Source organism: Silene latifolia, chromosome 8 (assembly GCF_048544455.1).
Source record: "Silene latifolia isolate original U9 population chromosome 8, ASM4854445v1, whole genome shotgun sequence".
Lineage (NCBI taxonomy): Eukaryota > Viridiplantae > Streptophyta > Magnoliopsida > Caryophyllales > Caryophyllaceae > Silene > Silene latifolia.
The window spans coordinates 26,488,516-26,560,604 of NC_133533.1; the positions used below are offsets into that span (position 1 = coordinate 26,488,516).

The 72,089-nt window shown below is 40.0% G+C and overlaps 2 protein-coding genes across 2 annotated transcripts; both read left to right on the plus strand.

The window, feature by feature from the left end:
- Positions 1 to 42,523: 42,523 nt before the first annotated feature.
- On the plus strand, positions 42,524 to 43,027 carry LOC141594893 (uncharacterized). The gene has a single exon (XM_074414877.1). It carries the CDS (start codon positions 42,524 to 42,526, stop codon positions 43,025 to 43,027), a length of 504 nt encoding a protein of 167 aa, XP_074270978.1.
- A 5,040-nt stretch (positions 43,028 to 48,067) lies between these two features.
- On the plus strand, positions 48,068 to 48,820 carry LOC141594894 (protein FAR1-RELATED SEQUENCE 5-like). Its single transcript, XM_074414878.1, has one exon. It carries the CDS (start codon positions 48,068 to 48,070, stop codon positions 48,818 to 48,820), a length of 753 nt encoding a protein of 250 aa, XP_074270979.1.
- Positions 48,821 to 72,089: the final 23,269 nt, after the last annotated feature.

A 72,089-nucleotide genomic window follows, 5' to 3' on the forward strand; every position in this document is an offset into this window, starting at 1 on the left:
CTCAATGGCGGGATCGCCGGACCGTAGACTAAGTGGAACGGACTGCACTACCCGTTGCTTCTTTCTCCGTGGTTCGCAGGGACCATAGGACGCCGGGTAGTTCATCGGCCCATCTTCCCTTTAGGTCTTCAACTGTCTTCTTCAAACCATTGAGGATTGTTTTATCGTCGCTCCTCCCGTCCGTTGCTCTGTGGGTGACAGACGGAGGAGTATGCAAATTTGATACCGAGTTCTTCCAGCCAGCTCATTATTGTGTCACTCCAAAACTCTCGGCCGTGGTCGAATACCATGACTTGGGGTAACCCAAAACGAGTTATGACATTCTCCCAGATTACCTTTCTTACGGCTGCTGTCGTCTTTGCAGGTACTGCTACAGCTTCAACCCATTTGGTGAAGTAATCAACGGCGACAATCAAGAACTTTCTTCCGCCGGATGCCGTTGGAAATGGCCCTAGTAGATCCATCCCCCACTGTGCAAAAGGAAGGGGATTAAGTACCGGCTGCAGGTCTCGGGATGGCGCATGTATCACCGGAGCATGCATTTGACAGTTGTTGCATTTTTTGGTCTTGGCTCTGGAATCCGCAAGCATGGTGGGCCAGAAGTAGCCGACTCGGAGAGCTTTGTGGGCTAGTGTTCTTGCCCCCATGTGATGGCCGCAGATGCCTTCGTGAATCTCTGTCAGTATGAGCTCCGCGTCGGCTGGGCCGACACATTTCAAAAGTGGTCTTATCACGGACCTTCTGTATAGTTCTCCTTCGAACACCAAGTACCTTGCTGCGATCCTCTTTATTTTCTGCGCGAGACTGCGGTCCTCCGGTAGTTCACTTGTCAATTTGTACTTCATTATCGGAGTCATCCACGTTGTCTCGGTCTCTATGTTACCCACCATGCCGACGGCCTCAGTAATGCTCTTGGCATTCCTGATGTCCACCAGCACGGTTCGGCTGACATTCTTGATGGTTGAACTTGCGAGTTTTGAGAGAGCGTCGGCTCGGTTGTTCTCAGACCTGGGAATGCATTGTATCTGAAAAGATTTTAACTTTGAGGTGTCAGCTTTTACCCTTTCCAGGTATCTTACCATTCCGTCGTCTCGAGTCTCGTACTCTCCTCTGATTTGATTAGCCACCAAAAGTGAATCTGTTTTCACAACTATGTGTTCCGCCCCTGCGGCCCTAGCTAGCTCGACTCCGGTTATCACCGCCTCGTACTCGGATTCGTTGTTTGAGGCTGAGAAGGTAAATTTCAAGGCGTACTCGAACTCGTCCCCGTTTGGGCTGATGATAAGTATGCCGGCTCCCGTTCGTCGTGGAGGACCCGTCGGTGTATACCTCCCATACTCCGGGGTTTTGCTCTTCTTGGTATGTGCATTCGGCTAGGAAATCTGCCAGTGCCTGTCCTTTTATCGAGGGCCTCGGCTTGTATTGAATGCCGAAGCCGGATAGCTCTACTGCCCATTTGATGAGCCTGCCGGATTGCTCAAATTTTTCCAATGCTTTCTCCAACGGCTAGTCGGTTAGGACCGTCACGGGGTGTGCGTCGAAGTAGGGTTTCAGTTTCCTTGCAGCGATGACGACAAAGAAAGGCGCTTTTTCAATGGCGGGTAATTTTCTCGGCGGGCAACAATGTATGCCGACAAAGTAGATTGGGTCTTGTTGCTTGTCCTCTTCTCGACGATCACAGACTGACCGTGGCCGAGGTAACGCTATGTACTGAGATATAGTGTTTCCAAAGATCGGCCTGGACGGGGTTGGGAGAGTACGAAGATGAGCTTTCGGTTGTTTGAAAGTCGTGCTCGCTCCTCCCCCACCGAAGTCTTTATTCCCCTTCAACACTTTGAAGAATGGGGTGCTCTTGTCGGCTGACCGAGAGATGAAACGGGCTAGAGCTGCCATCCTCCCGGTTAGCATCATGACCTCCTTTCGGTTCCTCGGCTCCGGCAGGTCTAGGATCGCCCGGACTTTGTCTGGATTGGCGTCAATTCCCCTGGCACTGACAAGTACGCCGAGGAATTTACCTGCCCGGACACCGAAGTTGCATTTCATTGGGTTGAGCTTCATCTTGTACTTCTTTAGTGAACAAAATGTCTCGTTTAAATCGGCTAAGTGCTCGCTGTCGGACTTGCTTTTTACAATAGCATCGTCGACGTAAGCCTCAATGTTTCGCCCTTTTTGATTTTGGAACACTTTGTCCACCAGTCTTGTGTAAGTCGCACCGGCGTTCTTTAAACCAAACGGCATCATTTTGTACATGTATGTGCCGTTAGCGGTGATGAATGCGCATTTAGGCATGTCTTCCTCAGCCATGAACACCTGATGATACCCCGAGAAGGCGTCCAGCAGGCTCAGCATAGTGTAGCCTGCCGTCGCGTCGATTAAGCTATCTATTCGAGGCAAGGGATAGCAATCTTTGGGGCATGCTTTATTAAGATTGGTAAAATCTACACACATCCTCCATGCCCCCGATGATTTCCTCACCATCACAACATTAGCTAACCATTCAGGATAGGTACAAGGCATGATGAACCCCGCCGCCAGTAATTTATCTACCTCGGCTTTGATGGCCTCATCTTTCTCGGCTGAGGAGTTCCTCATCCTTTGCTTGACAGGGCGGTGGGGAGTACGTTTAGCCTGTGAACAATTACTTCCCGGCTCACGCCTGGCATCTCGGCCGCTGAGTAGGCGAAGACGTCTTTGTTTTTCCTTAGCAGATCTAGGAGGGCGGCTCTGAACTTTGGCTCCAGGTTAACACCGATAGTTACGGTGCGGCCTGGGTCAATCTCCACCTCTTCGGTCTCCGCTCCTTCTACCATGCCGACGGTGGTATTCCTGTGCTCGCCCTCCTGTTGCAAGGATGGGCTCTTCCCCTTTTCTGACTTCTTCGCCACTTTGAAGGATTGCATGTTGCACCCTCTAGCGGATACTTGGACATTGACCACTTCGTTCTTTTCGTTCTTTGAGACGAGCTTATGCACTTCCCCCCGGTCCGAGACATACATCAATGTCAGAGCCCGGATGGACATTACCGCATCGGCCTCGCTCAGGGTGACTCGGCCTATGAGAACGTTGTAGGCAGACGAGCCGTCAATGACCACGAACTCCGACATAACGTTTTTGGCCGCACTTCCCTCGCCGAACCTCACCGACAGCCTGATTGACCCAAGGGGAACCAGGCCGGCTCCAGAAAAGCTGTACAACGGGTTGGTGCAGGGGCTCAAGTCTTCCACTTTCAGACCGAGATTGAGAAAGCATTCGCTGTACATAATGTTTGTGTAGGCGCCTGTGTCAATCAGGCACCTCTTCACCAGGTGGTTGGCTATGTCCAAGTGGACCACGAGTGGGTCGCTGTGAGGGGCGATGACTCCCTCGTAATCCTTCTTCCCAATTGTTATATCGGGGATGCTGGAAGCGGGAGTCGCTGTGTTGGGCACAAAGTTGATGGCCAGATACAGCTCGTTCAGGTGCCGTTTGTGCCCATGAGCGGACCCACCGTTTTTGTTGCCCCCGATGACGACATGGATTACTCCTATCCGTTCGAAGACGGATTTCCTATCTGAACCGTCGGCATCAGTCTTTTGACCTTTGGCAACGTACTTGCCGAGGCTTCCCTTCCGGATCAGTTCTTCAATGGCATTCTTCGATGCCGGCGGTTGTCGATAAGGTGTGGCCGTGGTACTCACGATCGGCTCGTGTCACCGTCACTCCTCGGCCCGGGAGGTCTCTCCCACTTCGTCCCTCGCTCTTGCTCGGGCGAAAACCTCGGCGCAGACACGGCCAAGGGGTGTGATCATTGTACCGCCCGGCGGTTCGTTCCGAACTCCACCGGCGTCCGCCGAGTTTCATTTCTGGTGGACCTGTCAGACCGTGACCTATTATCGTTACGGCGTCTTTCATCCGGGCTGTCCTCCCGGCGGCTTTTCCTTTCTGAGTGGTCGGCCTCGCTGGGGCCTACCCAGGTTTGGTGGTAGTCCTCCACCTTAATGGCTTGATCGGCCATTTTCCTGGCGGAGTCTAGTCTCTGGCCGCCGCATTTGATGAGCTCATTCTTTAGGTCTCCTCTCGGGAGGCCTTTCATCAGCGCGAAGGCTGCCAGTTCGCTGTTCAGCTCTCGAATCTGCTGAACCTTGGCGTCGAACCTCTTCACATAACTTCGGAGAGACTCGCCCCCTTCTTGTCTGATATTCAGGAGGTCCGATGTCTCCACGGCCCTCCTCTTGTTGCAGGAATACTGGGCTAGGAACGTGTCCTTTAGGTCGGCGTAACAGTATACCGACCCGTCGGGTAGCCCCTTGTACCAACTTTGTGCCATCCCATGCAGTGTCGTTGGGAAGATTCGGCACGAAACCTCATCGGGTTGCTCCCATACTGACATGTGAGACTCGTAAGCCTCGACGTGGTCGGTTGGGTCGCCTTCTCCTTTGTATGCTATAGGTGGCAACTTCAGCTTAGTCGGCACCGGGGTATCTAGGACGTAGGCGCTGAGGGGCTGCCTGACCACGTGTCGAACGACACGCGGCGATCGGCTCCTCACATCCCTAGTCCGGCTCCTCTCCCCGTGGCGGGAGAGGCTTCTTCTCCGACTCTGGTGAGTCGGGCCTCTTCTCCGACTCTGGTGAGTCGGACTTCCTTCACTTCTCTGGGGGGTGCCTCGTCGGTGCTGCGGCGACGCCATCCTCCCGCGAGTGCGGGAAGGACTAAGGTCTACCACTAGCGCTCTGGGCTCCCCCGGCGTCTTGACAGGGTCAGCTTCTTCCAGTGCTCCATTCAAGTCTCTTGGAGTCACATTCTAGGCCCTGGTCTCCTGGACGGGTTCCGCCGCTCTTGTCGGTGTGACAGTGTGAGCCGGCGTACTAGCAATTATGTCCAGGAGTAGCTTCAGCTTTGCTGCATCAACCACATGTCCCATGACGGTGACTTGGTCGGCGGGCAGCGGCATATCTTGTTCCTTTGGCGTCCCATTCGTCGTATCAGTGATACGGCCGGTGGGGGACTGCCCGATTTCTGAGTTGTAGAATGTGTCGTCTTGATAGAATTTGTTTTCCACCAACACCTTCTCTGGTTGTTTCGACATCTTCTTAGCTTTTTGGGTGGGTTTTTGTTTTGTTTTTTTTTTTTTTTCGGGAATGAATGTGACTAGCTTCTAGTATCTTTCCCCACAGACGGCGCCAATTGTTCCGGGTGTAATTCCAGAGCAGTTATATGGTACCACCCGTGCTTGTAGAATGACGTCTTTAGTAGAATCCTCCTTGCGATCTCCTGAAACAATGAGCAAACTGAGGGCTCGGCTTTGGGCCGAGCGAACTCACTCCGACGCTCAAGTCAGTAACTTAGAGAGGTAAGTTGTTACTTGGCAAAGTACGTATTGTAGAGAGATAAGGAAGATATTACCAGATGAATAGTGATTCTTAGGTTAAATTGTGGATCCTCTACTCAATGAGAGTAGAGGAGTATTTATAGACTTTCACCTTTTGTCACGTAGTGGCCAAGTGGCCAAGTGGCTAGCAGGTGGAAAGACTGATCTACCCCTCGGCCGAGGGACCTATGGCAGGCCGGCGGGCCCTGTTGACTCACCGCCGAGGGGTCTTGGATATGAGTTCGCGGATGTGTGCCCCGGCTGGCTGGTTGCCCCGGCCGGGACCCATCTGACAGGCCAACAGGCTGCGTCGGTTAGGCTGTCTAAGCCGTTGACTTGCTGTGGATATCTTTGACCTTGCTCAATATGTTGACTTGGTCAGCGGGTGCAGAATATGCCCCATCAATAATTTTTGAGAAATTATAAATTTCTGCGTCAATAGTAGTGAAATGATTGATTTCACAACCATTTGATGAAAGTATGTTATCATAAAAAAATCTGTTTTTATATGACCCCATTGTATAATTGTTATTTATGAGATATCTCTCACATAGAAGTCTTCCCATCTTTTATCATACATATTAAGAAGGAGTATAATCCTTTTTTCTTGGTTTTTAACCATTTTTTTCTTTTTCATCAATTGATTCCTTAATTATCTTCCTAAAGGAAGGAGAGATTTTATCTTGTCCCTTTTGTTTCCATAGTCTGAACTCTCCGAGTTCTTCTTTTTCTATGATTTCATCATTAAAAGATTTAGCTATAAGCTTCCTGCTTCCATGCTGGATCAAGATATTACTTGGTCCTGATTCTGAATTACCTCCCTTATTAGGGAAATATCTTCCTCTCCCTCTATTAGGGGGATAAGTGCCACGACCAGTACCACGATACATTCCTGAAAGATTAAACATTAAACAGATAAATACTCCCTTGTTAAAAAATCTGGGAGATGGTTTTTAACTTTTTATAAAAGATTTCAAAATCAAAAGGGGCTAAATGTGCTTGCCATCTTGCAAACATCTGTTTGGAAACATCATGTTTAAAATCCTTTTGAAACATAAATTTCGCAGAACTGCAATCTGTCCTAATTATAAATTTTTGACTATATAAATCATTTTGAAATTTTAAAACACATCTTACTATCGCAAGAACTTCTTTTGCAACAGTTGCATAATTAGATTGTGCTGGATTCCATTTTCCTGAATAAAATCGGACCAAATATTCCTTTTTATCCAAAGGATTAACCTGTTTAAGAATTCCTCCATAACCAATGTCTGAAGCATCAGTCTCAATAATTTTATCCCAATAAGGATTAGCTAACATAAGACATGGTAAAGATATAACTTTACTCTTAATTTTTTTAACAGCATTAGTATGATCTTTAGACCACATATTAGGACTCTTTTTTAGTCTATCATAGAGGATAACTGTATCTTTTGCTAAATCTGCGTAATAAGGGGAAATATAATTCAAGCTTCCTAAAAATCTTTGAAGTTGAGTTTTATCAGTAATTTCATCTGGAAACTTAGACCCAAACTCAATACTTCTGTTTATAGGAGTGGTTTTTCCTTTTTCAATATTATGACCCAAGAAACGAATTTTGGTTTGAAATAGAGACATTTTAGTTTTGGATATAACTAAACCATTTGAAATAACAATTTTCTTAAAAATGTTAAGATGTTTAAAATGATCCTCTATGGTTTTGGAAAATACTAAAATATCATCAATATAAACAATAATAAAATTACTGTAATCATTAAAAATATCATTCATAATTTTATGAAATTCAGAAGGTGCATTTTTTAATCCAAATGGCATTACATGCCATTCATATTGTCCAAATGGAACATTAAAAGCAGTTTTGTATCTATCTGTTGGGTTAATTTGAATTTGCCAATAACCAGATTTTAAATCAAATTTGGAGAATATGATAGCATCGTATAATCGATCAAGTAAATCTTTTTTGTTAGGTATAGGATACCTAATCCATTTTAAAACTTTGTTTAAAGGTTTATAATTAATAACCAATCTAGGAACTCCTCGTTCCTTCTCAGCATTTTTATTTACATAAAAAGTTGTACAAGACCATGGTGATTTGGATGGTCCTATAAGTTTTTTCTCTAGAAGAGAATTTATTTCTTTTTTACAAAAAGACAAATATTCTGAATTCATTTGACAAGGTCTTGCCTTGATAGGAATATTTTCTTCTTTAAAATTTTCTTCATAAAGAAGGTCAACTATATGTTTTTTCCGACTCCAAAAGGCATTTGGATGATCATTGCAAATAGCTAAAGAAAATTGGTTTTCGATTTCAGAAATTTTTGCTTTTAACTTAGGATTATTAAGTTTTTCATCTATAGTCAAAATATTAACCTCATGTTTTAAAAAACATAATTGATTTTCTTTTAAAGATATTTGATCATACATTTCATGTATAGTCTTAACAAAAGGTTTCATTATAAAATTGAATGTAATAATTTTATCCTTATAAGTTGCAATTAACCTATTTTTATCAACACTTTGAAAAGGATAAATTTTATTGATGAAAGGTGTTCCAAGTATGTGTAATACTACGATTTTATGAGCCTCTGGGTACTCTATCGAGTGGGCCTTACTCTGTCGAGTAAGGGTGTTTTGGTTTTTAAAACAGTGTTCTGTCTGTAGGGTACTCGATCGAGTAGCCTTGGTACTCAATCGAGTAGGGGGCACTCGATCGAGTACGTTAGTTACTCGATCGAGTAGCTCGGTTTACGGGTAATGTTTTGTCGGGTTTTGTTAATAATGCGAATATGTATATATAACTTTCCGTCATCATCATTAAACACTTTTATTAAACCTAATTACTTCAAAAGAGATTTCAAACTACGTTCTTCGCATCTTTCGCATTATTGACAAATCCCGGAGCTTGAGAGGTCGGAATTCATCATCCTTTACATTCTTGTGATCCTTGCGTCGAGGGTAAGATCTACGTACCGATTTTATAGTATTTTATTAAGTTTATTTAAACCCTAATTTGGGGGTTGGGGGTTTTTGTTAGTTTTGTGATTGTTAGTAATTATATGATCATATGTTAGGAGGAGGATTCATAGAAGAGGAGTTTTGGTACAGCTGTTGAGACCGTCTGATTGTATTGCATTTCAGGTAGGGTTTCCCTACTCAATATTAGTCCCATAATGTGTTGGTGGTGATTTGTGATTGTTGATTGTTATCATACGAGTATTGTGACGGTTGTTGATTTGATTGCTGTTTAGTAGTTGTGATTGATTGTATCTGTTTGTGTTCTTCGGGGTGCGTCCCTGGCTGAGTAAAGTCACTTGCAGGATTGACTTCACGCCCATTATTCGCCTTCTATGGAACCCGCCACAGAAGGGATGTGCACATTAATGGATTTGGGTTTATCGCTCGATGGAGATGAGCGGGGCTTAGGTGGGAACGGTTGCGGCCCCCCACTGGCGGCGAGGAGTAACCTGTTGTGATGGGTGCTCTGGCAGGGCTACACACTTTAGTGTGTAGTTATTATTGTGGAGTTAGTGATGGAGTTCGGAGTATATCTGTGACGATTGAGCTGTGTTGTTTGCTATATTGTTGAGTTATATAAATTGTGTGATTAGTACTGACCCCGTTTAAATGTTTTAAAAACTGTGGTGATCCATTCGGGGGTGGTGCGCAGTTGTTTGACAGGTATATCTTGGATACGCGAGGGATCTAGCTGGGGATGGAGTCATCACATATCAGAGTCTTTAGTCTTCCGCTGTGTTTGTTAAGACAGTTTCATCCAATTGGTTTATAGTTTGAGAACAGTTGTATTTTACTTTACAGTTGGTTTTGTTATGTAATCACTTAAACTTATTTAATTAAGTACGTTTCTTTATTGTCTTATGATTATCATTGCCTCGGGTAACCGAGATGGTAGCACTTCCATGCCTTAAGTGGTCCTGGTAAGGCACTTGGAGTATGGGGGTGTTACAAAATGGTATCAGAGCGACGATCCTGAAACCTGTAACTAATGAATCTAATGAACATAGGGAGTCAAATAAAATGAACCCGGGGTAAAAGTTGTAGGAGCTAATGCAAAGACTTGGGAGACATCCTAAAGTCGCGAACTCGTCCTACAATTTTGAACCGGACACCATGGGATACGAGTCGGGATCGCTATGTGTTTATCTTGTGAATTGTGTATCTTTGTAGCAAAGTGTGGTATAAATTGGTGGATGTATGTATGTGGAGAATGGGGAATGTGTAGAGAAAGATGATAATGAGGTGATGTTATACATTATTGATTGAAAGCATGATAGTTGTTTTACGATATGGCATAATAGAAATACGAAAAGAAAATTTGTTTGATTTGAGTTATACATAGAGTTATGTATACATATATGTTGTTGGTAGTGTTGTACGAGTTTATGTAGCTGAAAGTTTGAGTAAGAGCATGAATAATTGGTGGAAAAAGATGATAATTGTTGCATGATAATATGATTTTTGATAAAGCATGTTGTATGATGGAAGATATTTTATAATGTTGTTAAGCTAGTAACATGTGAATAGGAGACTTGATGTTATGTATTTGTAATTTTGTTTACGTAAAGTTATAGAATAAAAACATGTAGGAAATACATGCTTGGTAAATTGAATGATGCATGAGCATAATAGATGTTGTTGCTTGCCTTTTGAAGATAGTAACATGTGGTTAGGGATACTGGTTTTATGAGCATCGAGTTGTTTTTCTTTACCTTGTTGTCGTTTAAGTTGTTTGGAAGTAAAATCAAGTAGTTGTGTTTTCGATTATAGAGAGGTTGTCTTTAAACTGATATAACTTGAGATGCATAAATTATTTTAATGTGATTCTAATTGGAGGTGATAGCTTGTTCTTTTACGATTCTAACGATAGGTCACACGCCCAAAACGACCAAGAAACGAGTGAGTTATGACCGTTTTACGAAAACTGGACAGTGCTGAGAAATGCGTAGGGTACTCGATCCCCACTAGATCGAGTTGCCCTCACTCGATCGAGTGCACCTTGGTACTCGATCGAGTATCCCTTACTCGATCGAGTAGCCCTGGTAGTTTGTTATACGTGTCTCTGACTTTCACCTACTCGATCGAGTAAGTCATTTACTCGATCGAGTGGCCTGTACTCGATCTAGTGACCCCTGTTGTGGGTCATATGCTTATCTTTTGAATTCGTTGCATATTATGTTTAATTCAAAGGTGTTATTTTGCTTCTTTATGCATTGTTTTACATGTATGTTGGTCTTGATACGTAAGTTACCCAATCTTATGGTGTAGTGAGTGGCACCTGTGGTGAGTAGGAGTTCGGTGGGAGGACATGAGTTATATGTGTTGTGATAGATTGTGGAAAAAGAAAAAGAAGATTGGTATGGTTTATTGAGGCATGAAGCATATTTTGTGAGATGAGATGAGTGATATGATTGTGTGTTGAGTAATGTAAAAGTAAATGAATGTGGGGAAGGGATGATGTGAGTTTAGGGAACGTGAGAATAAAAAGATTGAAATGAGGGACGCAAATGGTGGTAACTTGAGATTCGTAAGGGATTAAGGAGGAAGATGGTTAGGAATTGTGTTGGTTAAGAATATAGATAATGAAAGATCATTTTAGAGGGATTGAGAAAAGTGGTATATAGTGAACTTAATGGAGATATGGCGCGACGTGGATTTGCAGATAGTGAGTGAGTTTGGGAATTTGTGTTATCAAGAGGTGAAACTAATGTGTGATTTCCTCGGGCAATTAACGGTATAAAAGGAATTTTGATTTCTAGAGATGAAAAAAGAAAAAAGAAAAAAAGGAGATGTAATTGTTTGAACATTAAACGTTGATTCTATGGACAGATTAGTGGCAAGGGTGAGTGATAGCATAATAAGAGAATATCTATGGTAAGAAAGAGGGAGATGATATCGATATAAAATAATGAGATGTGAGTTTTGGAGCAATGAGAAGGTAACCGGAGCACTAGAGAGTTAGATAGAAATAATGAAGAGTTGAATTATTAATGGGTTTTGTCGAGGGTAAAAGAAAAGAATGAGGGGAGTAAAACTAGGAACATGTTCACCAAGGTTATGTGATATAAAAGTAAGGAATGGTCGAGATGTATAATACTATCATGAGGATTTGATTTACAGTTATATAAGAAGTTCCAGGACAACATGATAATCATGAGTTTCGAGGAATTAAAGAAAGTAAAAGTTGGGTAAAGAATTTGCACGATATGAGATTCTGGTGGTGAGTCGGGTGACGATACAATTAAGGATGGAATTGGAAATAGTGTTGAGGTGATTTTTGTTGATGTATCTGATGTTCGTTATTTGGGATGATAACCAAAGATAGGAAAGGAACTGTGATGTTTAGAGATGAGTGTAAGAGGCTTGATGTCCGAGCGATGGTAGGGTTGAGGGGTTGTCACTAATGGTTAAGAGTGATGATAAATAGGAAAAATGGCCATTCTAAAGGGGTTGATTTTATAGAGACCCGATTGATGAGTACGGTTGTGAGGAAGTATGAGGTGTGGTCTAAGGAGGCGGTTGGTAGTCGTTGAGTATTAGTTGAATGGTTATTCTTGGCAGGAGGTGATGGTTATGCGAATGGGGAAATATGTTATGAGGGGCATATGAGTTAAGCTCGGGCGACAGGTAACCTTTATTGAGTGGTAACTTACGTGATCAGGATTGACTAGTTGGATGTGATTATGGGTCTAAGATGTATATAAATGTTTGTGTGAGGTTATGACCTCACGAGAAGCGATATGGTGTGATAGTTATAATGTTGTTATCTGAATGTTCTGTAATATATGTTGGATACGGTAACTTAATGGAATGATGATCAAAAGTGATAGTTTGGGTAGTCTGACATGACTGGTTATACTTGCATGTGTATTCATGATATATGTTTATTCCGTGAAAAGGTATAGATGGTATGCATGAGATTCTTGTCTGTTTATTCCGTATGATATATGGTGTTGTGATCTAGTAAAGCAGTCTTGATTAAGTTTTTCTTGTCCGAGAAGTTATATTGAGCCAGTGTTTATGGGATTGTGTATGTTGTGATGTCTATCGGTGTGGTTGTGGTGCCTCGGGTGGTGATCCGGGCACGGTACTTAGTGTTGTGATGCATGTATTTTCGCACTGCGGTGTGACTGTTGGTGGCGGTGTTGCGATGCCGTCACCGGTTGTGGTGGAGTAGGCGAGATGATTATGATACGAGTTTTCGAAATTACATACCAGTTAAACATAGATCGTTGTTTTTTTTGCTGCTGTTCCTTGTGAGTTTTGGTTGAACATGTAGACTGTTGTCTTGTTTGTTGATGTTTCTTACCAGTTTTAGTTTGGGAATGAGGGTAGAGTATGATATGAAAGAGAGTTGCATATGTTTTCGTTGTTGTCATGGTATAGTGATATTCTGTTGATGGGACACAGTTGTGAGAAGTTGTTACAGTAATTTTGATCTTGTTGTAAGATGAGGCATCGGTAGACATATTCATGGAACATGTGTTGTAATGATCTGAAAGCTGCAGGTGGTTCATAATATTTTGTTGAGATAGTGAGTGCAGGGTATTGGTGTCGTGTTAAGTTATGTATGAGTTTTGCGGTAATGAAATAAAAGAACTTGAGGATCTAGTGTGAGTGTACGCAACAAGTATGGATCGTGAGTTATGCTTTTGGCGATAGGAGTTTTATATAGTTTATATAGAGAGGTATGTCATGTTGCGGTAATGTGGAAGAGTTGAAGTTTTGGGTTAAGCTAAATATTTTGAGGTATAGGTTAGGTGGTGTGACGAGTGAATTGAAGTAAGAGAATTGTTTAAGTAAGAGAGCCTTAGATATATGTATGGCGAGTGTTTAGATTATAGGTGGCTATCTTTGACATGCGGTGGTGATGAGGATAATGAGAAGATATAGCTAGGATTTAGTATTAGTGAGTTACGAGGACGTAACATTTATCTTAAGAGCAGAAGGATGCGGCAAAGAGAGTTTGATGGTTGTAGATGTTGTAGTATATTTGGAAGTTTGAGTCTTAATGGAGAATAAAGGATGGTTTTCTGTTGTGGTTGATTTTGTTAAAGGTCATGACCATGCTTGTAGTAGTCTGATGTCTAGGAGTGCGAGAATATTTCAATAGTGTTGACAGTTGAATGATGATAATTATAAGTTCGATAGTTTTGACAGTTGGAAGATGATGTTATGAGTGTGAGTAAACTTCGAGGACGAAGTTCCTTTTAAGGGTGGTAGAATGGAACATTCCGTTTGATGTCTATGAGTGTCTTGATATTGGATTTGCTAGTGGATGATATATTACGGAGCTAGCAGCATTTTTGGACGGTAGTTGGTAGTGCATGAAGTTAGTGTTGAGAGAGATATAATGGAGTTGATACGATATCGTGAGCCATGTTGTGGAGGTAGGAATAGTTAATGGAGTTGGTGTTACAAGTTCATGTTTGGTTGGAGTTTTGTTTTGAGTTCTTAGTTACGTTGTTGTGTCTTGATCGAGTTAGTATGTTTGTTTTGAGTATGGGTTGAACTTCGGGGACGAAGTTCTTTTTAAGGAGGGAAGACTGTAATACTACGGTTTTATGAGCCTCTGGGTACTCTATCGAGTGGGCCTTACTCTGTCGAGTAAGGGTGTTTTGGTTTTTAAAACAGTGTTTCTGTCAGAGGGTACTCGATCGAGTAGCCTTGGTACTCGATCGAGTAGGGGCACTCGATCGAGTACGTTAGTTACTCGATCGAGTAGCTCGGTTTACGGGTAATGTTTTGTCGGGTTTTGTTAATAATGCGAATAGGTATATATAACTTTCCGTCATCATCATTGAAAACTTTTATTAAACCTAACTACTTCAAAAGAGATTTCAAACTACGTTCTTCGCATCTTTCGCATTATTGACAAATCCCGGAGCTTGAGAGGTCGGAATTCATCATCCTTTACATTCTTGTGATCCTTGCGTCGAGGGTAAGATCTACGTACCGATTTTATAGTATTTTATTAAGTTTATTTAAACCCTAATTTGGGGGTTGGGGGTTTTTGTTAGTTTTGTGATTGTTAGTAATTATATGATCATATGTTAGGAGGAGGATTCGTAGAAGAGGAGTTTTGATACAGCTGTTGAGACCGTCTGATTGTATTGCATTTCAGGTAGGGTTTCCCTACTCGGTATTAGTCCCATAATGTGTTGGTGGTGATTTGTGATTGTTGATTGTTATCATACGAGTATTGTGACGGTTGTTGGTTTGATTGTTATTTAGTAGTTGTGATTGATTGTATCTGTCTGTGTTCTTCGGGGTGCGTCCCTAGCTGAGTGGAGTCACTTGCGGGAGTGACTTCACGCCCATTATTCGCCTTCTGTGGAACCCGCCATAGAAGAGATGTGCACATTAATGGATTTGGGTGTATCGCTCGATGGAGATGAGCGGGGCTTAGGTGGGAACGGTTGCGGTCCCCCACTGGCGGCGAGGAGTAACCTGTTGCGATGGGTGCTCTGGCAGGGCTACACACTTTAGTGTGTAGTCAGCATTGTGGAGTTGGTGATGGAGTTTGGAGTATATCTGTGATGATTGAGCTGTGTTGTTTGCTGTATTGTTGAGTTATATAAATTGTGTGATTAGTACTGACCCCGTTTAAATGTTTTAAAAACTGTGGTGATCCATTCGGGGGTGGTGAGCAGTTGTTTGACAGGTATATCTTGGATACGCAAGGGATCTAGCTGGGGATGGAGTCATCACATATCAGAGTCTTTAGTCTTCCGCTGTGTTTGTTAAGACAGTTTCATCCAATTGGTTTATAGTTTGAGAACAGTTGTATTTTACTAGTTGGTTTTGTTATGTAATCACTTAAACTTATTTAATAAAGTACGTTTCTTTATTGTCTTGTGATTATCATTGCCTCGGGTAACCGAGATGGTAGCACTTCCATGCCTTAAGTGGTCCTGGTAAGGCACTTGGAGTATGGGGGTGTTACAGTATGACTGGAACTGAAAGTTTATTTTTAACAAGTAAAAAACTTAAAGGAATACAAGTGTCATTGACACAAACATATGCTTTTGGAAGTTTAAACTGAATATCAAGTTTATCTCCATCTGCTTGAGATAAAATGTGAGTGGTTTTTTCAAAATATTTGGTAGGAATTAACCCTTCCTGTATGACATTCAAGTCTGCTCCAGTGTCAATTAAAGCAGTAAATTCTTTAAAATATTGATTATCAATTCGATGTAAAATTTTTACATACCATTTCTGACCTGTAATAATTTCTAAAGTTTGAAAAAATTTATTAGATTTATCAGGGGTTTTATGTAATTGATCATCTCCCAAATTATTGATCTGATTATCGTCATTATTAACTAAATTATTATTTTTAAAAATTTCTTCTTGGAAAATAACTAGAGTTTCTAAATTAGAAATTCTTTTGTCATTACGTTTATCTTGAACTTTTAAATCTTTTATCTCAGACTTTAAAATATCTATTTCTTTTAAAATATCATGTGAAGAAGTAGGAGTAGGATTAGAGTCTTTTTTCTTACTCTGAAGAAGCTTATAAACTTCTTTCATGGTATAAGGATTTCTATCAGTAACGATATTATCATTATTGTACTTATTAGTACTTTGAGAAGTGCTAGGAATATTTTCAATAATCTTAGACCGTGTTTCAAGGTCTTGAATTGTTTTCAACAAATTTATCCATTGATCATTATCAAGGGTATTAATATAATTTTCTTGGAATTGAGATACCAAATTATAAAAATCATCCTTAATAGGACTAGTACAAGGTTTTCACATACCACAAGGTGTACATTCTGACATGGATGATTCAGAAGTATTGGAATCATTATCAATGATTTTGATATTATTATTACTAGAACTACTTGAACTGCCTTCAGTTTCACTATTAAGTTCATTATCGTCTAAAAATAATTTTGACAGTTTATCTTTAAGATCATCATCAATCTCCAAATTATTGATGCTTACGAGTCCAAGCAATCATTTGCCATGTGACCCTTTTTATTGCACTTAAAACATCTTATTTGTTTGGAAGGAGTATAACTCTTTTTTCTATAATTCTTTTTATATTGTTGTCTCTGAAATTTCCTTTGAGATTTATCTTCTAATTTCTTCTTGGAATACTTCCTTTTCTTATATTTATGGTAATTATGATCAATATTATTGTTCTTCTTTTTCTTAGACGAAGAAGGCATATCCATACCAAATTGTTCACAAAATTCACCCAATTGGTGTTTCTCAACTAGATTTTGGTGTTTTAGCTGTTGATTAAGCTTAATCTCATTACAAAGGTTTAAACCTTCTTGAGTACAAACTTTTATTAGTTGTCCATAATTATAATGTTCATAATAAATAGAAGCCTCATTACCTCTAAGGGTCTTCCTAACTCTCTCAGCAAACAAATGGGGTAAACCATCAATAAATTTGGCTTTCCAATGAGAGCTATTAGTCTCTGGTAGTATCATAACTCTACTAAGGAATGTGTCTTTATACCATCTAAAATCAGTTAAACTTTTACACCTTTGATTCTGTAAAAGTGTCCTAGTTGATTCTTGATTATTAGCATATTGACCGGTAAAATGGTCAACAATATTTATGACCAAAGTATAAACAGCCTGATGCGAAGTAAAACCATTTTCAATTTTAACAGTGTTATACATAGCCTGTCTTTCCTCTTCAGATAAGTAATTATCCCACCAACCCTTTAGTTGGCCAGTAAAACCTGCTACTATCATTTTAGCAACAGTAACGTCGTCATTATTAGCATTTTTACAAATAGTTGAATACATAAGCATCCTATTAACATGATTATGAATTTGCTTTTCAGAATAACAATCTATATTCCATTCATAAATATGGGTTCCACTATAACTATTATTAATGTGATATTCTTGCTCTTCATGAAGGAGATCTATTGGTGATGGTCTAGTATTATAATATAGTCTATTAATCGGCTTATCAAACTATTTATTCTTTTTGATAACATTAACATTGTCATCATTTTCTGGATTTAATTCATCATCTAGGGTCTTGATATTAAGACTGGCCACTTTATCAACCAAAGTACTAATTAACTTTTCAGTTAATGCTGTTTCTTGATCAGACTTGAATTTAAAATTCTTTATTTCAGGTGGATCCCGAATATTAGGAATTCTAGAAGATGCAGTTTTAAATTTGTCCATTCTATCTTGAGCCAAATTATTGATTAAACTAATGACTTTGTCAGTCTTTTTATGTAAATCAACAATATGATCACCAAGAATTTTTAAATATAGATTAGCATAATTATTTTGCTGAATCAAACCATTAATATGATTTGTAGTAATTACGGCTACATCGTTATCAAAATTTTTTGAAAGAGCCATATAACAGCATCCATCAAGCTTAAAAGATTGTAAAGGAGGATAAACTCCTTTTAAATCATCACCATTTAAAAGTTTGAAATTTCTCTCAAGAACAATTAAATAATTAGATAGATATGTAGCACAATACCAAGGAACAAAATGTATAATTTCTTTTTTTAAAATACAAAATTCATAAAATTCATCTTGAAGAACCTTTTGTTGACTATCATCAAAATTGTCAAAAAACCAATTTCTAAATTTTTCTCATATAGGAGAATTGAATTCACTACTAATAATCTTTCTGGCTTCTGAACCAGAGGTGAAATCCAATAAAGATGTATTAATCATTAAAATTAAAACTCATTTGAGACATAGTCTCTATATCCTTTTTGGATTGTCTTTTTTTTTTTTTTTATCTGAATGAAGTCTTAAAACATCTTCATCAGTTTCAATAATGTCTTCATCTCTTATTTGAGAAGTTGAGTATCTAGATAGGCTAGGAATATCTAGATCATGGTCTAAGGCTGAAATAAAAGTTCTATTAGAAATAGATCTAGTTAATCTAGAAGTACTACTTCTTGGTCTGAAATAATTGTCACCAAAATTTAGAGTAACCGTTCCTTCTGGAGTTTGTTTAACATCTAGCAAATTAGTTTGCATAATAGGTTGTGGAGGCATTGCCTTAACAATTGTCCAATTTTCAGGAAAAGATATTTCTTCCAATTTAATAGATTTTCTAGTTGTAATATTAGATTTATTACAATTAGTCTCAATAACAATAGTCTCATTAATAAACTTATCAGCTAATCTGCAATGGGGATTTAATGTGTATAAAGGTTTAAAATAAATTCTATAGCAAATACATATTAATTCGGATCCTTTAGCATAATTATAACCATGAGTCTTAACATTTAAAGTTAAAGCATCAAGAATATTAGTATCTGTTAAAGATAACTGTAAATTTGGATAAACATCAAAATAAACTGGGCCATGAGCTAAACTAAACTTGACCACTCCCATAATTGACTTTTGCCAATCTAAATTTCTACCATCTCTTAGAGCTGCTATAAAGCTTTCCGGTAATCCTTCAAGTGTTAAGGGTTTAAAAGCCACTTGGACTAATCCTATGTGAATAAACTTATAATCAAATGGTGTTCATTCTGAATCCTTGGATAATATCCAGGACAAGACAGAGGAAGAAATTGTTCAACATTATTTCGCTTTAGCTCAAAAGGCCAATAATGATGATGACAAATCACAGAAAAGTGATACTTCAATGGCGATATCTATGGCATCAAGCAACAAAAATAAATTTGATATTTTACAAGACGCTCAAAATCCAGAAGAGGGCAATATTATAGCAGATGATATTAACAAAAATACCCAGATTTTTCATGACTTGACAAATAGTTTCAAAGGTTAATAAGGATCATTGGATGTGTTATTATGAGCACTAAGAAAAGGTGCACACATTTGGAATATTAGGGAAAAGATGGGTAAAATAATGCATGCCTATTTTTGTGTGTTTCAAAATCACACTTGAGTAAGACCTTGAATTTTGTTTTGCTTTTATAAAGCACACAATAAATCTACTGTTATGTAATTCATCTGTTTCCCGCTCCTTGCCTATAAAAGGATGCATTTTTTATTGTTGAAGGTAGGCTTTTCCTGGCTCTATCTCTATCTCTCACTTGTAAATCTTCTCTCTTGATAATAAAAGTTTACTAAGCTTTCCTCATCTACTGGTTACAACATTAAGTTTGTAAGTTATTTCTTTAATTTTTGTATTTTTTTTTATTTTTTATTTATACTCTAAGGATGAGCCTTATAGGCTAAATCCTTTGTTGAATTATGACAAGACTTGACTAAACTACCTATTTGACCATGGTTATGTTATTTTTATAACTGGTTTTATTACTTATCAACGTAATTTATGAGGGTTTAGTGAGGGTACATATTGTGTTCAGTTTGAACTAACGACCTATGTGGGTGTACTGCACCGTTTGATGTATGCCGATAGAAGGCGTTGGCTTTTTTGCAGTCCCCTATAGGTTTACAACAAGTTCAAATTTAACACTTTATAGTAAAGTCCTAATCACTTGATCGATTATATATATATATATATATATATATATATATATATATATATATATATATATATATATATATATATATATATATATATATATATATATATATATATATAGAGAGAGAGAGAGAGAGAGAGAGAGAGAGGATTGATAATACTGAAATTAATTAGGAAAGTACTAGCTACAATGTTTATGATTTTTTTGGGGTGAACATGAACGACCATTATCCCTTTGTCATTTCTATAACCTCGTCTACCATTTTGTTTCATAATCAATAACTTTTTAGTTTTTTCACCTAAAAAAGTCGCTTTCAAACCTTCAACAATTTAGTAAAAAAAAGTAGCGGAATTGTCATGCTAATACATATTCTCAGTCATATCGCTTCCGAGATTTACTCTGATAAATCTTTCATAGTTAAGAGATGAAATTAATAGCACAAGGGATGACATTAATAGATGCCCCTAAATCTAACACGGCCTTTTCAAACTAAGATCTCCTATGGTACAAGGAATAGAAAACATTATGGGGTCACTATAATCCAGACCTGTTTTAGTAAATTTCTACCAACTTAGGGTTAAAATGACCGCTCTTTTTAGCCTCGTATCGGGGGGTTAAATTATATGTGATTTGTGACGGAATATGTATGTAATTTGGACGGAGTAACGATGTAAGTAAAGTAAAAGACGAAATAAGATAATAATGACACAAGAGATTTTGGTGACGCGGAAAACCCGATGTGGGAAACAACCGCGGGGGGAGTCGGAATCCTGCCAATATTCCACTATATGATAATCGGAGCACAAGTACAATATACAATGGTCTGGATCTGATGATGAATTATCTATCCAGTGTGTAAACGAAACAGACGGAGTATTTACCGGATGTAGGGGTTATTTGTGGGCTTGTACTATCCGTACGTGGGTTATTAGCATGGTGTTCATGATGTAATGATTGGTAAGATGGTGATAATGATTAGGGTAATCATTATCTAAGGATGGAGGTAATGATTACATGGTGTTGGGCATTGTTTATTTGTACGTAAGTATGGTGTTGAGGGGCTGCTCCTCGCTTGCTTGCTTCCCCTTTGTTGGACGTCGTTGTGTGTGTTCTTGTGTGGGTGAATATGGATCCCTTTTCTTGTTTGTCTTCGTTGTATTTATAGTGAATAAACGCTAATAGGTTTATTAGGGTTCCCCACTTAATTGCCTTGTTCCTCAGGGTAGAGTTTGGACTTTCCTTATTCAGAATATGGCAATAATTAGGATTTTCTTACTTTACCCGAGACCTTATTAGTATCTTAGTCCAAGCCGAACTCTTCTTCACCTGCTATCCTTCCCCGAATTATTCTGCTTCCAGGCCTGCCTCTCTGGCTCGGTCCATGGGCCCGACTCCCCATGTATGTCATGGGTCCATTACTCATTAATTACCCACATATCTCGTTCCACGTAGCCCAGACAAAATACGGTAATTTTGGCCCTAACAATTGCCCCCAATTTCGCTTCTCAGCTTCGTTGAGGAGGGAAATTAACTCTTTAAGCTCTGCCTACTGTCGCTATTGTGCTACCGGTAAACCGTTGCTATCCTTCTGGATTATGCTGCTATTCTGCTGGAAGGAGCTGCAGCCAAACTACTATGACAGACCGTTGAAACTTTGCTGGAACAGAGTGTTGAAGCTCTGATGGAGGCGTTTGTTGGAATTCTGCTGGAGCAAGCCGCTGGCTGCTTGCTGGACCTGACTCCGACCAGATATACTTGAGATCATTCTTTATCCCTACTCTGTACCCAGAATTATGGTACCCTGGCCTGCTTGATTCTGCTGAATCGTACTCTGCTGTTTTTGTAGACTAATTTCTGGCTCTCCTTGATTCTGTTGATCGGGAAGTAGATGTAAGCTGATTTTTTACTGATGTAGACTCGTGCATTCCTGTTAGCAGACTTTTCAGCAAACGGACTCTAGGCGGATTTCTGTTGGAGGATGCTCAGAACAATCGGTGGACTCTAGGATCTTGATCGCTGACGTTGGGATCATGATGGCTGGTGCGGGGAATCAGACGGCTGGTTCTGGAGTCTGGCAGCTGGCTTTGGGAACCAGACGGCTGGCGTTGGGGACCAGACGGCTGACGCTGGGGACCAGATGGCGGATGCCAGGGAGCAGATGCCTGACACTAGGGACCAGGTGGCAGATGCTGGGATCCAAACGATTGGCTCTGGGAACTGGGCGGTTTGCTGAGGGAACCAGAAAGCTGATGCTGGGAGCGAGACATCTGAGTCTGGAAACTGGACGGTTGTCTCTGGGAACCAGAAAGCTGATGCTGGGAGCCAGACGGCTGAATCCTGGGAAGCACTTCCCACCTGTCCTTACCATTCTTTTATCTGGTCACCAAGGGTGAATCTGATGGTTGGAGCATTCGGCATAAGTTTGTTGTGCACTTGTTATATAGGTGATACCTGCAAAATGTTAGTAGCAATGCATGTGCATGCATGGACTCTCTAATATATGATGCAGACTATATGATGATTAGATATGCTGTAGACTATCATATGTTGTGAATGCAATGTCAACCATGACTATATGCTCTGTCTCTGTCATTTCCTTTGTCTTTGTCTAGAGTTTAGTTCCCACTTTTGATTTGCCAGGAGGCTGACCTGGTTTAAAGTGCACAACCTCTTCCCCTGGTGGCAGATGTTTGATAAAATATTTTACCCATGACGTAAAATATTTTATCAATAGGATAGCTAGTTAAAGCGTACCTCTCATTGTCCTTTTCCCGTTAACAAGGAATGTTGCGTTCCTTGTGGTTCTAGCGTTTTTTAGTTTCGTGCATGCACCTATGTATATGGCCCTACGTCATAGCTATGAATTTACTGAGATTAACGGTGAGGTACAGGTGGTCTTAGTATCGTCGTGCTCTGCGCGCTACCTCCAACGTATGCTCTCCATGTGGCTGACTTAGTAAACGTCTCGTAGCCCACATGGCAGGGGCTGGACCCTCAGAGTTTTCCTTGCCTGACAAGCAACCAGTATTAGTGCTCAAAGCCTTTCTTCCTAGAAGCGTAAAAGATAACCAAATAGTACAAATACCTGGTGTTATCTCATGGTGTTCCAGGGCAACATCTGGATCCAGGAAGCCACGGCGCGTACCACTTGGGTTTTTAGAAAATATTTTGTTTTAAATAAAGAGGAATAAAAAAAACAAAAACAAATTTTGAAACTCAAAAAAGGACTCGATAAAACAAAGATATTAGTAAAAAGGTTTTTGCGTCATGGACTGTTGAAAGGTACTCTGTACACTAAGGTTTCGGCACTTTGTCAGACAAAGTACTGTCGGGGATTATACAAGATTTGACCTTGCATGGCCATCAATCTGTACACTTTATTACCTGGCGCTTTCGACCTGTCATTGTCCTTACCTCTTGTAAGCAAATTCTTCAGCCTTATGATTTTTGGTGTTTTCAAATACCCTTCATAGCACTAGGTCACCTACTGCGAGAGTCCTGGTTCTGACGTTTTTATCATATGTCCTTGCTTCTAATTGCTTTGTACGATGTCATGCGTATGTGAGCACTTTTTAGTTCAGCTGTTGTGGCTATTTCTTTTTGCTATTTGACCAAGCTTGCTCGATGGACTATTGAGTTCTGGCTGCCGCGTGGGGGATGTAGTCTCTGCCCCCCTGCATGACTTTCACGGCTTTGCTGTGGATGTCATGCAAAATAGTATGAGACCCATGCTTTCTTTTTACTTTCTTGCTGAGGGTAATGTCATTTATTCTAGCAAGTGGAAGAGGTTGGTGGCAGCATGTGTTGTCTTTTGTTATTTCATGTTCTGGTGTCCAGGGAACAAGGTTGGTGGAAGCATGTGTTGCTGTGATTTTTCACTTTGGGAAGCTGATGCAAGGATGTGTTCTGCAGCATTCTGGTTGCTGTCTGTCTCCTAGATATTCAGGGTGCTAGGAGCTTTTATGTAACAGCGGTACGTTGATTGAATTGCCCCCATTCCATTGATTCATGTTATGCAAGCTGCTGGCGGAGCTACCTGTCCTGCTAGCTCTGTGGCCCGATCTGCGCGCGAGGAGGCTGTTTCTGCAGGCCGAAAATTTGCTGTAGGGAGCACTCTGCGTCCTTCATTCAGCATTCTGTGTCCTGCGTCCTGCATTCTGTATCCTGCCTTCTGCGTCTTGCGTCCAGCATTCTGCGTCCTATGCTGCAGAAGGAGCGATTTGATATGGGGAAGGAGTGGTAGGTTCTGGAGCACGAGTAACCACTCCTGTTGGCAGGGAGATCTCCTGCAAAAAATTATTCTGATAGGGCCAGCATTTGGCATAGCCAACGACCTTCCAATGCTCAAGGCAATAGTTATTCAAAATATAACAGGGTAACAAGATTACGAAGTTACGAATTACTTTAAGAGCGACATATGGACATGAATCTTCCTGTTCTTTATTTAATGATGATTTTAGCACATGAATGATAAGCATAAGTGGTGAGATACCTAGCTTGATTGCTACCCCCAGGTTGTAAGGACGTCTGCCTCCAGGTTCTGAGTTTTGGCCCCCAACTGGGGACTTGCCTGGTTTCAGATATTTTCATGTGCCTGACTCTGAGGGTCGCTACAAGCTTGGATGATCAGGTTCCCTCCTTGTCCCCTCGCGGGGACCTAGGTACCAGGCCTAATCTTGTCCCTCTTATTGGAAATTCTGCTAGTGTGTCATGTACAATTCTGATTCCTATTTCTCTTTTAGGTTCCTGATGTTTTCATCCACCTAGGTTTGGGGTGCTGGACTAGAGTCAGGTGTAAAGTCTACCATGGTTGGTGACTTAATTGTCATTCGAGGTTCGAACTTCAGGGTGTGAGCACTTAGGCGTATGGTTCAATTGGTCATTGTTCATTTATCCTAATAGCTCTAGTTTTCTCATATAGGGTTTTAGGGGGTAGTTAGTTATCACATGAATATGATGAGACTAGAAATAAGAAAACAATTTACATAAAGCTATAACAAGTACAATAAACAGTTTTTCAAGTGATGTGTACCTGGTCTCTGCAGGATGCAGAGACTTATTGAGATAATATTCTGAGTTCCAGTATGACGCTAATTGATACCTTGGTTGCCGACAGGTATGGGGATCCGGTGCTGGGACCATGCGCGGGGACTAGATGCAGGGTCCAGGTGCGGGATCAGGTACTGGGACTAGGTGTGGTAACCAGGGTTCTTCTGGTTCCGGGCTGGACGACAGTGGTGGTACCAGGCTTCCCCTGGTTCTGGCTTGGACGGCAGAGGTAGTACTAGGGTTCTCCTGGCTCTACTCCTTTTGGCTGATGGCTCCTGTAAATGGGCTATGCAGAAGTCTGGCTCGCTCTGGGTCCTGCCTTCCATCTGGTCATATTTCCTGCCTCCTCAGGTTTCGCCTCTGCTTCCTCCTGCATCCTGCTTCTGACTTCCTGCTTCCTGGATTTCCGTTTCAGGTTCTTCCTGCTTCCTGGATTTCCGTTGCTGGTTCCTCCTGCTTCCTGGAATTCCGTTTCTGGTTCCTCCTACTTCCTGCCTCCTGGAAGTTAAGAGGAGATAGTTGGTCGAGACTTCTTTTATTCTACTAGGTCTCAGCGTCTTGGGGACCTGGTTCTGGGTGTTGATGAGGTCAGCTCCCCAAAAATGATGCTTATTGGGTCAGCCACCCGAAAATGCTGCTGGTCAGGTCAGCCACCCGAAAATACTGCTGGTGAGGTCAGCTCCCCTAAAATGCTTTTGAGGCTGCTGATGTTCATGAGCCAGAGCTAGTTCCTGCAAGAGAAGATCAAACATAGCAATGTAGAAAAGCTGGTGTAGCTGCTGCCAAGGAGAGAATCATGTTAGGAGGACCTCTCCTCCGACCCGTTTGTACTCTTGTTTATGAGTGCCTGGCGACTTGGCCTTTTTGTATTTTGCTTTGTTTTGAAATTTCTCCCCGAGATGTAGACTGGGTGTGAAACTTGTTTTAGAAGCTCCTTATGAGTTGTTACCCTATGAGGGTGACAATTTGATGGAATCAGCATCCAAACGCCCGACGGACTCCGTGTTGATTGCCATGTTGAGTAGCGTTTCTTATATTTCGATTGTTTCTTTGCGAGCCTTGATAGTTCCAGCCGGACGCTCATTCTGATTTGCCACTTGCTAGACTTGATCTGACTCGTGGAGCTTATTTTACTCGACCTGCCCCCACATGATAACAGGTGGTTGCTGCACCAGGCTTTCTGATCCTGCAAGAGAGTTAGAGACAGACGAAATAGTACCAAATATGTTACAATCTAATGACACTTCTGTAGAGGTCTGCCCCCAGGGTCGGTGGCTAGCGGAGTTGTTGCGACACTTGTTCAGTTTGTATTCTGGTTCCTGCTGGCTAAAAGTTCCTACAACAGGGAGGAATTTAGCTCCAACAGAACAGAACTACGAGATACGGTGTTACCTGATGTTGCCTCCATTCTGGTCAGCATGGGAGAGTAGTAGGATGCTAGGCATCCAGGGTATAGCCTGGTGTCCTCAGCTTACTGCAAGCTCCAGGTGCCTCTCTGCAACTTGCTTCTGGATAGCCCGAGTCAGGTTGTGAATTTTCATCTGGAGCACCAACACGACGTCTAGGGATCTCTGGTCCAGAGATTCTGGAGGTCCTGATCTGCTCCCAGCCTGGTACCTTCGAGTCGTACACACTGTCGAACATTCTATTTGGTCCATCTTATTTGGTACACTTATTCTTGGTACATCATGCGCGGTTTCGGTGCATTGACCATTCCTTCTCTGGTAGCTAGAGGCTGGAGGGACTCTGGCGTCGAGATGTGTTGTAGGACTCTAGAGGAACTCTAGGGAGCAGTTCTGCTGCCAACATCTCGATAAATTCTGGGACCAGATCTTCTGGAAGACCCTGGGAAACTCCATGGACCAGATCTACTACGGGACTCTGGAAGAACTCCGGGAATCGGATCTTCGGCTTCGGGGAGCAGATCCACGGCTGAATTCTGGAGGGACTCCGGGATCCAGATCTTAGGCTTCGGGGAGCATATCTACGGCTCTGGAGAGCAAATATACTGTTTGGATCTGGGAGGAATTAGGGAACCGGACTTTCTTCTTGGACTCGAGGGAAAGTGCAGGGACCAATCTCTTTGTCGAACTCAGGCTTTTGAAGGAATTTCGGGGACCAGATCCGCTACCGGACTCTGGGACCAGATCTGATGCAGGTCTCTAGTGGGACTTCAGGGAGTAGATCTGATGCGGGACTCCTGGAGGAACTCTGGAAGCTGATCTACTGCTGGCTTCTGGGGAGGGTCCTAGGAAGCAGATCTACGGCTAACTTCTGGAGGAACTCTGGAAGCAGATCTGCTGCTAACTTCCGGGGAGGGTCCCAGGAAGCAGATCTAATGCTGAATTTTGGCGGAGGATCCCAGGAAGCAGATCTGCTGCTGGCTTTCGGATGACTTCTGAGGAGCAGATTTTCTGCGACACGGAGGAACTCGGAAGTAGATCCGTCATGGCTTTCGGATAACCTCCGGGAGCGAGATCTCTGCGACTCCATGAACAGTGATGAGATCTCGCTCGCTAGGAGGCATGGCACCGGAGACTGACTTGATGACAACTTGGCTACAGAGATCGATCACCATGCCCCACGGTGGGCGCCAAACTGTTTTGGTAAATTTCTACCAATTTAGGGTTAAAGTGACCGCTCTTTTTAGCCTCGTATCGGGGGGTTAAATTATATGTGATTTGTGATGGAATATGTATGTAATTTGGACGGAGTAAAGATGTAAGTAAAGTAAAGGACGAAATAAGGAAATAATGACACAAGAGATTTTGGTGACGCGGAAATCCCGATGTGGTAAACAACCGCGGGGGGAGTCGGAATCCCGCCAATATTCCACTATATGATAATCGGAGCAGAAGTACAATATAAAACGGTCCGAATCTGATGATGAATTATCTATCCAGTGTGTAAACGAAACAGACGGAGTATTTACCGGATGTAGGGGTTATTTGTGGGCTTGTACTGTCCGTACGTGGGTTATTAGCATGGTGTTCATGGTGTAATAATTGGTAAGATGGTGATAATGATTAGGGTAATTGTTTTGTGTGGATTTTGCGCAGGGCGAAATCAGGTCAGGGTGATATTGTGCAGGGTTAACTAGCTCTAATTAGATTACTGATCAGGTCGTCAGGATACGATATTGAGCTATAAGTAGAATAACAAAAATAACAAGACAAACAATTTTGTACGTAGAAAACCCTTGAATGGTAAAAAACCACGGGCACCAAGCCAGGAGAGGATTTCACTATATGATTTGGGAGTATAATGATATGATAACAACAATGCTTGTATTTCTCTAAGTAATGTGTTTATATCTTCTTGCGTATGAATGATGTGTCTCCAATATCTTCAAATTGTCTCTTATATAGCTTTCCTATCTTGAATGGTTGTATGATCAAGCATTGAAGGCTGAATATTCTCCATAATTGCTGGTAATAATTGCTGAATATTTCCCTCTTAATTACCGTATTTATTGTATAATCTTCATACTTAATGCTGCGTATTTATTTCCATTAATATACGCGGATATGGTCAAATATTGTCCTGATATTTGGACCGTTGTCCTCTCCATGGCCTGGCGCCTATCTTCATGTGCCCTGAGAGCCTAGCACCCTGAGAGCCTGGCAGTCAGGTTTAGATGAAATGCTTATCAGGGTGGTCTGCGGATTTCCAGGCCTAACAATTGCTCCTTATCTCCTTATTGGTAGTGCCAGGACGAAAAAATGAGGAGATAACTTCAGTTTGGATAAGATCACCCAACGGTTAAATTTTCCCCGATCGATTTTTCAGAACGGCTCTTTTATCGCAATTGCTGACGCGTGGTTTATTTACTGCAACTTCCTTAATGATTTTGCGGCTGAAACCCTAATCTTTCTCACTATAAATACTTGGTCGCTTCATTAAGTTGAACTTCATTAACACAATTTCTCTTCGTCTTCTTTCTTTAACAATCTTCAGTTTTCTTAATTCCCAACTTCCCAAATCTTTAATCAATCTTCCATAATTCTTCAAACAATGGCTGCAAACAAAAAATCTACTAGGGCAGCGGTTCCTTCAACTCCTCCTTTGGAGAGATCCTGGCCTCTTTGTTGTGAGGTTGGTCACCTTCCTCGCTGTTTGAAGGCTGACGGTGTTCCCAGGGCGGCTAAAGCGTCAGGGGCTGCTGGTGCCAGTACCTCAGGCAGTAAGTCTATTTTAATCTTTCCTTTCTTTTTACCTGGGCTTCACGATAATGTTTGGTTTGTATTCGTCTGATAAAGATTTCGTGTTGCACCTACCAGGTCATCTGTTCGTCTTGCCGGGTTTGGCATGGTCGACCTTTCACCGGTGGCGAAGATCAAGGAGGAAGGTCCCCAGGGAGCGGGGATACTAAGCCTGTTATTGACTTGGTGAGCAGCCTGATGTTGCCAAGGTCACTCGCACTCTTGTCCCTCCGCTGAAACAAGTTCAGCAGCCCAGAAGAGAAGAATTGAAGATGTTGACGTTTCTGCCCCGGTCAGGGAGGTGAGAGCCAGGTTGGATAATATGGAGGCTGCTAGGGTGAAAATCAGGGACTATGCAGCTTCAAAATCGGATGTCATGCTCACCCTTGACCCTGTTGAGACTGCTACTCAGGCAGTTGCTTCAGTGGATCATTCGGTCAGCCTCTTGGCTGGTGCCCTGGCTGCTATGAGGGAGGTATGTTGGCATTTCTTCCATGTGTTTTGGTAGTCCTCTATTGTTGGTACAAATTATTCATACTTTTCTTATTTTTGACCAGGGTGTCGCGACCTGTCTCCATAATGCCTATCAGGCTACTTCTTTGGTAGCTGTGGATTGATCCGATGAGATCGATTATGATAGGTTGAAGTCCGATTTGGAATTTGCAAGGGTGACTTGGCTGCCAAAACCGCCGACTTGACAAGGGTGCGGTGAGAGGATGTTACTAAGATCGAGGCGACTTCAGAGTAAGCGGTACGTTGCAAGAAGCCCGGGAGAAATGAGGAGCTCACCCAAGAGAGGGATGACTTGGAGTTTAAGTTGGATGATGCTTCCCTCTATTTCTATATCAAAGGAAGGCATTTGCTATGTCGGAACTGTCGAGGCCAGGGCAAAATGGGACCCCCGGTGACATGGCTTTTTTGCTTCAAGTATCCCGACTGCATAATTTGGAGAATGAACAGAGGTCGACTCCCGAGGGGAGCGAGAATGTTGGCCGAGCCGGCTAAGAGTGGGGAGCAGGTTGTTGATCTGCTACTTCGAGGAGAAGCGATAATATTTTTAATTCTCGTTGGTATTTTGGCCCATCCAGGGGGATGTCCCTGGACAAACATTATTTTCGTTTTCCTGTTTTGGGTCGGGGGGCTCTCCCGGCCTTTATGAATATTTTGGCGCCTTTGCCCCAGGGGGTAAAGGTTTATTAATATAGGCATGATGGCCTTCTTTTGGCCGATTTCTCTTTTGTCTTTGCTTGATTTGTGAGTTTCATCTGTTGGACTGTCAAATATTTCGTTTGCATGATCTCGCACATTATTCGGTTAAATAACCCGCACATTATTTTTGTTTTTAATCTGTCATGAGTATTTCAACCAAGTATAGTGTTTTTGCTATAATGGTTGAAGGGGTGGGAAATCCGGCCTGTCAGGAGGTCTTATGTCCCCTGCCTGGCTGGAGGGCTTGGTATTCGGCCTGTCGAGAGGGCATTTTAGACTGGTGGTCGGGATAAAACACCCTTGCACCGTCTTGCTGCGTCCAGCCGGTTGTTATCCCTGGGCTGTCTTGTGATCCCCTTTGATTGTGGCTATGCCCCAGTCTGTTGGTATCTTGATGCACTGGTGATAGGTTGATGGTACGGCCTTGACATTGTGAATCCAGGGTCTGCCCAGGATGGCGTTGTAGGATGACAAGCAGTCAAGGACCCCAAACTTTTCATAGGATGAGACTCCTTCCACGTAGGTTGTGAGGTGGATCTCTCCTAAAGTGCTCCTGGTTTCACCACTGAATCCTACTAGGATGCTGAATTTTTTGGTGATTTGATCCTCGTTTATCTTCATGGCCTTCAGTACGTCAAGCATGATCAGGTTCACTGAGCTGCCTCCATCGACCAGGATCCTTCTTCATCGTGGTTTTGTTCCAATCTGCATAGAAATGACCATGCCATCGTGATGAACATCAGGGATGCCCACCAGGTCACAATCATTGAAAGTGATTGTTGCAACAGGATCCAGCTTGCAGGGTGACACAGTCCTCGGTGTCCTGGCTATCTTTTTTGCTGCTGAACTTGTCAGGCCGCAAATCTCTGAACCGCCAGATATAAATTTTACTTCATAGAGTGGTGGTGGTGGAGGGAGACTTCGATCCTGCTTGTGCTCCTGATTTTCTTTATCCTGGTTTGCATTCCTGCCTTTTGACTTGATCAGGTCTTTTAAGTATCCTGATTTCAGCAGGTAGGCCACTTTCTTCCTCAGGGTGAAACAATCATCCGTGGTGTGTCCAATATCCATGTGAAATTCGCACCATTTTGAATTGTCTCTTCTGGGATTTGGATTTTCTACCTTCCTGGGCCATCTAACGATTGTTCCTATGTTGTCAAGCCTCGGATTAATCTGTGAGTATCAACACTAAAGTTATGTTCGGAGATAGGTGGATAAACCTTAACCTTACCTTGATATTCATGGGTCAGGTTGACTTCTGACTGATCTGGCCTGGAATATGGAGTAGGTCTGTAATTGTTCCCTCTGTTGCTTTTCCAATTACTTCTTTCATGATCCCTTGGTCCACTGGGTGATCCAAGTTTGTAGCTTTTATCTTCTTCCAGCCTGATGAAGGCAAGGGTCTTGGCCTGAACATCTTCGAAGGTGTGGCAGGGATACTTAGTGAGTTCTTTGTATAAGTCACTATTTGGTAGTAACCCCAATCGAATGCCTCCCTTTGTTGTTCCAACGTCACACCGGGTATAGATACTTTCTCTTTATTGAATCTTGCAAGGAATGTCCTGAGGGTTTCATCAGGCTTCTGTGTAACACGGTAAAGGTCACTGGATCGTTTCTCCAACTCCCTGCTACTTGCAAACTGCTGGTTGAAACTGTTGATCAGGTTGGCAAAGGAATGGATACTGCCTGTAGCTACCCGTATCCGTCGATATTGGAATTTATAGAGAACCCGACAAACGCCCGATGATGATAGGACACATGTATTTATTAGTTGTCATTGTCATTATTTGGGTTCGTTTTACGATGTAGAATGAGCGTTGTCGACGGAGTATTTTATTAATTTAAATGATATTTAAATTAATGTTTTTTTAAAGTGAATTCATTTTATTGCTTTATTTTGAATTTATTTTCTCAAGTTTATTTTATTGAAAATAAAATAAATATTTGATTTGAAAAATCATTTTATGAGTGTATTTGATTTGAAAAATCATTTATTTTAATGTGTTAATCGATTTGAAAAATCGAATTTGAAAATCGAAAACTCGTTTTAACCACGCGTTTTGGAGCTCGATTATAGCTCGGTTTTTGGGCCCGTTTTCTTTACGAGTTGGCACGAATCTCGAGTACACTAACCAACCTAAGCCTCTACCCATCCAACCCCAGTTCGAACCCCATATCCACAGCCCAAATCATGCCCCAAATCACCCCCAAACAGCCCGCATACACAAAGCAGCCCCCCCTGTTTTGCAGCTCAAACCCGAGTCCAAAACCCGCTCCAAATACCACCAAAACCCGTGCCCATTAACCCTAACCCATACCCTAGTATCCTACCCATATTACCTTAGCTTAACCACCAAGAAAACCCCTCTCAAACCCTCACAAAAGCTGCTGGACAGCAGCTATGCGTGAATGAGCCCGTCTGCCTCTCCCCTCTAAAACCCTACCTTAACTCCTTATAAATACCCCCCCATCACCATACATTCATTCCTATAAGTTCTCCATACATACAACCGTCATTAACAAGCTTTAAACTCCAGAAACAAACCCTAATTGCCTCCCAAAAACCCTAGACAAAACCGACATACAAACAGAGAATCAGTTTGTGTGTCCTCTTTGAAACCATTCGTTCTCCCTTCAAACCTCCATCAAAATTCGAGTTTCTTGTTCCAAATTAACCATAAAACATCCATCTACACATTAGACAAATATTTACGAGCCAAATTGCCCTTGAGAGTACACGAATTCCCTCGAAAAACAGAGTGTTATACACTCTGTTTTCGCGGCTTTTCCTGTCTGTCTAGTTCTGTTTGTGCTCGTTTTTCGTGCCCAATAACTCAAAACGAGCAGGGATTGTTTTAAGATCTCTGTTCTCCTCTCTTTCTAGTTTTCAAAACATCTTTTAAATCGAATTTTCATCGTGAAACGAGAGAGAAATCGCTGTTTGAAAGTTGTTGTCCAGATTCGATAAAAACGTGTTGTTTGCTTTGTTTCTTCGTCAACGACGGCCTCTCGAGATAAAATCTACCATCGATTACGACCCAAGACGATGTCAACGATACATGTTGGTTGAGGGTGCATCAAATCCTCCTCTTTCTCCCTTTTATTTCGTTTTTTTTATGTTTGTTTTTTTTATTGTTTCGTTTTATTTCGTTTATCGTTTTTATTTATCGTTCAAATTAACTATGAAACTAGTCTAGTCCGAGTATGAGTTAAAGTACCACCATGAACACCCACGTTGACTCGAGATGGGAAAGAAACCGCTACATCAGTCGGTCGTACACCCCCGTCTCATTTACATATCCTCGTGTTCAAGGTAGGGCATTAATAAAACGAGTTCTAACTTCGCTCTTCGCTTTTGACCCCTCTTTTGTTTCGTGTGATTCGACCCACCTTAGGACCCGTCACATGTTAGTATGACCTCTGATTGTTAACATATAACTCATTTAGATGACATTAGATCAATTTGATAATCTAATTAGACACATTAGGGTACATCGACGTAGCTTTAAAAATCAACTAACAATTCTGTAACTTAATTGAATGAATCTCTCTCTCTTTCACCTAATTTCTCGCTAGTATAAGAGTGCGTGATTAGCACCTTCTTATTAACACTCGATGAGTTAATTTAATTAGCAAACTTGACCTAATTGGACCCCTTTAGGCCGTGTAGAATGCGCGTTTGCAAGGTATCTTTTCAAATCGATCAACGTCGTTTCTAACTTGTTTTCTAGCCCGCTTTCGAACTTGTTTCGCAATCAATCGATCTAACTAATGAACCTGACCTAGGACCTAGGGTTGGACGTGGCTTTAGGCCGTGAGGCTTGGCCGTGTCCTTTGGTTTTTCTTGTTTCGTTTGTTTTACAACGTTCGTTCTTTATTTGTTTTGTCGCTTGTAATTTATCGTTTGTTATCGAGTTGTAATTTTCGAGTTAGCTTTCTTTTATCGAGTCAAAACCTCTTTCAAAATCTTAGTCTTGTTTGGTTAGATGGTTGTGCCCCAATGCATGTAAGAGCGTATTAAATCGCATGTTGTTTAAAGCAACATGGCCCGATTTATGCTAATGCATGCTTTGGTGCGTGGCCTTATGTCTAATTCGATGAGATTAAGTGAAAGCACACATTACGAGGAGTGACCCAAGGCCGTGAGTCATGTAAGCCGTGGGCCACCCCCCTTGTGCACGTTTCCCTAGGCCGAATGGCCGTGTAATGCGTCATGTACGGTTTTGTGTATAGCGTTGTATTTTAGATCGAGTTGTATCTCTTATTTCTCGTCGTGTCGGCATGAAATGCCTGGGTTGTAATAGGTAGATCCCAACGGCTCCCCCATTCCCCCTAAGCCTTATTTGCTTTGTTTTGTATGTTGTTAGATCAATCAACCCACATGCTAAATTACAACTTTGACAAAGTTAGTTTAGTTGCATCTAAATCGACATAGAAACTTCACATGTTAGGCTTTTAAAAACGATGTTTGCATATCATATATCGTAGTAGCTATGACCTTGTTTGAAATCCGACACTTGACTTAGTAGAGGCCGTTATCGACGGGCGGGGTTAGGTGTCCTTATGGGCTTCCTAACACGTACCCTCACCCCTTACTCAAGATCTATGGTTTGTGGATCCGTCTAAATACCATTGGATTACGAGAGTCATTCAAATCGAGTGATATAGGGTACAAGTCTTTATCTTTAATCACTCGTAGTCGATTGGCTTTATGCTTTTCGATGAAAGGTGTAAAGTTGACTTGAACGGTTCCAAGTTCCCAAAAAACTTGGTGGCGACTCTAATTTGTCTTAATTCGATTCGAAAGAACCTCGAGTCGATTATGCCTAGTGTGGATCCCGCGGACGCAGTTCCCGCGGGCGTTATCCACACCGCCAGAGAACAGTTGATGTACCATTGCGAGGCGGGGACCGGTCAAGGTCGTTCCAAATCCCTTGCACATGCAAACTTATCAATTTGTTGGGAATGGATGCGACCAACATTTTTCGCTTGTAAAGAGCCACGTGATTTTGTGGATCCGTGGTTCCATCATAGACCCTCATGGATGGAATTGTAAATTTCTTTGGTAGGTCTACTTTGGCTATTTCGCCTATGAAGGGTGAATCAGCATCGCTGTCAGGGGCAGCTTCTTCCATGCTGGCAGGTACTCCTGGTATCTTGTCGAATTTTTCATTGAGTTTCTTGATCTCTTGAACTCATCGCCATCATGATGGCCGCAGATTCATCAGGTTTCTCTTGATCATCGTTTTTTGGCTCATCGTCACCATCTACGTTAATGGCTTTGGGGATATTTGGGCTCCCAAAACTGGAAAAATCAATGTTTTTGATGATTGATGAGAATGGGGTTCCTGGTTGAAATCTAGAGCCTGCCCCTTGGGTTTTTTCCAATTTTTGCTTGGTGACTCGATTCTTTCGTTCTGCAGGATTTTACGCTTGATTTGGGCCACTTTTTTTCTTTCGGGCTTTCCAACTCGGGGATTTTTGGAGAGTCGCACTCATTGTTCTTCAACGGTGGGTTGGGCCATTTTTGTAGGTTTTTAAATTTTTGTAGGATAAGAAAAAAGGATTAAAGAGCTAGATGCCCCACGGTGGGCGCCAATTGTTTTGTGTGGATTTTGCGCAGGGCAAAATCAGGTCAGGGTGATATTGTGCAGGGTTAACTAGCTCTAATTAGATTACTGATCAGGTCGTCAGGATACGATATTGAGCTATAAGTAGAATAACAAAAATAACAAGACAAACAATTTTGTACGTGGAAAACCCTTGAATGGGAAAAAACCATGGGCACCAAGCCAAAAGAGGATTTCACTATATGATTTGGGAGTATAATGGTATGATAACAACAATGCTTGTATTTCTCTAAGTAATGTGTTTATATCTTCTTGCGTATGAATGATGTGTCTCCAATATCTTCAAAGTGTCTCTTATATAGCTTTACTATCTTGAACGGCTGTATGATCAAGCATTGAAGGCTGAATATTCTCCATAATTGCTGGTAATAACTGCTGAATATTTCCCTCTTAATTACCGTATTTATTGCATAATCTTCATACTTAATGCTGCGTATTTATTTCCATTAATATACGCGGATATGGTCAAATATTTTCCTGATATTTGGACCGTTGTCCTCTCCATGGCCTGGCGCCTATCTTCATGTGCCCTGAGAGCCTGGCACCCTGAGATCCTGGCAGTCAGGTTTAGATGAAATGCTGATCAGGGTGGTCTGCAGATTTCCAGGCCTAACAGTAATCATTATCTAAGGATGGAGGTAATGATTACATGGTGTTGGGCATTGTTTATTTGTACGTAAGTATGGTGTTGAGGGGCTGCTCCTCGCTTGCTTGCTTCCCCTTTGTTGTACGTCGTTGTGTGTGTTTTTGTGTGGATGAATATGGATCCTTTCTCTTGTTTATCTTCCTTGTATTTATAGTGAATAAACCCTAGTGGGTTTATTAGGGTTCCCCACTTAATTGCCTTATTCCTCAAGGTAGAGTTTGGACTTTCCTTATTCAGAATATGGCAATAATTAGGATTTCCTTACTTTACCCGAGACCTTATTAGTATCTTAGTTCAAGCCGAACTCTTCTTCACCTGCTGTCCCTCCCCGAATTATTCTGCTTCCAGGCCTGCCTCTCTGGCTCGGTCCATGGGCCCGACTCCCCATGTATGTCAGGGTCCATTACTCATTAATTACCCACTTATCTCGTGTCACGTAGACCAGGCAAAATACGGTAATTTTGGCCCTAACAAGACCCCAGACTCCAGGCGAGGGAATGTACACTACAGATCCTAACTTGAATTTGGAAAAGCCTTTTACCGTTTAAAAAACTGATAATACTGAAATTAATTAGGAAAGTACTATTGATAGTAGGTTTAGGAATTTTTTTTTTTGGGTACATACTAAGTTTAGGAATTAGATATATAATAATAATAATAATATAATATACTTCTACTTAAATAGGTAATATTGTATTTACTATAAATAAGACAATCATGTATGTATCAAACACAAAAAAAATTACAGAAAAAAAAAAAAACTATCAACAAGAGATAACGATGATCGTCAGGTACATCAATTCAAAGCTACTGGAGCTCAACCACAATTACAAAAATTATTATTCTCGGGCAATTATTTTGAATAACTCTACCAACGCCGACAATGAACCTTGTGCTCGGGAACAATGATGGTGACTAGCTCCTACGTCTACCACCGTGAGCTCGACTACATTAAACACGTGGTTGGACTCGAATCAAGCTCATACATAGATCATCGAGGACATATAGCTAAAGATTTAGAAGGTCTTGTATGGAAAGTGGTTGTGATTAATTCTAAAAACTTTAATGCTCATTCAGGTTCGTACAACACTATATTTATACGTTCCAACGTCATTGATCGTTGCTCTGATGAGGAATTGGCCTTTATTATTGGGCACGAGGTTCGTATACTATCTATCTATCTATCAAAACTACTTACTCCATACATATGACCCTATCGATTACTTTTTTTTTTCGTTTTTATTCTTTTAATCATATAATGTAAATAAATGAATAATAATAATTCGAAGTATATATTTCAGATGGGACATGCCGTGGGGCGACACGAAGAGTATGTAGAGATGTGGAATCCTCTAAAACGTATTATAAAAGAAGCGGTTATGCTAATCGCATTTCTTTTTTCTTCGGAACCATGTCCTACTGATCACGAGGAAGAGATCAAACTTAAGCAGAGTATCAACAACCTCCATCGCAAAAAGGTTTATATATTATTTAACACTTAACTGACTTAAGTACTTAACGGAAAGAAATAAAGTTCCCTCTAGGGTTTCTGCTCTTGGGAGGGTTGTCTCGTTCTAGGATTTCCGCATAGGGTTTTTCCTTGTTTTCAGCAAGGTTTTTACCCTAATTTTCTGTCCTTTCCAATCATTTGTGTATCGCTTTTTTTTACGTTTATGGTCTCATCTATGGATATACCAGTTAAAAATTATGAAATTAATCTCAATCAACCCAACGAGAATCACAACGAGATGGAGAATCAGGAAGCCAATAATGTGGAATGGATACTTGATGAGGAAAATGGTCTAGATATGACGAGTCTGTGTGTGGTGGGTAGGCTGTGGACGGAACGCCATGTGAATCTAAAAGCCTTGGTGGAAACGATGATGACGGCGTGGAAGCCTAGCGGTGGTGTAACTGGAGAGGTCCTTGACAAAAAGAAGAAGATTTTCATTTTCCACTTTAACGAAGAAGAAGACAAGGTGCGAGTGTTAAACGAACAACCATGGCACTTTGAGCAACATGTATTCGTCTTGCACGATCTGAAAGGAGATGCAAATCCTATAGAGGTACCTCTCTTTTTCACACCTTTTTGGGTACGTTTATATGGACTTCCCATAAATGGTAGATTAAACATTGAAAATGCAAGGAGCCTGGGCAATAAAATAGGAGCTTTTGTGGCAGTTGACAACACTGTGAATCCATCAATTAATAGATCGATGCGACTGAGGATTCTACTAGATGCGAGGAAGCCACTAATGGATTCAATGAATATTGTGGTTCATGGGGGAAAACAGTGGAGCATTAAAATCCGATATGAAAAGCTCCCTCTTTTTTGCTACTCTTGTGGCCGATTTGGGCACGGGGAGAAAGACTGCTCTCAAAGGGATGGGTCGACAAGGGAGACTCGTAAATTTGGAGATTGGCCCATTGCGTCTCCCTGGAAGAAAGTAGGGTTAGGGGAGAGGAAGCCAACATGTGAAAACAAGAGCTGTGCCAAGGCTTTATTTAGGGAGGGAGAGGAGCATAAGAATGAGAAGGAGACGAGGGAGCTTGAGAGGATGGTAGAGCTGCATAGGGACATATCGGTTAAAGACGATGACAGGGATACAAACAGTAAGATGAGGACTAAGCAGAAATTTAATAAGGATATGGAGGTGACCTTGAGGGCTTCAAATGAATCAAGTAGGAGCAGCTCCAATTCTCAACATCATGTTAATGATGTGGAGCCGAATAGTAACATGAGTCAGAGGCGCTTCATAAGGGCAAAAAAATACAATAAGGGGGTGAGCAAGGATTTTAATAGCTGCCAACCCTCTCTGGGGCAACAAGGTGTGAAGAGAAAGGGACAAGACGATGAGAATGGGGGCACTGGTTCTGTGATGAAGAGACAGTGTAATGGAACAATGAATGCAGAACAAACTTCTCAAGTAGCAGACTCCGGCAGAGATTGGAGCCGCGAACAATAATGAAAATCTTAAGTTGGAACTGTCGAGGGTTGGGCAATCCCTCGACGGTTGGGGCCCTCCTAGATTGGTGTTGGAGGGAGTGCCCAAACATCGTCTTTCTCATGGAGACGATGATTAGTAAGAGGGACCTAGAGAAAATTCGTAGTAGATGTGGTTTTGTTACTGGCCTTTGTTTTGGTAGTCGTGGTACCTCGGGGGGAATGGGTTTTTGGTAGCGAGATGTCGATGCTCAACTTGTGTGTCTTATGACTTACATCATGTGGCTGTTAAAATTGAGGAAAATAATAATGGTAAGAAGTGGAAAGTTGTAGGTGTGTATGGCTGGCCAGAAACGGCCAATAAATATAAGACTTGGGATATGATGAGGAGCCTAAGACAAGAAAATGATACACGGATGCTTTTGTTTGGTGATTTTAATGAAATTTTATATGAAACTGAGAAGGAGGGTGGAGGACGTAGACAAGAGAGACAAATGGAAGCATTTAGAAATACGCTCGATGACTGTGCTCTACATGCCCTGGGCTATATTGGTAACAAGTTCACGTGGAAAAGGGGTAATGAAGAAGGCAGGATCATCCGAGAACGCCTTGATAGGGCGGTAGCTAGTTCGGAATGGGATGAGCTATACCCTTTTGCAAAGGTAATTAATTTTCCTATTTGTTACTCAGACCATGCTGCAATTTTAATTCGTGAGGCTCCACCTCAACAAGCTAGCTATAGGGAAAAACCCTTCAAATTCGAGCCTTTTTTGCTTTCGGACCCGGAATGCAGAACGGTGGTTGAAGATGCTTGGGGAAGTACGAATAATATTTCAATTGACAAGAAGATTAAAGCTTGTACCCGTAAGCTTGCAAAGTGGGCTAAGACTAATTAAGTTTGGTGACTTAAAAAACCGACTCAAGGACAAGGAAATTGAGTTATCTGTATGGAAGTGAAAAGCTCCTTCTGCGGATATGTTAAGTCATTGTAAATCAATCTCCCAAGAGCTTGACCTCCTACAAAAACATAGAAACATACTGGTATACGAGGTCGAGAAAATTCGAACTTCGGGAAGGAGATAAAAACACATCGTATTTTCACCATAAGGCTAAACAAAGGAGGAAAAGAAATTACATAAAAGGACTGGAGGATGATAATGGAGTATGGTATTCAAATGAAGAAGACGTTGCACGGGTTGTGATATCATATTACCAGGAACTTTTTGCGACAAGTAACCCGACAGGGATGGAGGTTGTACTGAATTGCGTGGACAGGGTAATAAGCAGGGAGATAAACTAGGCTTTAGACCCACCCATTGGTGAGGAGGAAGTTAAGACGACGCTATTCTATATGCACCCTAACAAAGCGCCAGGACCTAATGGTCTTCATGCGGTGTTTTACCAAAGACATTGGGATATAGTCGGGGGTGTTGTGGTTAATTTTGTTCGAGAATGGTAGAATGGACAACTGAATGCAAGGGAGCTCAATGTTACATCGGGGGTTTTAATTCCAAAATGCAAGGAGCCAAGGAAAATTACCGAATATCGCCCTATTAGCCTTTGTAATGTTATATATAAAATTATTTCAAAGGTATTGGCTAACAGGCTCAAGTGTTTTTTAGATGATATCATTACGGAGAATCAGAGTGCTTTCACCCCCGGGGTGATTGATAACTGATAACGCTCTTATAGCTTTTGAAACTTTTCACGAGATAAAACGTAAAGGGGAGGGGCGTACAGGTACTTTTGCCTTAAAGCTTGATATGATTAAGGCGTACGATTGAGTCGAGTGGCCTTTTTTGGAGAGAGTTATGATGAAGATGGGCTTCTCCTTGCAATGGATTGAACGTATTATGAGGTGTGTAACTTCTGTGTCTCATTCTTTTCTTGTAAATGGAAAGAAAACAGAAACAATTAATCCTGGGAGGGGTTAGCGACACGGTGACTCGATTTCGCCATACTTATTTCTCTTGTGTGCTGATGCTTTTTCTATTATGCTTAGAAGGGCGGCTGAGGATGGTCGGATACATGGTGCTCGAGTGGCCAGAAATGCACCTAGAATCTCACACCTATTTTTTGCTGATGACAGTATACTCTTTGCTAGAGCCAATGTAAAGGAATGCTCGGAAGTAGCTGAAATAATCAGCCATTATGAACGAGCATCGGGACAGCAAATTAATTATAATAAATCTGAAATCGTTTTTAGCAAAAAAAAGTAGAGGCAAGAATCAGAGAGCAGATTAAGAGAATTTTGGGTGTTAGAGAGGTGGATAAACATGAGAAATATCGTGGAATTCCTACTGTCATTGGTCGATCGAAAAAGGCTATCTTTGCTTGCTTAAAACATAGGATATGGAAAAAAACACAAGGATGGAAAGAAAAATTATTGTCCATGCCCGGTAAAGAAGTGCTCATCAAATCAGTTGCACAAGCCATCCCGACTTACCTTATCAGCTTATTCCAATTACCGGAAGGAATTATTGAGGAGATACAAGCGGTCATTGCTCGGTTTTGGTGGGGGTCATCAGATGCAAAAAAGAAAATTCATTGGATGTCTTGGGACAAATTATGTCAACCAAAAGCCACATGAGGGTTGGGTTTCCGCGATATTCGAACGTTCAATCAAGCGCTGCTTGCCAAACAAGTGTGGAGATTGTGGAGTAAGCCGGAGTCCCTTGTAGCTCGTGTGTTTCGAGCAAGGTATTATAAACATGATAACATCCTGGACTCGAGGCTTGGGTACTGACCGAGCTATGCTTGGCGGAGTATGAGGGGATCGAAGAGTCTTTTGTGGGAGGGCTTAAAATGGCGTGTGAGGAGTGGTCGTGATATTAAGGTGTTCGAAGACTCTTGGCTGCCAGGTGAATCATCACTTTGTATCCCTACGCCAAAAGGAGGTGATGATCTCTCACTTCGGGTTATAGATGGTATTGACCTGATTAACTGTTGTTGCCGAGAAGACGTACTACTAAGTGTGATGGAGGATAGCGATATAAGACGGGTCCTGCAATTGCCGCTTAGTTGTAGAATGCCAGACGATTTACTATACCGGTGGCCTAGTAAGGATGGAGTTTTTCACGGTCAAATCTGCATATTGGTTGGGTATGAGGGGTCGTATTGGCCAGCAAGGGGATCTATGGAGGCAAATATGGACCCTGAATGCACCACCAAAGCTCTGCCACTTCGCATGGAGGGCGTGTAATAATACTCTCGCGGTTCGAGCATACTTGTGGAGGCGTCATATCATCGATGATGCATCGTGTGCTGTATGTGGGGCTGCTATAGAAGATGTTGTCCATGCTTTACTGGAGTGTAATACAATTCAAGAAGTGTGGAATGGATTTAAATATATGGATATAATTAATAATGCTATTGGAAACGATGGCCAAAGGAATTTAGATACCATTCTACAGCTTTTCGATGCGCAGGAAAAGTGCGATTTTTTGGTTCGAGCATGGGCAACATGGATAGTACGTAACTCTCATTATTTTGAGGAAAGTCCAGCTCTGCCCTTACAGGTGGTTGTGGGTTTTTTAAGGCTCGTTGATGATTACCGTACTTATGCTTAAATGGTTTTTATTGGTGAACGAGGACCAATTGAACCGCTGAGAGCCTATTGGACGCCTCCACCGTCCCATATTATTAAACTGAATGTAGATGTTGCCATTTTTGGAGGGAGAAGTGTTGGGCTAGGAATGGTGGGGCGAAACAGTGAAGGCAAGGTGGTGATTATGGCTAGTTGCAGGGTTGTAGCGGAGTGGGAACCGAGCATAGCTGAGAGCATGGCAGCGAGATATGGGATACTAATGGCCAGAAGCATGGGTGTTGAACGCTTAATCCTTGAAAGTGATTCGGTGAACGTGGTTAAAGCAATCGTCAATCGAAAAACCAGTTTAGATCCCAGTGGATTGCTGGTAGATGATATTTTGGATTTATTTCAATTATTTACTGTCGTTGATTGTATGCATGTGAAACGGGAGGGCAATACCGTAGCTCATAGTGTGGCAAGATTATGTAAATCGCTAGGAGAAGAAATTGTATGCTCCTCAGATTTTCCGCTAGCGATCTTGGCGTTAGCGGATCTTGACTTAAAATAATAATACCCTCCCTGTTTTCTCTCAAAAAAACTGACTTAAGTACTTCGCTCTATATTAAATTGATTTGAGTTTATCTCTCTTATTTAAAACATGCTAATATCATTTTTAATTTAATAAAATTATTTTGTGAATTCAGGAACGAATATGATGCGGATCACATAGGGATGATGATGATGGCTTCAGCCGGATATGACCCTCGAGGAGCACCAATATTTTTATCCAAAAATATATCCTTGTTTTAAGGTGGCGCTGATCATCCAAGACATTTCTAAAAGAGTTGCGTATCTAAAAAACCCAAAAAGAATGAAGAAAGCTATGAGTTTGTATAAAAATGTGAAATCATTCAAATTAATCACGAATTTAGTTGAAAATTGAAATTCACTCTCATCATCCTATGCTATGGTAAAGAGGATGAGTTGTCTTTATTTTATATTATAAAGAATTTGAGTATTCTTTGTAAAAACAAGTTGAGATATTTACTTCTTTTATTTGTATTAGAATATTTAAATATTCCTTGTCCATATTGTTATAAATTAGCTTTGTAAAAACAAGTTGAGGTATGGAAAATCATCATCAAAAATTGTCAAATCCCGACTTTTGACAATCTTTGATGATGATTGTCAAAAGATTGTTATGTCGTCATAGAGAGAGCCTAAAGGATTGTGAGCACGATATAACACTCTTTAAGAAAATTGAATTATTTACTCCGAAGTCCCCAATTTCTTTGCCCATGCAACATTGATGGGTTATCAGGGTTAATTTAAGTTTTGACGGATACAGTTATCACTCTAACTAATTTCGATGAAATAACATGACAAATTTTATATCTTATGTATACTCCATATTTTGTTTTCGGAAGTTAATGAGGGTTAGAGTCAACATTAGTTATTACTAAAATCAAAATCAAATAATTTGGCCTAAAGCCTAAAGAACATATAAGCATCCAAGAAGATTATTAAATCACCTTTTTTTTTTTTGGAAATACATGTTATGGTGGGACCTGTTAGTGTGTAATATATTTATTTTTTCAGAATTCTGGCTATAATTTCGTCTTAGAACAAATACTATGAAATAATTTTACATTCCGAGTAAATGAAATTAATAGCATATAAGCGGAATGAATTACAAATCGGAATAATGAAACTAATTACAAATAAATGAATTACATAATTTCAAAAAAAAAGTAAATAATAATAAAATTACATAATTACGAGAAAGAATTACATTTAATTACGGGATTGAATTACATATAATGCGAATAAATTACATGCATAATTTTTAAAAATTAGATAATACGATATATTTTTAAAAAAAAATATATCCTTTGTTATTTCCTCTTCAACCATTGCATGTGAACACGTAGTTGTAACAAGTTTAAACATTAATTATGTAAATCGCTGATTTAGACCAACTAGATAAGTACAATAGAAATGCAAAAAAAAAAAAAAAAAAAAAATACATCCAAAAACATTAATATCGGCCCAAATACATACTCGTGCAATTTTACACGAGTTTAAAACTGGTTAGTATATATAGTGAAATTGTTATAAGGTAATACGGAATATAATGGGTATTTAGCCCTTTGGGTGAGTAATGAGTTGTAGTATTGCCCGGTTTCAGTTTTATTCAATTCATGGATTATACAACCAGATGTATATGTTGTACGGTGTAGAATTTGAGCTTTGTGTCAAAGTATCCGAGCTTTATATTAAAAAATATGAGTTTTATTAGAAAATATTGAGTACATTCATTTACACATTAAAAAACATGAAATTTAAATTAGCTCAGAAAAAATACACGAAAGCTCGAATTCTTATACTTGATTGTACCATGTTTATGGTACAACTGGATGTATAATCCTATTTGTGAGTTTTATTTGGTGTTGGCCATTTCTGATTTTTTTCCACTATCTTGAATTTTCATTGACTTTAAAATTCTACTTAAATTTTTCATTGACTTTAAATTCTACTTCTTCTGTTTCGGTCATTTTTTACTCATTCGGTAAAAATAAAATAACAAATTTAAAAACAAATCAAGAGGAAAAAATTTCAAATCTACACTAATTTATCAAAAATAATAAATTGGACAATTTCAATTGCATGGGATAATGATGATAGAATTTCAAACAAAAACATGTATGTATCAACGAAACATTTATAATAATAATAATCATTTACTTAAAAAAAAAAAAAAAAAAAAGGAAAATTGGACTAAACATGGGAAATTCACATCTAAAGACTTGACCCGTCTTAAACTTGAGATAGATAGTATCGTCTTAAATAAAAATTTGTATATTCTTATAATGTCGAGCTAATGCGTTGTTTTTATTTAAGTCTAAGTTAAGCGTATAATTTTTCTCTACTTTCGATATAGCTGTAATACTAGAATTATATTTTAATTAACATATTCACCTTCTTTTTTATTTTTCAATTGTAATTTAAAAAATTTAACCCGTGCATTTTATTTGCACGGGGTAAAACTAGTTTGGAGTAAAGCCTAAAGGACATATAAGCATCCAAGAAGATTATTAAGAGGGGCCGGTACTTATATAGAACCCACTTTGGGGTAAAGCATCCAAGAAGATAATGGTTAGAGTATTTTTGTTTTCGGAAGTTAATGATGGTTAGAGTCAACTAGTTATTATTACTAAAATCAAAATCAAATAATTTGGGGTAAAGCCTAAAGGCTAAAGGACATATATAAGCATCCAAGAAGATTATTAAAGGGTACTTATATAGAACCCACTTGGAAACACACCAAGCATTCTAAGATGCCACTGATCCTCAGGCTGTGTAACCGAGATGAAGGGAGCAATTCCATGAATAACTCTCGGTTTACTAGTCTTTCAAGGTTCCTTTAATTGCTTATAATAAATTGATGTTATTGTAAACGGTTTTTATTGCTGTGGTTAAGATTATATTCTCAATTTACGTTTATTACATATTTTACAAAATTACTAAAGATCGCCCCTAAAATACTCATCTCGCCCCTAAAGTTCATTTCTTTTTCCAAGTTTGCCCTTCTCTCTACTTTAACTCTCTAAAATTTGTTTTTTTTCGGAAAATTTTAAATGAGTGACGGAAATCCTTTTTTTAATTATCTCTTTAATTCGTACAATAATGATAATTCGTACAATAATGGTGGAAATCGATTTCAAAACGATTGGAATGCCGAACAACATTATCGGTATAACGATCAACATTATAGTTACGGTAACGGTGAAGGTAGTGGTTATGGAGACGGTAGAAACACGGGAAATTACGAGGAAGCTGAAAATACGCAAGACAATGAAAACACGCAAGACAATGAGGTATTATACGCATTTTCGTACTTGGTAATTTTTTTTTTTTGGATACGCGTTTTCGATTTTCCAGAAATTATGTTTTCGGGTGAGATTCACGAAAGTACCCAGGAACAATCGTGTAAAATACACGAAATTACCCAGGCTAATTCGTGTAAATTACACGAAATGGCCCAGGCTCATTCGTGTAAACTACACGAAATGGCCCAGGCTGTCTTGTGTGATTTACACGAAATGGCCCAGGTTATTTCATGCAGTTCACACGAATGGTCCCAGGCTGTTTCGTGTATTTCACACGAATGGACCATTTTTTTTTATACGTTTTTGTGTTTTTTTTTTTTAAATAAAAATACGGTTAGTGGATTTAATTAGGAAAATTATGAAGATCCCGGTGAAGAGAATGTTGATTACGGTGATATGTTTGTATTTGAGCATCCGTTTAACACATTTGAAGAAGCATTTGATCGTTGTGATGAAGTTGCATATGGGTTAGGTTTTCATTTGGTAAAGGCTAAGTATCACATGGAAAAGAGTCCTCCGTATAAAATAGTGAAATGTGAGCGATACGGAGCTTATAATAGCAAGGCTAAGGATCCCTTGAAACCGCAAAGAAAATCTAAGACCAAAAAATTTATGTGTCTATTTGCATTAAGAATGATTTGAGTGATTTTAGCCAACTGCAACCTTTCCAAGTCCTTGATATCTTTACCTTCACAAGATGATTTAGATTCTTCTTGGTTGAACCTTCGGCTTGGTAATAGGTGTAAGCTCATTGGTATTGATTATAATTGTGTTCAGACTAATATTTTTGTGGATGCTGCTTGGAGGGAGGATAATAATACTGGATTGGGGTGGTTCATAAAATTTGCGGATTCCAGTTCGTATTCATGTTCGAAGAATGGGATTTTCTGTATCTCACCCGATCAAGCGGAAGCTTCTGCTATCTTCGAAGCTCTAAAGTGGGCGTTGAAGGAAAAAATCCTCCATGTTACCATCTTCTTCGACTGTTTGCAGGTGTTTATGCAAATCATGGACAGCTCCAAACGCTGTCTAAACACGAGAGTTGTTATCGCTGATATCCTGAATTTATGTTGTCTATTTCATTGCATTTCCTTCTGTTTTATTCCTAGGAAATTTAATAGTATGGCTCATAAACTAGCTCAAAGAGCTATTATTATGTAACCTCAAACTTGCCAATTGTCAAAAAAAAAATGATAAAAAAAGGTGAAGGTGTGTGGGTTGTTGTTCCGAAGTGCGGGGTTCACAATCACAAGTTTGGAAAGTTTCTAGAAGGTCATAGGCGTAGAGCGAAATTTACTGAAGAACAGAAAGAATTGATTAAGCAATATCGACAGTCTCGTGTGAAACCGGGGATGGTTAGACACGCTTTTACGCTTCGGTATCCTGATCAACCGCCTCCGATTCTGAAACAAATTTATAATGAGAATGCCCGATTGAGTGCGAAGGATAGAGATGGGAGAAATAGTGTGCAATATATGTTGCATTTAGCGAACCAAGTTAACTACCTTAGTGAGTGCATCAAACATCCTAAAACAAAAAAACTTACACATGCTTGGTTTACTCATCCAGAGGCGGTGCAAATGTTTAAAGTGTGGCCAAATGTTATTCTAATCGACTCCACCTACAAGACAAATAAATACAGTCTTATATTGGTTCAATGTGTAGGCGTCACACCCGTTGGAAAAAGTTTTTTGATAGGTTACGCGTTAATTGCGAATGAGGGTAAAGAAGGGTATAAGTGGGTTTTGAGAAGGTTAGAGTCATTGTTGGAACCAGGTGTGAGGCCAACAGTCATAGTTAGGGATCACGAGCGTGGTCTAATTGCTGCACTTCCTGCTGTATTTTGTACTTCCCATCATTTTTGTGCTTATTTCACGTATACACCGCAATTGAGGCTAGAGCAAAGAACATGGAGAGGAATGGTAATTTTGGGAAAGCATTAGCACACGGCGCTTGGAAGAAAGTTGTTGAAGCTAAAACATTTGATGAATGTACCATGGAGTGGAATGAGTTGCGGAAAAAATATTGTTGTCATCTTGCACTTATCAGTTATCTTGAGTTGACTTGGTGGCATAAAATCCATATGTTTGGCAAATGCTTTACTAATTTGGTGCTTCATTTTGGTAACACAACTACGTCTAGAGTTGAGTCCGCTCATGCTCAATTGAAGATGTGGTTAGGATCAGCTGAACTTACTCTTGACAGTATATGGAAACGGGCTGATGTTATGATTCACGGGCAACATATTGAAATTCGTAAAACGCTGGAAGATTCTATAAGCAAGACAGTTGTTACTAATATGTATTATGGGAAAAGAAAAGTTTCGGCGACCGCCATTGAAGCAATGTTACTGGAATATAATCGTGGGACTGATTTGGGTTATTATTTGGAGGAGAATTGTGGTTGCACATTATGGACGACCCATAAGCTATTGTGTGCTTGTCGGTTACATACAGTTTTCCACGAAGGTAAAAGAATTCACCCTGATGATTTACATGTGTTTTGGTCACGGTTAGCCTACACGGATTCCAGCTATCAGCGTTCTCGCCATAATGATGTGATGGAGGACCTTTTCGATAAAGTCCGGGCTTCCCACCATTCGGTCCAAAGAGATGTAATTGAGTCATTGTTCACTAAGTTGTATCCTGAGGACGAGGTTGTTGAGGAACCTGAAATAATAGATACACGCCATGGTTGTATCCTGAGCCTCTGATACCATTCCCCGCTTGTCTCCTTCAACCAAATCTTTCAAAACTTTTTGTAAAATCAAATTTCCCTTGTAAATCTTTGCATCCTTATCAGGTCCCCACTGACTTCCCAACTCCGCCTCAATCATACCCAACAACTCCGACACGCCAAGTATCGGATGTGCCATATCAGCATTAGGTATGCTACAAGGAAATCCATCAATCTCGATCCCAAGAATCTCCTACACATCATGTAATAATATCGTCATCTCACCCCATGGCATGTTGAAAGTGTTGGTGTCTGGTTGCCACCTCTCAATAAAAGCACACAACAATGGCATGTTCAAATGTTTATGCATGATGTTGGGCAAATGACTAATCCCCGAATCCTCAACTAACTTCCAAGCTGGCCCCGACAATTTCCATGAACGAATCTCGGCCAAAGATCGCTCTCTAGTATATTTAGTCAACAAACGCTGCAACTGAGGCTGACTCCACAAAAGGTAAGATATGTGTCCACCAAAACTCGGAATCAAATCCGGTACTAATGGTCCTCCCGGTGCTGGCCCTCTCAATATTCAACTAGTATCTTTCATTCTAGCCCTTACTTTCCTTCGCGGCTCAGGAATCGAAGTGCTAGACCCCTCACCATAGACCTGAAATCTACCATGGATCCCCCGCCTAACACGTAAAGCAGAAGTAGCCTCCACATTTTCCGCCTCCACATTTCCCGCCTCCTGATTTCCCGGCACCTCATTTTCCATCACCTAATTTCCTGCCTCCTCATCTTCCTCTTCCTTATTTTCCGACCTCTCATAATTTCTTATCTCATCCTCAAGCTCTCTCTGATATTGCTCGTACTCGCCACCTTCATAAAAATCTGTCTCAGAAGGCATATAAATTTCTTTCGAACCAAAACTAGTACTACCCATCTTAAAAGTAATTTTCAGGTGAGCTGAAGCATAAAGTTTGTTTCGACGTTCATCACCATCGGCCATCTGCATTAACGAACAATTTAGTTACGTAAAATTACAAATATAATGTTAATTTAAACGTAATATTATAAAAAAAATATAAAACTAATTCAAATGTAATATTACAAACAAACTAATTCAAACGTAAATATAAAAATTAAAAACGTAATATTCGAAGTAAAAATAGAAAAAAAAATTAAACGCATTAAAAAAAATATTTCAAAAACAAAATTTACGAAGTAAAAATAGGAAAAAAAAATTAAACGGATTTAAAAAAAAAAGGGTCCATTCGTGTGAAATACACGAAACTGGCCTGGTCCATTCGTGTGAAATACACGAAACACCCCAGGTCCATTCGTGTAAATCACACGAAATTGCCCAGGTCAATTTCGTGTGATTTACACGAAATAGCCCAGGCAGTTTCGTGTATTTCACACGAAATTACCCAGGTGGTTTCGTGTATTTCACACGAATGGACCACCTCAATTCCCAGATTTTTCGCTGTTCGTCGTTTTTTTTTCCGCATTCAATCAAACACAACAAATCTATAACAAACAACCTAATTTTGGCTCTATTCATCACAAATCTATACCTAAATCAACCTATACAAAAATCTATACTAACCAAACAAATTTAGTTGGGTTACAAAACCAAATTAAAAAACATACCTTCTTCTAGTTTGGGAGGAATGAAGGAGAAATCCGTTTGAAATTTGAAGCGATTTGTTCTTCGTTGTTATTGAAACGGTTTTTAAAATTTGAATTTGAAAAAAAAAAGGGGGGGGGGGGGTGATGATGTTGTGTTGCTGGGTTGTTGTGTTGTTGTGAGGAGTGAGGAGTGAGGAGTGAGGAGTGAGGAGTGAGGGATTTTTTTTTTCTTTTGAATTTTTTTTTATTTTTGAAGCGGTTTTTAATAAAATACGAAACTCGAGAAAAAATAATATACAAAACAACTTTGTGCTTATTTATTATTCAAGGGCAAAAAGTAAATTTTAGGGGCGATCTTTAGCAAACCCGATATTTTATTATGAACTACTACCTACATTAGAGAGAGAAAGTTAGAGAGAGAGAGAGAGACCGACTCTTTTCTTCCTTTCGTAACCCCTAAGTTTCCTTGCCTACTACCGCCTCAATCCCCTCCATCCACACCTGCTCCCTTCCGACTCCGCCGGAGATATGGCCGCTCTGAGGCCGATCTCCGGCGGTTCCTTATGCTTGATCATGGGCTTTTAATCATCCATCCGACCTTTGTTCCGTCACAGTGTGCTAATCTGAGTCTTATGGTCTTATCTCTGCTGATCTGAGGTTTTTTCATTACTAATCTTATTTCCGTCCTTTCTTTAATATCTTTTAATAGATGGTTGAGATTTCTAGATCATGCATCTTTAGTTAAGTGTTGCTACAATTGGTTTTCTAAATTGTGGATTGCTTCTTTTAATAATTGAGACTTTGGATTTAAAAATTCATATCTTCTAGTATGCTGCTGGAATTTCCTTTTCGCAAGGTTTTCTAAATTGGTCTGTTTTTGTTCATTTAAATTTGTCGCTGTGCGGTTCCCTATGATTTTATGCTGGCTTTGGTGATTGGTCGGAGGTTTAGGTTGTCTGCTGGTGCTATTTTTCGTGGTCTCTTCCTCCCATGATTGACTCCTTTAGTCGGTGGTTTGCTTGTGTTGGTGTGGGATGAATTGGTTGTAGTAGTCTCTTCTCGAAATGGATTATCAATCTCTCCTTTTCAATCTTTGCGATTTAGTTATTTTGAATGATAATGGTACTGATGACGACGTTTGTGCTAAGTTGATCCTAGAGTTGGGGGAGCCATCTATCTCTGCTGTTAATTTGTCGAAGGATCGAGGTAACCTCCTCTTCAAGGAAGGTAATATATGTTTAGCTAGCCTTCACTACACGTCAGCTCTGAAATTTCTTTGTTTTCTCGGCCTCCCACCCTCGTCCGAACAGCACATGGCTTCCTCCCTTGCCTTTTCTCTTATCCTAAATTTAGCATTTTGTGAATTAAAGCTTTCAAATTATACTAAGGCGGTGTTATACTGCAATTTTGTCTTAACCTTTGAACCACGTAACATCAAAGCCCTATATCGTCGTGGCTTAGCATTCAGGAATTTGAATTCCCTAACTAAAGCTCTTGATGACTTCGAGTTTGCGTTGAAAATTGACCCGAGCAATAAGGATGTTACCCGTGAGCTTCATTCTTTAGTTGACCGTCTAGCCCTCAATCTTAATGGAAAGCGGGTCGCTTTACAATTCGACCCTTTGGCCATAAACAAGAAAGATAAGAATCATGTTTCTAGTCCGGACTCGTGTGTTTGTCCTTCTCCGGCAGGAGAATTTTTCTGCAGTGCTAGTAGTCCTTCAGTGCAGATCCAGGTGGTGTTGTAGTCGGAATTGCCACTAGCTCTGATGTGATGGACTACCAGAGTGATAACTACCCATCCTCGGCAGTGGAAGCTGCAGGTAGTAAGGATATTAATGATACTGCTCGCTCATGTGCTTCTCCCTCATAACAAGCCCAATTTGTCTTCACCAACAAAAAACATTCCCAGAAGCGGTTGCATCTTTCTGCTGGTGACTATAATAACTTGATGCTCGGGAAAAAAATTGAGTTTTTTCACCCCAGGTCTGGGGCAGTCTTGAGGGTTCGCCCCCTCACTCCTAAAACTTCTACCCAGTCGGGAACTCTCCATGATGATATGTCATGGGAATCAACAGTTCCCATTTCCGTTCCTTTGTCAGATATCAGCATGTCAAAGGAAGACATAACGGTTCCCATCTTTGGTCCTCCACCGGAGGAAGAGTTGGCTCAAGAGGAAGGCTTTGTCCAAACAGACAAGAAGAAACGCCTTTCTTCAAACACTTCTTCTGCGAGTAAGGTCTCTGTAGTCCAGTTTAACTTTAAAGCAGTTAGGACGTCATCGAGTAAGCAAGTCTGCCATACAGATACTCGTTCTATTGCTCGTGGTCAGGTGGATCGGCCTACTGTTAATTTGAAAAAAAGAGTTTCGGTTTCTGTCACCCGTTTATCTTCTCTTTGCAGGTACACCGAGACTACTATTGTAGTAAGGAAGACTAAAAGGTGCGAGGATTATCCGATTCAGTTCGATGATTACTACCCACCATTCAAGAAATGCCGTCTTGCTGATTCTCTTTGGTCTACCTCGAAGTTTAGTCTAATTAATTGGATGTCGGATAGATTAGCAATTTTCCGTGGTCGCCCATTTGAATATGGGTAATATGTAACGAGATACTATGTAAACTTTCTTTCTTTTATTTATATCAGTTTATTGTTGTCGAAAAAAAAAAAAAAAAACATAAATTATTCATCGAGAAGGGAGTATGATATTCCGCACAATTATACAATGGCATTTTTATCTTCAAACTTCGCATTGCTTTCAGCCGTTTACTTTGATAACGACTTGGTTATATCTAGATTTTATATCGCTCAATAATCAACAAAATCAGAGTGGCGCAGCGGAAGTGTGGTGGGCCCATAACCCACAGGTCCCAGGATCGAAACCTGGCTCTAATAATTATAGAGAATGCTTCCTGCCAATTTTTTTTTTCCGTTTTTAATTTTCCCATCTCATGTAGTTTCCGCTTTGTTTCCAGTAAGGACAAAATTGTACTGTACAACTCTTGCCATAATACTTAAATCAATAAAAAAAAAAAAATACTTAAATCAATGAAGTGGCATCAATTTTTATCACAGATTCCTTATTTTGATTATTTCAACCTTATGTTAATGTTAATCTTATCTTATGCTTACAAATCAATAAAACGATAAATGTGGAGGATGTACTAGTCAACAGACCGACAAAATAATAGACAAATGTACTTTGTATGGCTAAGGACAAGTTTCAATCTTAATTTACAACTTACTTCTTGGTAGCTTAAAGTATCTAGATGGACGGGAAGCATGTAATTTTCTTCCTTGTTAGCGCTTAATTTAGTGATAAGCTACGCTGACATAAACAATCCTTATTATATACGGAGTATGATTTTTGAAAATGTATCATAACAAATGTAAAGAAATGATCTTAACAAAAGCACTAGTAAGTAGTAAATGTTACTCCCTCCGTTCTAACAATATGTTTACATTTTTTTTATTTCCCCTCATAAAATAAACATATCATTGGAAGAGATAGAGTACTTGTACATGGGCAAATTCTATTGAAAAACATGGATTATAATCAATTTAGCCCTATATGGTATGTGTTTGGAATATAAACTTTAACATGTCACTATGTGAGTCCAAATATTAGTTAATTTTGGCACAAATACTTATTTTCGACGGCCACGTTTCATCTGAAGTTTTATATGGATATATGTGACCATTTTATAATTAAATGTAATTCCAATGGTACAGCCAGTGTTACAACTTATGGTAATTTATTTTTTTCAATAGTGGTCATATTTAGCTATAAAGTGGTTACAAAATCCCTTTTTATTAATTCAGACCAAAATGATCCGTCTGAAATAAGACCAACTGTAATTTTGGGGGCCTTGTGCGACCGCATGAGCCGCACACCCCCAAAGACGGGCATGTGTGAGTGTCCCACATTGTTGGAGTATTCCTCTCATTGTCAATTAGTTTTAGATTGAAACCTTATTTACGTTGTCAAGTGAGTTGTCTCTCCTTTGTTCGTGTAAAGTCCGGGCCCATTTGTATGTTCTAAGAATATGTGCTGGGGAATAGAGTTCCGGTGAATTATACGAGAAGTTACAAGAGAGAATGTGATTGAATGATCTAATAACAATTTAAATAATTACGAGAATATTATCTAGAAAAGTGGAACAAATAACTAAATAATATAATAAATTTCCTCCTCTAAATAAAAGATGGTTATACAAAATATATTGTCCAAAAAAAAAGTATGAATAGGGTTGTCAATTATATGAGCCGGCTCGGTCAACGCTCGGTCAAAACGAGCTCGAGCTCGAGCCGAGCTTGGCTTAACATGAGCCGAGCCCGAGCTCAACAAGGCTCGACTCGGAAGCTTGTTTGGGCTTGTTTATAAATTATTTTTGTATAATCTTTATGTTGTAGTATTGTGTTTCGGAATTACTCAAATTATATGTTATTTAGACATTTATATAAGTATATTATGATATAATATTTTTTAGTATTTTCTAATTTAATTGTTTTTCAAAAATATTTACATTTAATTAGATTTAAAAGGATTTAAAAGGTGAGAAAGTGAAAATATATAATGACAAAATGAGCTCGATTTGAACTTGAGCCAAGCTCGAGCCTCAATTTTTTAGGCTCGACGAGCTTCAAGCCGAGTCCGAACTCGAGTTAAAAAATTTGAGCCGAGTCCGAGTCCGAGTCCACCCGAGCACGAGTTCAACTCGGCTCGTTTATACCCCTAGCTCCCTAAGTATGAACACCAAAGCGACCAAACGTAAGCACCGGGTTCAATAATGATGATGTACCCTACATCACACCCAACCTTTTCTCCTTTATACTGTTTTTTTTGAAAAGGATCTCCATAAATAAAATAGAAGGGATTATTTTATTTTTTGAAAAGGATCTCTAAAAATAAAATAGAAGGAATTATTTTAAATACGAATTCTTGTAAAATTTAAGAGGACTCAAATATAGACCAAATTATATGATGTGTAAATTTTTGTCTTTATTAATATCATATGATAGTTTGTGAACCGTTTTAAAATGTACTCCATAAGAGAGAACTCCGTCTTAAGCCAGACTTACTCTTATATAAAACTTTTGAGAATTAAGATGTTTGATAAAGGAGAAGCAAAGTAGGAACGCGGGAGTTGGTTGGAAAATACCAACACATTTCTTTCTCATATTATTGGCTTTTGGCATCATCACAATTCACAAGTTCACAACTTTCATACTATTCCCTAATCCACATACCACAAATTATTAGCCCTGTTTATCCCGATAGTATGTGACTATTTGTAACGTTTACTGTTCACACTTTCTTTTTAGAGTAACTTTCCCGTAAAAAACCATATAATGAAAGATTTTAATGTCTTTATTATCGAAAGTGGTGATAGGTGGAAGTTATTTTAATGGAATTTTCTATGTAAATAATCCTTAATTTTACAGTAATGCTTACGTATATAAAACGGTTTATATAAGAATTATTGCTCTTTTTAAATCATCTCGGGAAATTATTCACATTTCTCTTTGTTTTCTTTTATGCTATGGATTAGTTACGCCACTTTTATCTAAGTGAGAATATTCTTATGACATTTTCAAGTTCGGTCACCCAACCATGTTTACTTATATATTTATCCCCATTTTATAAGAGATGTCTCTCATTTTACTTTATTCTTCATTCTAAAGCTCTTAGAGGTTAGAAAGTGGCAATGTCGATGTGATTATTGATGTTAGAAATTGAGAGATGTGTTTTCCATAAACTTGGAAGATATTATTATTCTGATATATGATGCCTTACAATATGGGAATACAAGTATATATAGTCTTCATGTTAACAGCTATAAAATAATCTAAGTATGGCAAAGATACACTATTGACAATATGAACATAAATAGGAAAATATGGCTGTTGGAGCCTTATTATGCTAGCCTTGATGCGTGATTTGCGGGCTCTTATTACCCCCCCTCAAGTTGGTGCGTATAAATTTACGATGCCCAACTTGGATAGAAGATCATCAAACATGGTGCGGCCAAGAGCCTTTGTCAGAATGTCGGCCAGTTGGACTTTGTTAGGAACGTAGTTCGGTTTGATGAGACCGTGTAAAATTTCATCACGGATGAAATGGCAATCCACCTCAATATGTTTGGTGCGTTCGTGAAAAACGGGATTGCGAGCAATATGAAGAGCCGATTGGTTATCACAGGACAGCGCAATGGGTGAGTGGTGAGCTATACCGAGAGAGGTAAGGAGGCCTTTGAGCAATTTGAGCTCGCGAACGGTATATGCCATGGCGCGATACTCTGCCTCGGTCGAGGATGTAGAGACCGTTGTTTGTTTCTTGGTCTTCCACGAGATGGGAGAACCGCCGAGGAAGACAATATATGCCGAGAGGGACCTTCGACTAAGGGGGCAGGTGGCGTAGTCAGAGTCACAATAGGCATGGAGGAGAAGGTGGGTGTTTGACCGAAGGAGTAAGCCTTGACCTGGATTAGACTTTAAGTAGCGGACGACTTGGAGAGCCGCGTGCCAATGGTCCTGTTTTGGCGAGTGCATAAACTGAGTAAGGATGTGAACCGAGTATGTTAGCTCGGGTCGGGTGATAGTTAGGTAAACGAGTTTACCAACGAGGTGGCGGTAAGGTTGAGGGTCGTGAAGAGGGAGAGAATTGGACTCGGGTAGGGCGTGGTTTGGTTCCATGGGAATGTGGGCGGGTTTAGAGCCCAACAGTCCGGTTTCCTGAAGTATGTCTAAGGTGTACTTTCGTTGAGAGACGTAGATACCACTCGAATTACGCGCTATTTCCAAGCCCACAAAATATTTTAGAGGACCGAGGTCTTTCATGTGAAAGCAATGACTTAAGTAGCTTTTGAACTTTTGGATCAGGTGAGTATTATTCCCGCATATGACAATGTCATCGACATATACCAAAACATGGATTGCAACATCGGGTTGAAGGATGGAGAATAGGGAATGGTCATAAGGGCATTGGGTGAAGCCATAATGTTTGAGAGCGGAAGTGAGTTTAGCGTACCAACATCGTGGGGCTTGACGGAGCCCATAAAGAGATTTTCGAAGGCGACATACTTTTCCATGTGCATGAGATAGAAAATCCGGCAGAGGTTTCATATAAACTTCTTCTTGAAGATCACCATGTAAGAAAGCATTGTGAACGTCCATTTGATGGACATCCCAGTTCTTGGCTGCAACAATAGTTAAGAGAGTACGGACAATAACCATCTTAATAGTGGGAGCAAAGGTCTCTTGAAAATCAACACCTTCGATCTGACGATTGCCCATAATGACAAGTCGAGCTTTATAGCGCTCGATTGAACCATCCGCATTATATTTGATCTTGTAAACCCATTTAGAGCCGATGGCCTTTTTGTGAGATGGAAGAGGTTCAAGTGTCCAGGTGTGGTTGCGCTCGAGAGCATCGATTTCATGTTGCATAGCTGTGCGCCATTTTGGATCCTGCATTGCTTCTTTAAAAGAACATGGCTCGTGATTGTCAGTCACGACCGCTAAAAAAACTTTATGGTTAGTAGAAAACTTATCATATTGGGTATCGAGTACCTGATGAAGATGATGACGTTGCGGAAGCGAGGTGAGTGGAGGAACCAATGGGCCGGCGAATGTAACCGGAGAGACGGGTATTGGGTATCTTAGGACGATGGCCCTTGCCCATAGGTTCATTGGTGGTTGATATTGGAGCGGTAGAGGAGATGTCAGGATCCGAGGAAGGGGGGCCCGTGGGAGAATTACCCGAGGCCGGGTCGGGTGTCGTTGTGGTGGAGGGTGTATATCCAAGCCGTAACAAGGGCGTTGGTGGAACGCCAAGATTTAAAGTCAGCCGCCGTCTCCGAGGGTTTTTCAATGGTGTCGTCGATATACCCTAATTTATCCTTAGCAAGAAGAGCGAGATGGAAAGCACGTGACCACTCGTCATAATTATTGCCATTGAACGAAACATATGAGATCTTGGTACCCGGATTTTCAGAATGAATAACCGAGACCACGGAAGAGTGAGTGGTGGAAGTTGTTGAAGAGTTAGTCATATTGATAGAGAATGGAGAAACGTGGAGAAGAAAAGGAGATGAAGAATCAGACGAGTAATTGTACATTTGATACCATGTTAGAAATTGAGAGATATGTTTTCCATAAACTTGGAAGATATTATTATTCTGATATATGATGCCTTACAATATGGGAATACAAGTATATATAGTCTTCATGTTAACAGCTATAAAATAATCGAAGTATGGCAAAGATACACTATTGACAATATGAACATAAATAGGAAAATATGGTTGTTGGAGCCTTATTATGCTAGCCTTGATGCCTGATTTGCGGGCTCCTATTAATTGACACGCAGTTTGAGGTGATGAGGTGTCAGTGCTGACATGACATGCAGTTTGGCGTGATGCGACGGGAATGATTGTTTGACACGCGTTTTGAGGTGATGAAGTAACATGCTGTTAGAGATGATGTCGTAGTGATGGCGTGACACATAAACATATTTTTCCTTAATAAATTGAATGCTATTTTACACTGTCTATTTAAAAGAATATATTTATATATGTTATCTTTGACCCAACTGTCGACCTGTTACGAGTTCGATTTTGACCCGCTGTTTACGGAACAAACAAATTCGGGTATCTTTCAGGTTATTTTCAAGTCAGATTAGGATCGTTTTGGGCCGCTGGGCCAGGTTTTGACATGTCTATTTTACCAAACAACTTTTAGAAATTCTCCTTAATTACGTAATGGAGTATATTTTTCATTATTTTTTATTTTCCACGGCTCAAATGACCCATTAATTAACAACAAATACTTATTTAAAACATGACTTATATTTTATTATAAAATTACATGTTCTTATGCATAATTGCACCAAACAATCATCTACTTAATTAATATTTTTATGCTGTTTAGGTAGATTAAAAGCAAGATTAAACAAATATTACAAAACTACTTGGAAAAATCCTTTTTGTTGTGACAATTTGTTACTCTAAAACTTTTTGAATTTATTCCATTATGTGATGTTGAAATATACATAACTTTGGGTTGTAGGGCAACCCGGTCACGTATTAAATTACCTCCATGGTCCTACTTCAATTTAGATTCTCTCCATTTTTTCTCCTCTTCATTTTCTTTTAACGGTCCGGATTATACTTTACTACGATCTAATGGTGCAAGTGATAGATAAGATAAATGTGGAATACTAATATAATATGGGATTGTGAGAAGAAATGGACAAAAAATGGAGAGAAGGAAATGAAAAGGATCTTTACTCGTCCTACTTACCTATATATGAGTGTGAATGTGTGATTTAATCTCAAATATTCAGCCACGTAGATAAGGCGGGGAGGAAGGTATTATCTCGAGTTAAGGCTAAGACAAGGATCTGGATTTTGTAGTTTTTTTTTCCGTTAAAGATTTCAGCGATTTTTTTTTCCATTAAGGACCTTAACCTAACACCGTTATGTTTCAGTTATGTTTCTAATTTTAAAATAGATTTTAACAACCAATTTATGAAAATATTTGTATATTTTATAAGGCAAAATATTTCATAAAAATAGATTTTAACAACCAATATATTTTATGAATATACTTATATAATTTAACAATCAAAACTAATGAAGGCAAGAGCAACATACATACCCATTAATTTTTGTAACATAGCAAAACAACCCAAAATGGGAAAATGAAATGGCGACACCAGGTGTTACTCAAAGTGAGCGACACCCAGGGTATTATTGTAATTTACATATGTATTTTGCTTTCCCTCCATTAAAATTGAAATTTCAAACTTATTATTATAAAAAGGTAGTTTAGGAATTTAACAATAAGGAATAATAATAGATAAAAAATGAAAGATTTTAGCGCATTTTCGTGCGTCATTGGTGGAAGTGTAGATCAATCAAGTTCATCACCAATGATTCTTCCTAACAGTTGAACATGATTCAACTTAAGAAATGAACAATAAATAATTCAATTTGTAGCATACAAATCCCCTTTGCTATTTTGGTACTGCCGGCTTATGTGAGGTAGTGAATAGACGGAGGTTCGAGACTTATTTGTCGCTTTAGGTTTGACGGTACAATTCTCTTTTTTATGACTATGCACACAACCCTAGCTTAGTTCGACATTACAATTATCGATCGAGAAGAGATGAAGATGATGCGTTTGTTATGATTATTGTTGTATATTAGATAGGGGATATTAGATTTAGTTTAGTTTTAATTATTATCTTTTTTTTTTATTAATATAATAAATTTTCAAATTACGATTTTATCCCTACGACGTTGGCGTAAAAACGAAAATTACCTTTTACTTTTTTATTTTTTTTCTATTTTTTTATTAAGGTGTTACCGAAACTCAGTAACACCCGGTGTCGCCCTAGCACCTCCCCTCAAAATGCAAACTACAGAAGATTAAGCTCCTTCTTGCTTCACAAATCAAAACTATCAGACAAATTGGATAACTTTATCTTGCAATCCAACCGATTTTTGTGATCTGATGTTTCTATATTGTATATTGTATGCTGAAACAATGTTCGACAACCCATACTATTTAACATGTGAAGACACCACCTTCATCAACTAGTTTTTTTACTGGTATTTTATAATAGGATTAATTATAATGGTTGAGCTTCAACCATCACTTTAAACTTTTGGTTGAGATGGTTCATCTATCATGCTATTAGAGCGAGTGTTATGGTCACGGGTTCGAATCCTACCAACCTCAATAACTCCTCAATAAGTCATGAAATGGAATTTCAACACACGGTAAAGGGAGCTTGTGCACTAACCACTTTTCAAGCCCAGTGGACATTTGAGTGAGGGAGCGTAATAGGATTAATTATAATAGTTGAGCCTCAACCATCACTTTAAAGTTTTTGTTGAGATGATTCATCTATCAGGTTACAGCCTAAAAGGTAAAAAATGTCAAAAAGACAATTAAGCTATTGTTGCAAAGAAGTTTTTCACTCATGGGTAACCTAACGATGCACTGAAGTCACAATGCTTTCAACTCGCATGACAATTGAAGAGAGCAAAACCCTTGTTGTTGTAAAGTCCCCGTTGCTTCAATGGAGAAAGTAGACGAAAACTTGTGAAGAGTTAACGGTGTTAGTGTGGCCTGTGGGTTCCTTAACGGGAAAAAATAACCATTGAGGTCCTTAATGGAAAAAAATTGCGAAGTTCGGGTCCTTGTGATCTTACCCTTAACTCGTATTATCTCTTGGTTGTCTTCGGGAGCTATACAAATATTTTAACCGTCTCTCACTATATTAGTGAGCAATCAATAAATAAATTAAAAATTAACTAAAAAGATAAAACATAAAATTTAAATAAAAATAATAATTAACTCTTATGAGAGTGGTCTCTTACTAACATTAATGAGAGATAATCTCTTATAAGAATTTGTGAAAAATATTAGGTACTCCCCCACACACTATATTCACCCCATTTTAATAAAATACTCCTCACATATATTAGAGAAATGAGGTGAGCACTTATATGTGAAGGGAGTATTCGTGCAAAGCGATTTTATATACAATTATTGTAAAATGATCATTTAAATTAAGGGTAATGCTAAATACAACCCACTGAGTTGTATTGGAATTAAGAACTAAATTACACATTAACCAATACAATTAATGCATATATCAACAATTTATTTTCTCTTTTAGTTTTTTAAATACAATTCATCTAAATACAACCCGATGAATTGTATTTATCATTACCCTTAAATTAATTAATTTCCATTTATGTATGATCGTGTTTGAATTCATTTTTATATATACTCCGTAATGTATTGCGCTTGTGTACAAGACCAGCTGTTTGTATGATATGGAGACCATGGAATGAACTGGATGTTAAGTCTAGAGATCAAGAGGTAATTAATTAAATCGCAAGCTACGCAAGGTTGTATTAACCACTAGTTCAGTAACTTATACGGAGTATAAGCTAACCTGTCAATTGTAATTACACGGATACGGGAAAAGATCTTATTATAAACATGGATAAAAAATAACGACACTCTTCTCTTTTACATATGCGGTGAATTGATGATGCACTAAGTAGACTATGTAACTTGATTATATTGGTCGTATAAAAAAGAATTTGAGTTTTATAATGCACTATTTGCTTAGACTTATACATTACGAGCTTTATTTGAAAGAATTCGAATTTCATTATAAAAATATTAGTTTTTAAAAGTTATAATGAAACTAAAAAAAAGTATATATAAACTCAATTAGATTTTAAATTTGACATCAAAAAATTTAAATATGAATCAAAAATTATAAAAGCTCGAAAAAAGTACACGTAAGCTTGGTTAGATTTGTTATATGCTTGTACAATGCTTTTGTACAACAGGAGCTCTTGTACAGCAGGTTGTATAGTAGTATTTGTGAGTGGTGATACTATGTTACTCTATTACGAATTTGGTTAACTCATCAAGAAACACTCCAACAACACTACTAACACCGAGCCAGAGGTAAGAAGTTTCTTTCTCTCTCTAGTCTAGAGAGCGTTTTTTCTCTCTTTTTGAGAGCTTTTTCCCAATTAAAAAAATCAATTACAATCTCTCTTCAGCTGTTTCCTTGGTTGCTTATTGGGTGAATGAAGAACCCTAAGCTTTAAATCTGACATCTTTATCATTATCCAGAGATTTAATCCCAAAAATCTTTCAAATTTTCTTTAATCATTTTAAGTTTTACGGTTTCATTGGTGATCTGCGATTTTGGAAACTTCATCAATTAAAAAATAATTTTCTGACAGTAGCTTTTTGTGCTGATTGGGTATGCTCGTAACCCTAAAACTTCTATTATGACATTTTCATCATAATCTATGGATCTTTATCCAAAAATCTATCATTATTATTACTAATCATTGGCTTTCAATTAACTTTATTGGAGCTTTGTGTCGGTTGGAATTCCAAAGGTTCTTTCCCCAATCATCCGTTTCTGCTTTTTGGTGGATTGGGGAAGTTGAGAGGCTAATCTAATAGTTCGCGTGCTTTAGGGTTTTTCGGGTGCTATTTAATCTCTGAAGATGGGGAGGTTTAACCCATCCAAATTCAAATCAACAAATTCTCTAAAAAGTTGTATTACTCATTCAAATAATCAATCATCAAATATTCTATCATCCACTTCTACGATGGAATTTGAGGCTCAGTTTGGCAATTTTGGAAATGTTGGGATTGGGGATGCTGGTGATGTTCATCAAAACTTTTATCATCATCAAAACTATCATCAACCGCATCCTAATGCTGACTTCAATCCGATGAACCCGTTGCATGCAAATCTCTGGAGGTTCCCAAGGTCTGGAGGTGTTATCAATGTTGATCCAGCGGAGTTGGGACGCTCTAGGGAGTTTTGGGAAAACTGTTGTTTGACTTTTCTGGTGGATTATAAACTATTTGAAGATGATCTGATTAATGAACTCATTAGGAGGAAGTGGAGTACGAATGGTCAAGTCACTGTGTTTAGAATGGGGGAGATTTATGTATTGCATTGTGAATGTGTGGAGGATCTTGAGGGATTGTTGGGAAGGACCATTGTTACCTTTGATGGAGCTCTGATGGTCCTTGCAAGATGGTACCCAGATACAGTTCTAAGAACGGCCCGCTTCCCATATGCAGAGATGTGGGTCCGAGTATGTGGTTTGCCTTTTGAGTGTCTGAACATGCATGTGGCACATGTTGTGGGTAAGTTACTTAGTCATCATTATCAAGTTGAACTGTTTGAGGTTATTCCAAGGAATGATTATCTAAGGTTGAGGGTGTGTCTCAAGTTGAATGAGCCATTAATGATTGGCTTCTTTTTAGCTATGGATGATGGTCATCTGTTGTGGGTTCGGTTTAAGTATGAGGAGGTGTTTAAGTACTGTGTCAAGTGTGGGAAGGTTGGTCATAAGGGGTCGCAATGTAGGGAAAGCTTGACAACCGTTGTTTCTTCCATTAATGGGTTGTTGGATAGGTCTGTGGAGCGGGGCTTTGTGGTTTTCCAAGCGCATAGTAATCACACTATGTTCAATATGGACTTAAGAGCCACACCCTCCACAACTAGATATATTTCTTCTAGACTTCAGTTGGGGGATATGCGGATTGCAACTGACAACCAAAGGAGGCAGACAAGGGAGAGGGGTGTTAAATTTTGATTTGGGCACTACGCCGGGTGGTCGTGTGTTGCCTGGTATGAATTTTGCGGTGACGGCTCAGCCTTTTGTTGGGCCAGTGATCTTTCAAGTTGGTTCAGGAGCAGTTCATTTAGGGGAAGAGGCCGGGGGGGAATAGGTATCCCTCGTGGGAGTGCTCAACCAACAAATGATGGCAATTTGCAGGGGCAGAATACGGTTATGGGAAAGGGTAATGATGGGGTTAATCTGACTGGCATACATGATGCTGCGGGTGTTCATGGCTTACATGGGGATGGCAAGAATAGAAGGAATGCTGAGAGGGGTGAAGGTGGTACTGGGCAGGAGCCTCCTGGGGGTCAAGTTCAAGCTGGAGCAGGTGGATGGTTGGCAGGGGAGGGGAGTGGTAATAATCAGGAGAATTATTACAGTGCTGGTGAGGAATTTGAGGTCCCTGTGCAGCCTGCTAAGATTCATGGTTTCTTGCAACAAGTCCATGCAAGTGACCCATATGTTATTTTTACTAGGAGAGGGAATCACCGGGGAGCTATGGACAGGGATTTAAGAATTCAAGAAGTCATTCTTTATCGAGTGGAGAGTGATGTTAAATGGGCTAGAGTTCAGGATGATGACCATGAGTACAATCAAACTTTTGATCCACCACCAGGTGGTATTCCTATCACTTATCATTATCCTGAAGGAGGCTATCCAGGGGTGATGGGGCAAGGATGAGGGGGTAATGAGGTTGATATGAGAGCTGATGATTCTAACAATGTGATTGTTATTAGCTCGATCATGAACCAAGATTAGCCGAAGGAGCAGTGGTCCGCCGAGGGACAAAGTTGAGGGTGAAGGGGATATCGATTCTTACCCAAGTAGTTGGATGGTCTACCAGGGTGATATAGGAAATACTTCGATGAATCATCTCGCTTTTCATCATAGCTCGCCTATTAATCTGATTTCAAGTTCTGAAAATATCTCTGAGGTGAATAGGCCTACTGTTAGCGTCAATATTGATCTATGCTTGAATGGGAACAATCAGGTGGGAGAGGGCACGGGGGATGTTAAGGTGGTTGAAAGGGGGAAGAGGTTGGATCTTTCTATAATACCCGAAGCTATCATTCGAAAAGCTGGGGAATTGGAGGCAGCATCAGCTTCTGTCAAATCTCTTCAGGAAGTATTAGGGACTGATATGAGTGATTGGGTGCAGGACAGGGTTAAGCAGGTAGGTATTGTGGATGCTGAAGGGTCTGGTGCTGGGGATAGCAAGCTTTTTGATTTCCCGTCTTTTGGGATTCCTTCAGCTAAATTGATAGCAATGATGGATGAAGGTAGGTGTGCTACTGTAGATACCTCATTTCTGGACTTCCCGCAAACCACCCGGTGATGATTGGGCCGCATGTTTGGTACGCGGAACGATTTGTGACAGTTCGTAAGTTTATCGTCAAGTGATTGCTCAAACACTGGTGTCTACCTCTTAATTGTCATCTACGTGCTGATACGGTCGTTTTGACAGTAATTAGAGTACATTTGGAGTCCGGGCCTAAAACCGTCTTCATTTTCTGATAACCGCTAAATCCCGAGTCAGAATGTTCTGGAATGTTCCGGATATTTCTATTCCATATTTCACAATCTTTTAATCTTTGGTAAAGAATTTCCCGTAATATTCACATAAAATATTAAGGAAAACAAGATTAATCCGTTATTCCATAAACTAAACACGGAAATCTTTCTTCCGTAGGAGGAAACCACCTGGGAATAGACGCAGCAGCTGCTGCGCCTCTTCCAAGGGACGCAGTGCTTGCTGCGTCTCTTCCCAGGTCCTTTTCTGCTTTTTTTTCGTATCTTTTCATATCTTTTCGAGATTCACTTCCAAAGTCTCTCCGAAAACCCTAATTCCGTCGTGTGATTAGTATAAATAGGGACCTTCGTTCCTCATATTTCTCACACGAGTGTCCGCCCTTCTCTTCTCCCTTTGCATTCTAGACCACGTTCTTACTTTTTGGCGTCTACGTGCTTGAAATTTCGACCACGTAAGCTCGGATCCTTCTGAGTACCAGCCTCGTTTGCATGACCGACCAATTTGACCAACTCCACAATAATCAACTTAATAAATCTTAATCGTTTTCCTCTTACGAGGGCACTTTCGTTACATTCGAGTCGAGCATCACTAATCATAAACTTAGTTCATCTCGTTTCGTCAAACATGTAAGTCTGAGGGTGTAAATCCTTCTTTTCATTATTGTTATTTACTTTTTATAATCATATTGTAAGGTTTATGTCGAAAGTACTTCTAAAAACCGATTTGTAAAACTATGTTTAAAACCCTTTTTACGGATTATCAGAGGACAACCGTCGAGAAAGGACGCAGCAACTGCTGCGCCTCTTCGAAGGGACGCTGCAACTGCTGCGCCTCTTCGTGAGGCTGCCGCAGTTCCTGCTTCCTTTCTTCTTCCTTCGTCTTTTGATTATTCGGTTATTTTCTTTCGTTTATTGTTCATTGTTCATATGACGACTTAAGCATAATAATTCTAATAATTCAACATATTGTTAACCACTGTTAGTATATAATTCATCGTTAATTCCCGACTTAAATCCCTTATAATCCAATATTTGCGGGTTTTCGTCATTAAAATCAATCCGGGTTGTAGGGATTCGATTCTTTCATATTGAATTTCTGGAATTCGATCTTTGATATATTCCCACCTGTTTGTCCGTCATTAGTTCTTCATTAATTCGTCATATTTATCCTAATTAGTTCACTCGTGTCACTAATCAATCTTTCCTTCATGTAATTAATTAGTTTGCTTTCGTCTCATCCATGTTTTATCGCTTTTAGGATTCATTCAGATGTAATTAATGTATTAAATCACTTTCATCCGAGTCATATATCATAATCAATCATTAAATTCACCCACGAATATTAACGATTTGCAGTTCCGGCTTCACAGCCAGAACTCAGCCTTGGAACAGACGTAGCAACTGCTGCACCTCTTCCAGAGGGCGCAGCTCTGCTGCGCCTGTTCCAGGTTGATTGTCTCTGAACTCCCTTTTTGCCTTGACCTAGTTTAATTAGTTTACGTATTAATCTACTATTATTCGTATTATCGCCTAATTCCTGTTCGTTAACTTATTTATTCTTTTTTCCCAAATTATCCGTTTTTAAGGTATTTTCGACATAAATCATTGATCCGTTGTAATTATTGTATTTGTTATTGTATTTCTTTTATCGCATTGTTTGTATGCTTCCACATGTAATTGAATCTAAATCCCTACTTCGACTCAATTGTATGCTAAAACTACATGTTTCACCGACTTAGTATTAATCTTCACATGCTAGGATTAATTCTATGGATGTTGCATTGCATGCATATAATGGACAATATATCGAGTATAGACGATTTTCCCTAATCATTAGTAGAGGCCGCTATCGAGGCGGGCGGGATTAGGTGTTCGATCAAAAGAACTTCCTAATACGTACCTTCATCCCTTACTCCAGATCTCTGTGAACATCCGTGTTCATTGGCATCCACGAGAGTCATTCTAGACATAGAATGCTAAGGGTAACGAGTTCTTGGTGTTCATGTCACTACTTTGTGTCTTGACATGACACGAGGTATTCGAACGGTTTCCAATTTTCCACAATAAATTGGTGGCGACTCCACAAATGCAAACGCTTATTTCCCAAGCGCCCCCGTGGCCCATTTTCTACAGTTTGGCGACTCCGCTGGGGATAATACACTTACGTGTAGCCAAAAGGGTGAAACTTGAACAAGGTTAGGGAATAGTTTGTACAAGACAATTGTCGGTTTTCATAACTCGGTCTTCCTAGACCGTTTCATTCGGCCTTCCTAGGCCCAACCCAACCCATTTGACCAATTGTCCCGTCTAAACGGTCCTAATTCTTATTTGGGCCTAAGGATGGATAGCAATTGACGTCATCCATACCATGATGCTTACTCTTGTTTGTATCAAGGACCTTCACTACTTGAGGAAATGGACTAGGAATCGGCCTTACTCTTGTTTGGTACGAGCCTCTCCACAGACTTCGGGTTTGATGGTTCGGTATGGCAACCCACTCTTTAAACCAAAACCCTTTTAAATGCACTCAGCATCCCGTTATAATGCTTGTATAAATGTGTATACCTTACGTGATCACCACTTCTAAACAAAACCATGACAATTTTTCAAAAATCAAAAACCCATTTTCAAACAAAATTTCGAAATAGGCTTCTAATTAGCGCAAAATCCGGTCGAAACTCTGTCCGTTTGTCGTGTCAAAATTCGGGCCACAAGCCCATTTCAAAACCTCACTTCGAGTCCACTCCTACAACTACACTATAGTTGACTAGGACACACATTTTCAAAAAAACCTTGTCTTTCTTCAAAGTTCACTCAACACAAGTGGCACACACCCACTTCACGAGTCAAAACATTTCTTCTTTTAGCAAGTGTGTTAGAATGGTCGATCGTGTTTTGATTCGACGCCGATCTCTTATCCAGTTTCCAAGATGCCCGGATCAAGTGATGAAACAAATCTCCACCAACTTCAAGATGGTAATGATCGAATCCTAGCCGCGATAGCCCAAATGCAAGCTACTCAAGAACAAACCTACGACCGCCTTGAGCTCATCGAGGGCCGTATCTATGCCGTAGAGGGAAGGTTGCCTCCTCCCCGAAAGTGAAGTACTACGTGACTCGACAACGAATCCAAGGATGAAAATCCTCTCATGGGGATGACTGTAGCTGAGAAAAGACTCCAATACCTAGAGGAGCAATTGATGTACCTTAAGGGGGATGACATTTATAGGGAGAACAATCGCAAGTATGAGGCCGTCAATTCAAAATTGCCAACTAACTTTAGTATGACGGATATCCCTAAGTTCAAGGGACACGAGAACCCTTTGAACCACATCCGTGCCTTCAAGGATTACATGTCTATCAAAGGCATCAAACCCGAGATGTTCTTAAGGATCTTTCCTTCATCTCTTGATACCATCCCGAGGCAATGGTTCTACTCTTTAGACCACAAAAAGGTCGCTACTTGGGAAGATGCCGCAGTCGAGTTCTCTAAACAATATGCGGATAATGCCGAAATCCAAGTCAACATGCGTACTCTAGAGGTTCTTACCCAAAACGACAAAGAAGGATTCACCGACTTCCTAAGTAGGTGGAGGAAGACTAGCACTCAACTAGTTGAACGCCCGGATGAGGCTACTCTTGTGGAGAAGTTTGTGGATAATCTCAAACCCATCTATGCCAATCATTTAAGATATCAAAACATCAATACTTTCAAGGACTTGACCGTACTAGGGACAAGGATTGAAGATGACATCCGTAAAGGACTCTTGTCCAAAACGGTAGGTCGAGGATACCAAGGTTCCACAAGTCGTTCATACGGCTCCACTAGCAAGACCGATGAAGTTAACCTTCTCGAACCATCCAAGAAAACTACCCCACCAAGGAAATTCACAAACCTTGGGGACACTTACTCCAACGCTCTAAAAAGGTTAATGAAGCAAGGTAAACTCCAACCCATTGGACCTACTCCCGAACCCGAAAGGAAGTCCAAGTTCTGGGACGAGAATTCGTACTGTGAATACCATAGGAGTAAGGGGCATGACACAGAAAAATGCTACAAGTTGAAAAACGTGCTTCAAGACATGATTGAAGACGGTCGACTACCAATACCACCGGGAGGTAAACCCAACAACACTCAGAATCCTCTTGGAGTTCTAGTGATTACAAGTGATGAATCTACCTTAGATTGCTCACATCTTATCTCCCCGAAAGAAAAGGTCATTAATGGAATATGGACGGATAGTGAGGAGGACGTCTATCTCCAAGATCTTCCCTTAATCAAAAGCGCCGAAAGCATCATAGATGAGATCATTGCCACGCTTGGGACTGCAGAAACCGACGGAAGACAGCTGAAAGGATGGATAAAATCAATCAAGTGGACCAACAATCAAGGAAGACTCTTCAAGCTCACTACTGGAGAATGAGAGATGTTCAAAGGAGAACCAGAAGACGATGAGTTCGAGTCGGAGTCTGAGTCAGAGTCGGAGTCTAGAGAAGTCATTAGAGAGTCTACTCCTGTCGTTATCCCCACTCCCTTTGTTTCTCCTAGCTTAGTCTCGAGTAGTCACAGTAGTTCAGGGAATGCCCCAACCGCTGTCCCTTTGCCGCCACTGACCATGGATCAGTTGGCTTCTCTGTTTCAACTCTACTCAAATTTTAATATGAATAAATCAGGTTCTGCTTACTCTTTGTGTTATCTTGAGTGCAATTCTGTTTACGATGATACTGAGGATGACCAAGACCCAGACTCGATCGAAATACCTCCCTACGTAGCCAAAGAAATACTACAGGAAGGGGAAGGGGGACCAGTAATAGAGGACACCGAACCCATCAATGTAGGAACCGAACTAGAACCCCAAGAACTTAGGATAGGGACTACCTTGAGCTCTACCGAAAGGGCCGATTTCATAGACCTCCTAAATGAATTCAAAGACGTTTTCGCTTGGTCCTACAAAGACATGCCAGGGATCGACATGGATATCGCTGAACATAGGATTCCGATTAAGCCAGGTTTCAAACTCAGAAACAGAAGCTTCGACGAATGAGAACATAATGGGCTCTGAAGATTAAGGAAGAAGTTGACAAGCAATTCAAAGCCGGGTTTATCAAAGTTTCCTAGTATTCTGACTGGGTAGCTAACATAGTACCCGTACCCAAAAAGGATGGGAGAATCCGCGTTTGT

Coding starts and splice junctions, on each gene's coding strand:
- LOC141594893 (XM_074414877.1), top strand. CDS start 42,524: ATGGAGTTTTTCACGGTCAAATCTGCATATTGGTTGGGTATGAGGGGT.
- LOC141594894 (XM_074414878.1), top strand. CDS start 48,068: ATGATAAAAAAAGGTGAAGGTGTGTGGGTTGTTGTTCCGAAGTGCGGG.